The sequence below is a fragment of the Giraffa tippelskirchi genome, chromosome 3 (genome assembly GCF_054371585.1).
Source record: "Giraffa tippelskirchi isolate mGirTip1 chromosome 3, T2T-mGirTip1v1.2.pri, whole genome shotgun sequence".
In the NCBI taxonomy this organism is placed as follows: domain Eukaryota; kingdom Metazoa; phylum Chordata; class Mammalia; order Artiodactyla; family Giraffidae; genus Giraffa; species Giraffa tippelskirchi.
In genome coordinates this window covers 139,487,179-139,559,267 of record NC_137277.1, presented here as the reverse complement: position 1 = coordinate 139,559,267, position 72,089 = coordinate 139,487,179, and the positions used below count along the sequence as shown (strand labels likewise).

The window sequence follows — 72,089 nt, the reverse complement described above, 5'->3', positions numbered from 1 at the left end:
CTGAGCATCTCTGACGGGTATGGGGTTTGATTCTAAATGCAATTTCGCCCCTCCTACAGTCTGGATGGGGCTTCTCCTTTGCCCTTGGACGTGGGGCATCTCCTCAAAGTCATTTCAGTGCCATGCAGCCGCCGCTCCAGTGCCACACACCTGCCACTCCAGCGCCTACCATCTTGCTGGGGCTTCTCTCCCCTTGGACTTGGGGTATCTATGTTGCAAAGTCTATGTTGCCCCTAAGACAGTGCTCCATATGGAGCACTCATGGTAGACCCTCCACAAATACCTTTTAACCAACAAATGGATTAATCGGCACAGACAGTTTTTATAAGAGAGTGGACTTTGGGCAGCCTCTTGAGTAATACTGTCCACAGAGTAAATAACTTTCCTAGCTCTACAGCCATTACTGCCCAATTCTGCCACTCAGTATAATATCTGATTGTACATTCAATGCCCTCCTTGATTCTATCTATATCAGCCTTCCAAACTGATATCTCTCTCCTCACCTCCACACTCCCCCTCACCTTCCTTCACCTGAGCCATTTAGTTCTACTCAGAGTGCTCCTATTAGCTACTCAAATCAAACCATTAGAAATTGTTCAGCAAAAAAGAAACCTGCTAGAATCTGCAGGTAGGAAAAAATAAAAATAAAACCAAATATAACCATCTAGTAAAAAGAATCATATTAAAATTGTAAATGAGATTCAAGCACTGATTCTTTGGGGAAAAAAATATAAATCTAAAAAAAAAAATTAATCCCTGTGTAAGTAAATATACAATGAGAAAGAATATAAAAACAGATAAGGAAATTTTTACTTTAAAGTATTTTATTTTAATGTATCATGTATAACTATTCCAGACTTTTCAACCAGTTCCAAGAGAGAATTAAGCCCTAAGGCATCCATTACATATAACAAATTAACTTCTCTCCCCTGTATTTGGAAAGGTAGTAATTATCTACCATTTTGGAAAAACTGAAAATACAGTCACCCAAATAATTCTTTGGAAGCCTAAATCACTGAGATTTCAATGAAAGGACAACTTTGTGAAAAAATATAAATTACTGAAACTGACTTAAGAAGGAGAAACTAATTAGAAGAAATTGTAAAAGAAATTGAATAACTCTTTTTAAATGACCTCTAATATGCTCCAAAGCAGTTAGATTTATGGATGAGTTCTTTCAAATCTCCATGCAATACATGCTTTAGGAAACAGAAAAAACACTTAAAGCACCAAAAATGTTTTAGGAAACTATATGCTACCCAATGCCAAATTCTGATAGAGGAAAATATTAAAACTACAGCTTGTCTCATTTGTAAATATAGATTCAATAATCCTAATAAATAAACAACTTAGCCAACTAAATTCTACAGTATATTGCAAAAATATTTCCAATAAGCAAAACAACAGCGTGTCCTAGAAACACAAATTGAGTTTACTATTCATAAATTGATTCAGTTAGAAATGTGATAACAAATATTTTTAATCCATGCTTTAGCCTAGGAAAAGAATACTTCTTTAACACGAAAAATAAGGCTGTTTTTAAGCTAACAGTCAAAGCCATACTGAATGTGAACTACTTGAGACGTTATTGTTTACAGTATGAATAAGATGAAGACACATCATGTTACTGTTAACACATCACATAGTCCTGGAAGGTCTGGTCAATACTTTAAAAATTAAAAATTAAAAAAGGTAAGCTTTTAGGATATAGGAGATAAAATCACCAGTATTTACGTATGATATAATTATACACCTAAAAAAATAAAAAGAATCAACTGAAAAACTCACAATTAGTAAAGTTTAGAAAAGCAGAATATATTTAATGCCCATACAAAACAGAGAGCTTTCCAGTACATCACCTCAAATCAGTCAGTAAATACCCAAGGAAAAATATTCCAATTCCCATAGTAACAAGACATATAAAATGCTTAAAACTAATCTTATTTAATAACATCTGAGATTACATCCATAAATCTATAAAACTCCATAAATTTTTTTTTTAAGTTTTATAAATGGGAAAACATACTATGTTCTTCTCTGATAAGAGCTGATATTAAAACAAGGCTTTTCTTTCCAAAATAATTTACAGATTTATTGCAAATTTCAAATTTAAATACCCATGAAATTTTTTAACTTGTCCAAATAATTCTAAGATTCATCTGGAAAAATAAAATGTTGAGACCAGCTTTAAAAAGTATTAACTAAAAGAGTAATGAATGAGGACCTGGTTTACTAGACATAAAAACTTTTATGAAACTATAATAATTTAGATGGTATCGTAACAGCACAGGACTTGACAGATTAATGGGGCAGACAAGATAACCCTAAAATAGGACTAAAAATATATAAAAACTTAATGAAGAATGATAAATGAAAAATCACATGCCATAAAAATGCTGGAAGTAATGTTGACGAATATAAAACTGATTTAAAAGCAATAGAATATATCACCAAGCAAAAGATATATAAATGTGACTGCATAATTTTTTTAATTTGTATACCACTGAAATAAAATTTATCTAGTGTAACGTCAATAATATTTTAAAAGTTAAAAACAAAACTCTTTATCAGAAAACACTGTAAAAAATATTTAAAAGCAAATTGTGACCTGGGAAAAATATTTGTAACATACACAATAATAACTTTACTGTATAGAAGAAAATTTACATATCAGTAAGAAAAATAAGAACACATTATGTATTCATGCCTGCTTCCATAATATATTACCACAAATTTAGTGGCTTAAAACAATCCAAATTTATTTCCTTACATATCTGGAAGTCAGAAGTCCAAAATCAGTTTCACTGGGTCAAAGTCAAGATGCCCTAAGTACTGGTTCTTTCAAGAGGCCCTAGAAGATAATCCCTTTCCCTGCTTCTTCCAGCTTCTAGAGGCACCTACATTCCTTACCTCCTGGCCCCTTCCTTCATCTTCAATGCCTGCAGTGTAATATCTTCAGGTCTCTCTCTTCTCTGACCTCTGCTTCCATCATCACATTTGGTTTCACCCTTCCACCCTTCATCTTCCTCCTGTAATGACCTCACCTGTATAATCCAAAATAATCTCCCCATCTCACAGTCCTTAACTTAAATATTTATGCAAAACCCCTTTACCATGTAGGGCAACATATTCACATGCTTTGGAAATTAGGTTATGAACATCCTTGGGATGCATTATTCAGTGTACCCCACATCAGTTGAAAACAGATAAAGAAGCAGAGACAATATATAGAATAAAAAACAAATAAGTGCCCAATAAACATGTGAAACATATTCAACCTCACTAGTATTCCAGAAACTAGAAAATAAAATAGTGAATACATTTTTTGCCTAACCAATTGACATAGATTTTTCTAAAATGTAATACACGATTCTAGCAAGAGTATAGTTTCTGAACCATTGTAGACAAAAATTAGGTGATAGGTGTCTGGAGTCTTCATTTAGTCCAATAATTTCATTTCTTGAAGTTTTTCCTAAGAAATTACCTAGATAGATACTTGAAATACATAAGGCTATTACTTACAGTACTTTTAAAGAATAATAAATTAGAAACTATATTCAATATTAAGGCATTGGCTAAAGAAATTGTGATAAAGCTATATGATTGAATATTACACTGCCATCAAAATTAGACCTCCAAAGATTTTTAATAGTATTTGAGATATTCTCACAATATACTGCTGATGACAAAAAAATAAACAGAATACAAAACTGCATAATCTATGACATGTATACAAAGAGGAGTCTTATAATGGTTTATGTTCTTTATTACACTTTATTTTCTTCATATTTAATAATAAACATCATTACTGTTATAATCATCTAAAAAGCTAATTTAAAAATTCCAGAGAGAGGAAGTACAGACGTTGGATACTGAGCCTTAGAATTCTAAGTAAGATGGAAAATAAAGTGTTACATGCTCCCAAACAGCAGCTCCCAAACACATCAATCGGAGACCAGCCGTGAACATTATTCCTTTCAGAAGCAAAGCCGGCCAGCACCATGGGTAAATCGGTACCTCACAAATATGCACCCTTGCCAGCAGAGGAGGAACACAGAACAAGTTGAAGCACAGAGCCCCAGACTCAGTACAAACAGACTTTCATCCCACATTTGGGCCTAGAAAGGATTATGGGCATATTGCAGAACTCTCCAGAGTGAGAAGGGAAGAATTAAGCAGTCTGAGTTTTAATTAAATTCTAACATAGGAAGAAGAAACTAATTGGAATGACAGATAAACAAATATGCCAGATAAACAAATCAAACATAGCACAGTTCACAGTGCAACTTTTTTTCACTTGACAAAAACAAAATTAATCTTGATACAAGACACTAGAATGAATGCTCATTTCAAAGTGAGTTAGGGGTACCTGAAGATAACTTTGTCAACAAACTAGTAGAAAGTTAGCTTTATGGCAGCAAGGATGTTTTGTTCATTGCCATATGTCTGGTGCCTAAAATAGTACCTGATTACAGTAGATACTCAATAATTATTAAATTAGGTTAGATCAAGAGAATTACCATAAAGCTTCATATTCTACATGTAGGTTAACTCATCTATCACTTTCATATTATAAGATCTGAACTCAGAACCAACCAGAGCGAAGATTGGAGAATTAGTAAATACATCTTGAACACTGGAAGGGATATTACTTTAAGGGAAAATCAGATCTCAGAATCTGGAAAGGAAAACTTAAATTGTTTCAAATTCATGCCCTTCTCTTTAACATGAGAGAACAAATATCTCAGAACAAATATCTAAAATGAATCATCCAAGAACACACCTTGAATTGATAGAAGAACCAAAATGAAGGGCTCTTTCCTCTCTCTTTCCCACACTAAACGCAAGCATCAGAGGCTGCCACATGGGTGACTTGGCACACAGAAGATGTCCCATTGGGCCAGTTAAAAAGCTTCTCACAGAATATGACCACCCATCAAATTACCCCACACTGGCTACAATTGGGACTTGCCATTTTCATATTAGTAACTCCAAACCTTATCATGGTGACATTACTTCATCAAGAATAATGGCAGAAATCCTTTTTCAAGTCAGTTGCCAAGTGATTTGGAAATCAGTTCAAGGAACGTCGTTTCTGAGTGTGCTGAATATCGCAAACCCAATAGGCTTCCTGCTCCTTGTAATTGTGTTGTTCATCCTTGAAGTCTCTGTATTTGACGTTTCGCCATTGTTGGCTCATTAAATAAATTACTTATTAAAATAAAAGAGCATCCCTGCAGTAAGTTCCTGGCCTGCTGACATCCAGCTGAGGCATGATGCCAGTAGGTTTTCAGCTTTGTCTGACTGTATGAGTCAGTTTGGCTGGAGCTGCCAACCCCTAAATGGGTCCCTACTGAGGCCAGGGTCACACAGGATGAGAGCATGGGGTACAGGGCAAGGCCATCTATCCTTAGAGTGAAGGGAGACACTTTTACAAATTGGGGGCCAAAATCTGAATATGCCATCACAGGCCACTTATGGTTCTTAGTGAAGATCTGGGATTGAGGATTATCTTTCCTACCTTCAAGAGGAGGAGCTAGGCAGACAGAAAGGCAGGATCTCTCACAGAAAGATGCTGATGATAGCCAACCTGAGGCAAGGTACAGGGACAACACCATCATGAACAAACATCAAGTGAAAAGAAAGACTTGAATTCCCTCACCTCTCACCTCAAGATGTTTTTTCCAAAACTAAAATTCAAGCAATAAATATATATGAAGGATGAGATGCCCCCCACCCCCCAGCCTTTCTCCTGTTTCCCTGCATGTGAAGCAGCAAATGTAGGTTTCTGATTCTGTGCAAGGAAAACTGGAGCAGATAAGGTCTCAGCTGGGCTGGGAACATGATAAATATTTCCATGGACTGCTGAGTCTCACTAATTGAATACTTTAATGAAACTTGAGCTCCCTCCTTGTAACTTCTACACCTGTTTAACCCTTACAACTTTGTATTGGTAAACTTAAATGAATGTTTGATCCTGAAGAATTTTTCCTTTTATTTTCAAACAGATACCCAACAGTAAATTGATTATGGTTCATAATAGAGAAAGAACCATTGCTTTTTCCTTCTGCCTTCAGACTCATTAATAAAGAGAATTTCTTCCCTATATCCACTCAAAATGAAATTATCATTAATTGATCATTAGGCACTAAGGAAATGCCCACTAGAACTTTCACACTTCTCCCCCACCATCCTTTCCTACCGATTCCTCTGCTAACATACTAGGTGGAAAGATGTCTCTTCCTATTGTACCTAAACAAATCAGTGTACAGGGAAGTGATTTATCATTCATGAAAAGCAATCAGATTGCTTGGGGCTGACAGCTGTTCCCAAAATGCAGCTGAGACACAGACCTTTGGCAAAGTGTAAAATTTGGAACAAAATCATATTACTGTACTTCAGCTGGCAACAAAAGAGGCTGACAGTGGGCTTAATAAACAAAATACCATGTGGCCCAGAATGTATTAGCTAATCTACATTTATGAATTTTAAAAAATGATCACTTTCCTCATTTTTTGTAAGTTACTTTCAGTCAAACAAAACACTTAGGAAAAGTAAAATATTCTCTCTAGAATGTTAAGATTTAGGCAAAATTTTGGTAAAGTTTTTTTTTCCCCACACAACTCATTATGGGAAATGGACCAGGGGAAAAAAAATTGATGAAACATATATAGAGGTTAAAGAGGGGCAGAGTTTTTACTAGAAAAATAAGAATTCCAGTATATTCTGGCCTCCGAGCCATAATTAATTTCATTTCCCTTGTCGAGAATGCTTTCCCATATCTCTCTGCCTGTCTAAGATCTGTCTTTTCAAACAAAATATAGATCCCATGCAACCTCCAAAATGCTACAATTTTGAGATGATTCTCCTGACCATTCTGACACTGGGGGATCTCACCTTCCTGTGACTCCTGGAACGTTTCTTTCAGCAGCCCGCCACCCTGTTCTCCCTCCTCTGTGTCCCCTATCTCTCTAACCTCTTTCCTTCCCTGCCCACTCCCCATTCAGTTACACTGAAGCCCTTGCCCTATCCAAAGTAAGGTGTGTTTTCTTCGTACCTCCATGTTTCTTCACACACTGAGTCCTTGGCAAAGAAATGTCCTTCACCCCGTCTTCCTGGCTAACCATACTCAGTCTTTCAGACCAGTTCAAATGTTCATTTCTTCCTTCATTCAGGAAATGTTTAATGAGCTTCTACAAGGATTGCTGCCCTGAACCAATGGCTAGGGGTTAGGATATGAAGAAGACACAACCTCCGTTTTAAAGATATCCACATATTCTTCATATTAAAAATGCAAATCCTTCACCTCTTCTAATATCACTGAGTCCTGTGGCCCCTGACCGTCACTAGACTCACCCTCCGTCACTCCTCCCTTACACTCACAGACTCCAGCCACATCGGCTTCCTCTCATATTCTCAAACTTCTACACTCCCTCCCACCACAGGACTTTACACATCCCATTTCCTCCTGTCCCACATTCACCTCTGACTAGATGAATTCCTGCTCTGCTTTACTTCTCAGCCCCCACATCCGTTTCTTAGGAATATCTTCTTCAAGCTTTTTGAAAGGTCCAATTCTCTTCTTAAGTACTCTCACATCACCATGTAAGTCTTCAAAACCATCTGGCAGTTAATAATTCATGGTTGTGCATTTGCGCCTTCAATGACTGCTTCTTCCATAAGGCTATAAGCCTCGTTTAGCACAAACTTTGTGTCAGTTTACCAGTAGATCTTCAGAACCTGTAACATTGTCTGTACATGTTAACATTCAATAGATATTTATAGAGTAAGTAACCCCCAAAATGGATATATGCAATAAAAGCTCCAGTGGGCAAGATAACAACAAAGCCCTTCATCATGGGGTAGAGAGTGTGATGAAGGGGAGGCAAGTATGGTACAGGATCCTTGAGGAAGGCCTGATCTAATAGTATTCACTGATCATTTTTATGGAAATAATTTCTTCTCTTAGACAGCTGGAAGCCAAATTAAAGGGTAAATAGGAAATGAAGCAGTAGACACAGCAAGTGAAGGCTCTTCTTTCAAGAAGTTTAGTTGCGGGGGGGGGGGGGCGGCTAGAGGAAAGATCTGGAGTGGAAAGAATGATTTATTTTACGAGAGAGTTAAAAATAAGTATGTGCTGATGGAATAGAGTTAGAGATGTGAAGAGATTGTATAATTAGGGAATCTAGATTCCTAAAGATCTAGAGGAAATATGAAGTCAAACAGAGGTAAGACGAACTATCCATAGCAGGAAGAGAGACTTCTTTTTTACTAGGTAGGAGAGAAGGATGTTAAAATGTGTAGGAATTTGACATTCATTCAAAAAATATTTATTGAACAAGTACATATAAAGGAAGTACAGTATGTCTGTGGAGGGTGTGGAATGGGATTTAAGGATAAAGAGGGTAAGCCTTCTTGAGAAGGTGACAACTAAACAAAGACACAAAAAAGAAAAGTGGGTTTGCCATGTCAACCTCTGGGAGAAGAGTAATTCAGGTAAAGAAATCGGGTGGTTCAAAGGTCCAGAGGCAGGAGCGTGCCTAGTATTTAGAAAGAAGATCAGAAATTGATGGTGTTGCATACTAATGGTTTCTAAGTTTTCTTTGTGAAGCAAAGAAAGTTATCTAATGACAGATGAGCTGAAGCTGGGTTGAGAAGAATAGTAAAAGTCTGTATTAGCTGTGTTGAGAATAGAAGAGGGAACCCACATGGGATGTATAAAAGGACTTCTGCCAGTACTGAAGACGGGAGAACAAAGTTTGAAGTCCATGTATTTGCACTGGCACCATTCCCACCCCCATTCCATAGTACAGTCCTCAGAACTAAGGAGGAAAAAAGGTGAACTGATCCAAACAGAAGACAAAATCCCAAGAAACTGGTGAGAATGATTTCCGTGATGGACTGTGGAATTGGAAAATAAAAGAAGTGATGACCAAAATATAAAAAACACGCTTAGTAAAATGGAGAAAACTTTGCTTCACAAGATCTCACCAAGAGTTATTGTCTCCCTCTTGTGCTTCCATAGCAAGTTCCACATACATCAACTGTCATGTTAATTACATCGTACTAGATTGTGATCATATGTAAGAAGAGTGTATTCTCTTTTAGATCTCCCCCACAGCTTTGCCCAATGCCTGATCAAGAGTTGTTATTCAGTCACTAAGTCGTATCTGACTCTTTGCAATCCCATTAACTGCAGCATGCCAGGCTTCCCTATCCTTTACTATCTCCCTGAGTTTGCTCAAACTCATGTCCATTGAGTCAGTGATGCCATCCAACCATCTCAAACTCTGTCACTCCCTTTTCCAAGCGCTTAGTATACATTCACTGACTTAAACAGTTAATTAAATAATATTGTCATTTGTGCTTTTCTATCTTTTGTAAGTTTATCTTTCCACGTATATGATCTGTCTTCTCCACTGTATTATGTAGGTTAAGGACAGGAATCATACCTGCACTTCTTTGTTCCCCTAGGAGGGTGCCCTAGAAACAGAAGAAACTCAATAATTTTTTGTTATTGCTGTTGAAGGGGGAAAAAAAATGATTAAGACAGTAAAGCAAAGTCAATTTCTGGAGTTCTCTCTCCCTGAAGCAGTCATAAACTTGTAGTTGAGTAATCATAAAGTTTTGAGACTAGAGCAGAAAAATGATGTAATCAGAACTGCAGTGACAAGTGTTGAAAAAGATAATCCTAGAGATAAATATGCCCCTTGTGTCTCCAACATCACCAAGTACCTCTAGAAAATTATTTCCCAGGATAGAACCATCCCTGGGGTTAAGAAGGGCATTTTACAAAATCATCACAGCTTGATGGAACTACCCTTCAGGACAATGATTCTCCAATTGTGATATGAGTATCCTCAGGGGAATTAAAGAGGATTCTAGAGATATGAGGAGCCCTGGGGTAAACATGGTGTATTTCTGCAATATTACTAGATGTCAAAATAAAACACATTATTAACATCAAAAGAACCATACCTATATTATGAAATGGAACATAAATTTTGAGTGAATTTTAATGGTAAATATGAAATCCTGTAAGCTCATTTGGCCTCTCCTTGTAGATAGACCTGCTGCATGATACTGGGAACAGAGTTGGAGGGCAGGAGGTGGTATTCACTTTTCTTAGCTATTCTAGCACCTTATTAGGTGAGTTTGGGAACTACTGCATCATCATTACCAGATCCTTACTGGTAACATTACCAGATCGTAATAGATCCTTACTGGTAATGGATCTGGTAATCGTTACCATTACCAGATCCATTACTGGTTTCATTCAACATCAAGCAACTTCTTAAGTCAATTGAATTTATAAATGTATCACCACTGGTCTGTGTTACCAACAGAGAGAAACTGTGAAGACAAACCCCTCACTCCCAGGCCAAGCATATCCTTTCAATAAGCACATATATTTTCCTCCAGGTACCATACAATCTTATGTAAGTACAGACATTGCAAATCAAATAAACAGAAAACAATTAACTTGACCCCCCCCAAAACTTTACAATGCTTATTTCATTAATCCAATATAGATCCAGCCATACATCCCCAAATTCACCAAAATGGAAAAAGAATGGCTAGATTCTGTGCTTCATAGTCCATGTCTACAGTCTTATGGTTGTGTGCCTCTACTATAATTTTAAATCATACTCAGCACTACATATATATAAATTATAAATTAAAATATAAATAGAAAAGTTGGATCTTTGAGGTAGAGAACAAAAGGGAACATGAACAGTACCTTTTTCACAACCCATCCATGGTTACCTCCAAAACTCTTCCATCCATAACCCCTGTGAAGAGGCTTCGTACACATAGAAGTGCTCATTCTAAAGTGATTTTACCTGCTCAGAGGGAAAAAAAAGTGTATAAAGAAAGAGGAAGAGAGATATTTACAATATTATCTTATATGCAACAAGCTCCACCAAAAGCCAATGATAAAAAAACAAAGGGTACCTGGGGATAACTTCTTAGAAATCTATAATTAATTTATTGTGTTTACTCTCAAACTCCTACTTTCTCCCTAAAATATTTACATCTTTAAAATTCAATATTCAAACATATATATAGAGATTTTATCTAAAGTAAATTAAATTTAGATGAGTTTACATTTGTTTATTAATCCACTTATGTATTTATTATTTGGTCATCAAAACATTAGCTAAGATTTCCAAGGATTGGACTGCACAAATAGGCTTTTTATGAATCTCAAGAAGTTTTCTTTTTTTTTTTTACTATCTTGATTATTTGAATGTTGCTCATTTTAATCAAATCACTTTAATTGCCAAATAAACCATTTTAAGGAAGCAGCTGAAATGCATTTAAAGGAAACCACAATAAACTTAAAAATTGTTCTCATTGGTCTTAATACGGAAAAAATTTAAAGCTAATTATGTGTTGGTTTAGATATCTTTCAATCATCAGGATAAACTAAATTATTCAACAGCAAATACCTTGAAAGTTTTCTATGTAATTACCCAAGTTAAGCAATCAAGGCACACAGTCCCAGAGATCTCCCATCCAATCTACACTAAGATTTGGTTTCAGAAAATCTGCTTCCTTTCACACTTGTTCTCTCAAAAGCCCATAACATATTTTTCAAGGATTTTCACTGCCAACTATCTTTCTTTATTCTTAAAGTACACTTCTTCATGGAGCACTTACTAGTATTTTTCCTGTTATCTTTCCCTATTTCAGGTTTACCTAGAGGGGTTTACTACCAAGAATTCTTCTTCCTAGACAAGAACAACAGAATCCTAACAGCTGTCACGGTAGTCTCAAAAGAGCCCAAGATGTTTGGAGAGTGCCTGTGTGTGTTCAGTATAATTTGCATTTCAACTTTTGACTGTGATTCTACACTCTCTACACAGCACCAAATAAAAAGAGACAGGTAGAAAGTCTCTCTTTAAGCCAACCTTCTCTATGTAATTTCACTTAAATTATTTCAAACTGGACTTCTATTTTAGCATGCATCTACATACTTATTATTGGGCTCAGAAGTAAACTGTTGTTAACTGCCTCTGAACTCTCTTTATTCATCATCAAGGAAGGAGTAAAATACAATTAGATTTTTACACAGATGAACTTATTTATTAAAGCATAATCTGAAATGGATGCAAAAGATTCCCCAAATTAGGAATCATATCTTGAGTATAAAGCCTAACTCCTGTTTACACATAGGTGCCATGTGCCAGTTTAACTCTCACTCAGCCTGTTCTGCTCCCAGCCTAACATGTGCACACCCTTGTCAGTAGTGTCCAAGACAGGAAATGCAATTGCCCCTCATTTTCTCTACTGTATTCATGATAAAAGATGAGACATGGACACCCTGCGGGAGGCATGGTCCAAGAGATGTGCAGTGTCCAAGGAGACCAATGGATAAACCATATGAGACCATATTATAATAGTACCTATTGTGCCTTGAACTTAATGGAGATGCTCAATAAACGCCAAATTATCAAAATAAGAAGTCAGGTAAAAGCAGAATCACTCATAAGCCCAGGTCAACTTTAAAGATGCCACACTCAACAGGGGTCCCACTCAGGCAGCCCTTGAGCTGCGTCTTTCCCCTTGGATCTAGGTACAGGCCTACCAGGAGCCTGTACCCATCCCCACACTGACCATGCTCTGGGAGTGGAAGACCTTAAAATTGCCTGCCTAAATAACCCTGAGCAAGTACTTGCATACTGAGCAAGTACTTAGGCCTGTTCTCCTAACGGTTAATCAAACTGGTGTCAGTTCAGTTCAGTTTTGTTGCTCAGTCACATCCGATTCTTTGCGACCCCATGGACTGCAGCACGCCAGGCTTCCCTGTCCATCACCAGCTCCCGGAGCCTACTCAAACTCAATCTTGTCGGTGATGCCATCCAAACAGCTCATCCTCTGTTGTCCCCTTCTCCTCCCACCATCAATCTTTCCCAGCACCAAGGTCTTTTCCAATGAGTCAGTTCTTTGCATCAGGTGGCCAAAGTATCGGAGTTTCAGCTTCAGCATCAGTCCTTCCAATGAACAGTCAGGACTGATTTCCTTAGGATTGACTGATTTGATCTTGCAGTCCAAGGGACTCTCAGGAGTCTTCTCCAACATCACAGTTCAAAAGCATCAATTCTTCAGCACTCAGCTTTCTTTATAGTCCAACTCTCACATCCATACATGACTACTGGAAAAACCATAGCTTTGACTAGGCAGATCTTTGTTGGTCAAGTAATGTCTCTGCTTTTTAATATGCTGTCTAGGATGGTCATAGCTTTTCTTCCAAGGAGTAAGTGTCTTTTAATTTCATGGCTGCAGTCACCATCTGCAGTGATTTTGGAGCCAGAAAAAAAAAAAATTCTCTCACTGTTACCATTGTTTCCCCATCTATTTTCCATGAAGTGATGGGCCTGGATGCTATGATCTTAGTTTTCTGAATGTTGAGTTTTAAGCCAACTTTTTCACTTTCCTCTTTCACTTTCATGAAGAGGCTTGTTAGTCCTTCTTCACTTTCTGCCATAAGCGTGGTGCCATCTGCATATCTGAGGTTATTGGTATTTCTCCCAGCAATCTTGATTCCAGCTTGTGCTTCTTTCCGCCCAGCATTTCTCATGATGTACTCTGCATATAAGTTAAATAAGCAAGGTGACAATATACAACCTTGACATACTCCTTTCCCAATTTGGAACCAGTCTGTTGTTCTGTGTCCATTTCTAACTGTTGCTTCTTGATCTGCATACAGATTTCTCAGGAGGCAGGTAAGGTGATCTGGTATTCCCATCTCTTTCAGAATTTTCCACAGTTTTTTGTGATTGACACAGTCAAAAGCTTTGGCATAGTCAATAAAGCAAAAGATGTTTTTCTGGGACTCTCTTGCTTTTTTGATGATCCAGCGGATGTTGGCAATTTGATCTCCGGTTCCTTTGCCATTTCTAAATCCATCTTGAACATCTTGGTTCTTGGTTCACGTACTGTTGAAGCCTGGCTTGGAGATTTTTGAGCATTACTTTGCTAACGTGTGAGATGAGTGCCATTGTGCCATAGAAGGGGACGACAGAGGACAAGATGGTTGGATAGCATCACCCACTCAATGGACATGAGTTTGAGCAAGCCCCAGGAGATGGAGAAGGACAGGTAAGCCTGGTTTGCTGTAGTCCATGGGGTCGCAAAGAGTCAGACACGACTGAGCGACTGTACCACCAGCACCACCTTGCTAATTCAGATATACTGGCTTAGTTGTCAAAATCTTGCCTCTCTGTGCCCTGATAATGAACAGAAATACGGAAACAGAGTTATGGAGGAGAAGGAAAGAGCGGCTTTATTTCTTTGCCAGACAAAGGGGGAACACAGTAGGCTAGCACCTCAAGAACTGGGGAATAGAGAGAGTTTATTTGTTCAGGGGTATGCAATAAGGATCAAGGCAGTAACATTCATCTTTCTTCTGCAAACTTTCAAAAGGATGGTGTTCCTGGGAAGATGAGGGTGTGCAGGGTCTCAGGCAGTGGTCTCCTAATCTTGATAAGTTTCTCTAGCCCCTTTAATCTTGCTGCAGTTGGTTTCATTGCTGCTCTTCCACTGATTAGCAACTGTTTGAATCTGCTCTTTCAAACTCAGGGAAGGTCATGGAGGTTGGAGTCTTGCCTACAAGAAATTAGGGACAAAAAGCCCTGGATGCCTAAGCACCCCACAGGGCCTCGCTCAGCATCAGCTTAAACACTTAAAAAATTCTGATTTTGTACATAGGCATAATTGAGTAAGAAAGTGTGTTTATCTTTCTCTCCTCCCATCTCTTATACCCCATCTCCATTTATACACAGTGGTTCTCAATCCTGCTCCTCAAACCTAGAATCACTTGGAAGCATTTAAAAGAAAACAAACAACAACCAAAAACAAAACAAAACGCCAGTGCCTAGGCCCCCACCTGTTAAAATTCAGATTAAACTGAGAATAAGGCCTGAGAACTGATACTTTTTTAAACTGTTTCAGAATATTCTAACCTGTAATCTACGATGGGAACTACTGAACCTCAGAGAGTATAGCTGTTTGGTTCATTAACCTGTTAACAGTATTCTCCACCTGGAGGCAAAAGAAAAAAAAATCTAGAAAGGAGTGAAGATTCTCTGAGGCGATGACATGAAAAGCACCAATCCAAGGGGATGGCTATTATTACAACATAAGAGTTTTGGTTTCCAGTTATATCTTCTTGCCTTCATCATTGAAATAATTCATTCTGTGTTTGAATGACTCCCAAATTTTTCAAAATCACTGATTTGTATTTTAATTTTCCAGAATAGTTACTATCCCTTCATATTCAGACTCAACTCAGTGTTTTAATGATATTCTCAATTCTCTGAGCCATATTCATAGTAAGTATGTTTAATAGATGTTGAATAATATCATTCTTCTCTGCAGATTAAAAACTTTAGTGAGCACAAGAATCTGGAGGGTGTTTGATAAAATTCACATTCTAAACTCCACCCAGAGTTCCCATTCAGTAAATCTGCAAAGGGACTTAGTGATGTGCATTTTCAACAAGTTCTTCATATGATTACGCTATTGATGATTAGTAGGCAACCCTTTGCGCTTCCCTGGTGGCTCAGACAGTAAAGAAACTGCCTGCAATGCAGGAGACCTGGGTTTGACCTCTGGGTTGGGAAGATCTCCTGGAGGAGGGCATGGCAATCCGCTCCAGTATTCTTGCCTGGAGAATCCCCACGGACAGAGGAGCCTGGCAGGCTACAGTCCATGGGGTCACAAAGAGTCGGACGCAGCTAAGCAACTTTCACTTACTTACTTAGGCAACCCTTTGGAGAAGCACTGCTCTGGGGGGCACCAGGGACAATGGATAATTGCTAGATATGGAAGATTTTTTTTTTTCTTACTTTCTATCACTCTCCAGCATTTTGTAAAACACTAGCAAAGACATTCTAATTCTACCAGTCATAGGAAATGGATTACGAATAGTTTGAATTCCTTTATTCTTGACAATCAGGGAATACCACCTGTTTCAGAGTCTACATTATATGAAAACCATCTCTTATGAAATCCTGGTAAACTTACTCAACTTTATGTGAAATCCTTGAGCTGATTCCTTACCTTATTTATTATCTTTTAATACAGGACACAATATAAGTTAATTAATGTCAATCACGCATATGCCAAAAAGTTTTGAGCAGCTCAGCCTACAATATCTTGACAATCATGCACAATTCCACTGTCAGTTCCTTACCTTTGGGTCTTTTCCTTGATTATAGAGGATAAATACCAAACTTGGTAAGACACCACTTGATCTTCCTAAAGCCACATGGGTTGCTTCCCAAACTCTTGGTTCTTTTAAATTGTTGGAATTAGTTGCTTAATGATTTTTCCTCTCCTTTCCCAGGCAGCAATGCAAACTGATTTATGCTTTCCATCTTACAGAAGCTGTCCTTCATGATTTCACAAAATCAAATCCTGTACAGATGATATGTGACATCTGCAAGTGTTAAATATGTCCTAGGTTCAAACAGCACTTCATGATTTTTTTCATTTACTCTGTACAATTCTTTAAGGTAGTTAACATCTCCATTTTACAGGTATGCTGCTGCTGCTGCTAAGTCACTTCAGTCATGTCTGACTCTGTGCGACCCCATAGACGGAAGCCCACCAGGCTCCCCCGTCCCTGGGATTCTCCAGGCAAGAACACTGGAGTGGGTTGCCATTTCATTCTCCAATGCATGAAAGTGAAAAGTGAAAGTGAAGTCGCTCAGTCGCCTCCGACCCTCAGTGACGCCATGGACTGCAGCCCACCAGGCTCCTCCGTCTATGGGATTCTGCAGGCAAGAGTACTGGAGTGAGATGCCATTGCCTTCTCCATTTTACAGGTATAGAGAGCAAGGTTCAGAGGTCTACTTTTCCCAAGGTCACTTAATAAGTAAGCAGTTAAATTGAGAATAGAATCCAAGTGTTCTGAATCTTCATCCAATTCTCTTCCCACTGCATGATACCGCCAATCACCTGGCCCTGCTAGTTCAATTGTACCCAGACATTCCAGAGACTCGTTAATTACTTCTTTCCCAGTCCTAGTTGGCTGGCCAGTCTCCTCACACAGCTGAGAATCATGGCAGCCAAGTGTTCATATTTATATGAAAGACAAAAACAAGGAATACATTAAAAGCTCCTGCCATTTCATTGTCCTCTATTATTACCTTTTCCTTTCCTAATGGTGGTGTTTTCCTGATCATCCTATTTTATGTATTATAGTCATCATCTCAAAGTATTATAACTGGCCAAAACTATGTTGTTGGCACCATGCTAGGTGGTCACACAACAAAAGGACAGTCTCAGAGTGCCAAACTCACACTGGTAATGGCTGATAAACAGGAGGGAAAGTAGATGTGGGTAGAAGGAGTTGGGCCAAAATAAACTCAAATAAAAGTGTGCTTTGACAAGGACCAGGTGCAGAATGAATGACTAGGGGGGAGAGGGAGGAGATTCTGCTCCCCTAGTCCCCAAAGCCTGGCTGCTACTCTGTACCGTTCCTCCAAGTGGAGACGGAGCCTCAGAAATGTGATTACCACATGTGCAACCAATCAACAGACTAATGGCTGCTGAGATTGGTTCCCACTCTGGGTTTCTTGGGGAAAATCCTCTCTGGTTCACCTTGGATACCTTAGAATCAGTCTTCCCCTCATATCACCAGCTGTCTACCATGACATGTATTAATTTTAACCATTATTGGACCACATTCCATGCCCAACCGTTCAAGTCATGTGTAGCAATTCCTCAACATTTGAAAACGGTTACAATTTTAGTCAACATAAACTATTTATTTCATCAATAAATAGTTATTATCCTCCATGATATATGTGAAAGTCACTGTGCTCAGGGATAAAGGAACAGAGATGACAAGACACAGATGATTCCTTCACTCAGAGAGCTGCTATTCTAACCACCTCAGAATTCTAGTTATCTTATACAGAGAAGCTTTTGCATAATTATTTAACCCATTTCCCATCAGTGTATAGTTTGGAATCCTGTCTGGCAAAGTGGAATTTTTACTTGAATATTCCAGTGCCCACAGAGACAGAATTAACAGGTGTTGAGAGGACACCTGAGCACTGACATTATCTAAAATCTCCCCCATATAACTGAGTGTTGCGGGGGTTGAGAACCAGCTCTGCTCCAGTGTTTCCTACCTCTGCTGGGTCCTAATAATCACATGGGGATATGATTAAACCTGGGCCCCAGACCTTGGGGGCTTCCCTGGTAGGTTAGTTGGTAAAGAATCTGCCTGCAGTGCAGGAGACCCCAGTTTGATTCCTGGGTTGAGAAGATCTCCTGGAGAAGGGGATAGGCTACTCCCTCCAGTGTTCTTGGGCTTTCCTCATGGCTCAGCTGGTAAAGGATCTGCCTGCAATGCAGGAGACCTGGGTTCAATGACTCGGTTGGGAAGATCTGCTGGAGAAGGGAACAGCTACCAATTCCGGTATTCTGGCCTGGAGAATTCCATGGACTGTACAGTCCATGGGGTCGCAAAGAGCTGGACACAATGGAGTGAATTGCACTTTCACCAGACCCATTATATCAGAATAAGAGGGCTGGGAGTTTGTATTTTAACAGGCATTTCTGTAATGTATATAACTGGACTGACTTGGGAAATATTGATTTTTTTGTCAAAAATAAAATAATACTTGTCAATTGAACTGTGAATCAATCCATCATAAATTCTAATTTTTCAGTTAAATTTTAAAAACTTATAACCAGCTTTTCACTATTAATGATCCAGGATTTGCCTTTATAATAAATATACAATTGTTGTAGAAAATGTCAGAATGAAGTGGAATTAAAATAAATATGACCCTATGCTGTTGCTGCAGGTCAAGAAGCAATAGTTAGAACTGGACATGGAACAACAGACTCGTTCCAAATCAGGAAAGGGTAGGTCAAGGCTGTATATTGTCACGCTGCTTATTTAACTTATATGAAGAGTACATCATGAGAAACGCTGGGCTGGAAGAAGCACAATCTAGAATCAAGATTGACGGGAGAAACATCAAAAACCTCAGACACGCAGACGACACTACCCTTATGGCAGAAAGCAAAGAACTAAAGAGCCTCTTGATGAAAGTGAAAGAGAAAAGTGAAAAAGTTGGCTTAAAACTCAACATTCAGAAAACTAAGATCATGGCATCCAGCCCATCACTTCATGGCAAATAAATGGGGGAACAATGGAAACAGTGAGAGATTTTATTTTTTTGGGGGGGGGTGCTCCAAAATCACTGCAGATGGTGACTGCAGCCATGAAATTAAAAGACACTTACTCCTTGGAAGAAAAGCTATGACCAACCTATATAGCATATTAAAAAGCAGAGACATTACTTTACCAACAAAGGTCTGTCTAGTCAAAGCTATGGTTTTTCCAGTAGTCATGTATGCATGTGAGAGTTGGACTGTAAAGAAAGCTGAGTGCTGAAGAATTGATGCTTTTGAACTGTGGTGTTGGAGAAGACTCTTGAGAGTCCCTTGGACTGCAAGGAGATCCAACCAGTCCATCCTAAGGAAATCAGTCCTGAACATTCATTGGAAGGACTGATGCTGAAGCTGAAACTCCAATACTTTGGCCACCTAACGTAAAGAACTGACTCACTGGAAAAGACCCTGATGCTGGGAAAGATTGAAGGAGGGAGGAGAAGGGGACAAGAGGATGAGATGTTTGGATGGCATCACCAACGCAATGGACATGAATTTGAGTAGGCTGCAGGATTTGATGATGGACAGGGAAGCCTGGCATGCTGCAGTCCATGGGGTCACAAAGAGTCAGACATGATTGAGCAACTGAACTGAACTGATGCTGTTGGCCTTTAAAGAGCCAAATAAAAAATGGACTTTGTCCTGGCATTAACACAATTACAAATCAGTTTTTTTAAATATGTTTGGATTTAGAACATCTGATTTCTTGATCACAAACTAACCTAAACGTTTCTTGTTAAATGAAATTTAGTCATGACTTGAAATATTTGAAGAAAAACAGTCATCCAGAAAATTAAGGTCAACCAAAAACAGATGGCATCTATGAAATAGGGTGCTGAATTCTCTGTTATGCCAAGTAAAAAAATAAAACAATCTGTCTTAGAATACAGTCCTTCTGAAATTTATGTCTTATCTGGGGATGCATACATATATATGTATTTTTTTTTAATAGCCCAAACCTTTTAAATAGTAGCAGGCCTTTCATGTTTCCTTCCAAGAGTTCTGTCATTTGAAAATAAAGTTCCAACAAGCACAGTTGTGGAGGAAATATGTTTTCATGTCACAAATCAGCTAGGACTTCTTAGGGCCCATTACATACACTACATTTCCATTATATCCATTAGAAAGAAAACATTTTTGTTTTCTTACTATAGCCTTCTAAAGAACTTTATATTCAACCTAGTGCTACTTTTGGAGAAAAACTTTTCTTAGTTACGATGCATAGGGGGAAAAGTATGTTCTCAAGTCTCAGGTGACTAAGCCATCTAGACCCCCAGAAAAAAGTAGGGAGAATAAATGATTCTGGCAAGGGTACCAAATTGTTTGGTGATGACAAAAATAATAAATACTATTCTAGGGCAGCAAACACAATGAAGCAAATGGTTGCTGCTGTAGAGCTTTTTCATCATTCATTTCCAATACAACTTTCTATCTTTCAGATACAGTGAGCAACCCAGAATTTTTCATTTATGAATGCAGAAAATCTCTTTCTAGAGCACTGGAATGTGAAAGGCATGAATAAAGATGAAGAAATGGGCATTTTCATTTTGACTGGAGCTAAGTAGTTTAAAAAATGATAATAGGATTGAAAATGTATTTAATAAAAAATTATGCTGTGAATAATAAATCAGGTATTGTAACTCTGACAGTAAATCATTTTCTAAAATATCTCACTTTTTCACTAGAATATGCATTCAAAACTAAGAACTAGAAAATACTTTAGACATTTTTCTATCCTGAATGACATTTTTTTCTTCTTCATAGAAAAAAATAAAAGACAAAACCATGCCCTAAATTGATATTTGTGGATAATATTTTGCATGGTTTTAAAATTAAATGCATTGTGAAATATTTTACAAATATTAATTCATTAATCATTACTAAATCCCTTTGTAAATTATAGCAAAAGTGCTATTAAAAGAGGCCATACCCTATCCTGTCTTCCAAATGGCTTTTCCTGTGCTGGGCTCTATAGTGAAAGACTATTTATTTCATGATTATTCAAGTTCCTAGGAAGAATTTGGTATTTTCCTGACTAACGATACCATTTGTTCCAAACATGATTTCCAAGTTACAGAATAAATGATTCACCGTATGGATTTATTCCAACATAACTGGCTCTCAAAACACATTTGCTGACAACTCACTGCAGTCTAATGATGTGGAAAGTTACTCATGTTATATTATTAAATAAAATAGCAATTTATCAAATAACTACATGGTACCAGAACATACAAATATACACCTACAGCTATAGCTGTTGATATGTCTGAAAAGAATTATAGTTGCTTCATAGTTGTTTCCACAATGAATATGGCTTCCTAGTGTAATTTAAATGTATTTACAGCATATATATGTATATGAGATATATATCTGGTGATATAAAAGATAAAGAAGGTAGCAGTCAAGATTATCACACTTAATTGTATTTAAACAAATTCTTAAATAAACAAAATATCAAAACCACAAAACTAGAGTTAGATTTGTCATCAGAATTCCCAAGACCCTGATTAAGTCTTTCCCTCTTCACTCACTCAGCACCAAGGCTTCTTCATCTCACAAACATTCCAGAACACCCAGGGCCCTCTGAATGTGTGCTAGTGTGCTGGATACCTGGGAATGCCCAAGGTTTACCACCTTTCCCACAACAAGGGCAAAGCAAACTGGGATCCCAGCCTCAAGGATTTAAGAAAAGAGAAGCCATGTTCACAAATAACAACTAGAAAAACAAAACAGGATAAGTTCTTTAAAGAGAATAAAATCATGATGGTTTGAAACTGTAACATCTTCTTCCTATGATTCCACTGCCTACCCCATCCCCCTTGAATTATTTTCACTCTCTTCTTTCCACCTTCAGTCTGTCAATTCCTGACCTCAACTGAGACACCCTCTCTAGTTATGTTTCACTTTTTCTCTTCTTTTTCACATCAACAAATATCTGTCTGTGCTTTCTCAAAATAAGCATGCATCGTCTTTTCCTCTGTTTTACACCTAGTGACTAGAATACTAACACAAGAACCAGAATATATGCCTGGGGATTGTTTTCTTTGTAGGGTTTTACACTCACTAACTCCCACCAATATCTAACTACTCCAAGGGAAACTTCAGAAATATAACTCAATCATTGCTAAACCCAGGCTTCCCTCGTGGCTCAGCTGGTAAAGAATCTACCTACAATACAGCAGACCTGGGTTTGGTCCCTGGGTTGGGAAGATCCCCAGGAGAAGGGAAAGGCTACCCACTCCAGTATTCTGGTCTGGAGAATTCCATGAACTTTATAGTCCATGGGGTCACAAAGAGCCAGACAGGACTGAGTGACTTTCATTTTCACATTTAAACTGACCAGAATGTAGTCTTCTGATGTTCATATTCACAGACTCAAAATAATGAAAAACTCTGAGTCCTCTTTGCTGGGCAAGAGGTGAAGAAGAGAAATGGGAGAGGGCCTACAATTTTCAAGTAATGTTTTAAGAGAATCATATAAACTGACTACTGTAAAAATACTGAGCCAAATTGTCCATTATGTAAGATTAATACATAAGGTTCTATTTGTTTTTGTTTTTTACCACAAAAACCTGTAAAGGAATGAGTTTTTAATGGACATGCGTTTGAGCAAGCTCCAGGAACGGTGAAGGACAGGGAAGCCTGGCCTGCTGCAGTCTACCACGTTGCGGAGTCGGACACAACTGAGTGACTGAACAACCAAAAGAAATGATCAGTGATTAGATGAAGGGTCACAGGAAGAAAAGCATTAGAAGTTGAGATATAAAGAAGGAAAAAAAAAAGAATCAACATCAAGTAATTAGAAAAATAAAGCATTGTAGCATTTCCACATTCATTTTTTTTTTTTTTGGACTCTTTGTTTCTTTGTTTTTTTTAATTAGTTTATTTTCTATTTTTCAACTTCACAATATTGTACTTGTTTTGCCATACATTGACATGAGTCCACCATGGGTGTACATGTTTTCCCCTTCCAGAACCCCCCTTCCACCTTCCTCCCCATCCCATCTCTCCGGGTCATCCTGGTGCACCAGTCCCGAGCATCCTGTATCATGCATTGAAACTGGACTGATGATTCGTTTCACATATGATAATTTACATGCTTGCATGCCATTCTCCCATATCATCCCGCCCTCTCCATCTCCCATAGAGTCCATAATACTGTTCTATTTATCTGTGTCCCTTTTGATGTCTCGCATACAGGGTTATCTTTACCGATTGACTAAATACCATATATATGTGTTAGTATACTGTATTGGTGTTTTTCTTTCTGGCTTATTTCACTCTGTATAATAGGCTCCAGTTTCATCCACCTCATTAGAACTGATTCGAATGTATTCTTTTTAATGGCTGAGTAATATTCCATTGTGTATATGTACCACAGCTTCCTTATCCATTTATCTGCCGATGGGCATCTAGGCTGCTTCCATGTCCTGGCTATTATAAACAGTGCTGCGATGAACATTGGGGTACACATGTCTCTTTCAAGTCTGGTTGACCCACCTCCCAGAATATTGGAAATAAAAGCAAAAATAAACAAATGGGACCTAATTAAACTTAAAAGCTTTTGCACAACAAAGGAAACTATAAGCAAGGTGAAAAGACAGCCCTCGGAATGGGAGAAAATAATAGCAAATGAAGCAACGGACAAACAATTAATCTCAAAAATATACAAGCAACTCCTGCAGCTCAATTCCAGAAAAATAAACGACCCAATCGAAAAGTGGGCCAAAGAACTAAACAGATACTTATCCAAAGAAGACATACAGATGGCTAACAAACACATGAAAAGATGCTCAACATCACTCATTATCAGAGAAATGCAAATCAAAACCACAATGAGGTACCATTTCACGCCCATCAGAATGGCTGCTATCCAAAAGACTACAAGCAATAAATGCTGGAGAGGGTGTGGAGAAAAGGCAACCCTCTTACACTGTTGGTGGGAATGCAAACTAGTACAGCCACTGTGGAGAACAGGGTGGAGTTTCCTCAAAAAACTGGAAATAGAACTGCCATATGACCCAGCAATCCCACTGCTAGGCATACACACTGAGGAAACCAGACTTGAAAGAGACACATGTACTCCACATTCATTTTTAATAATACAAAAAAACTTTTTTTTGCTAAAGTTTCAGAAGGCAGCAGAGGATGAGTCTGGATTGAGCAGTTGCCCACTGGATGCCTTCTAGGTAAGGTAAAGAGGGAGGAGGGTTTATTATTTATAATTCATTATTATTTTGCTACAAAAATCACTGAAAAGGTCAGATATACAACGTTTGACCAATTCCCTGAACAACACTGCTGAACTAGACCACTAATGTAGCTTCTGATTCTGTGATGTTTTGGCTGTGACAGAATTCAAGAGAGAGAAGACATACATATTTATGACTGATTCACGTTGTTGTATGGCAGAAACCAACACAACATTGTAAAGCAATTATCCTCCAATTAAAAATAAATTTTAAAATGGAAAAAAAAGAAAGAGATCCGTGTCCAGCAGGGCTTGGGTCTGCCCTCGCAAATAAAGGCATCTCTACAGAGTTGGAGAAGGAAATGGCAACCCACTCCAGTGTTCTTGCCTGGAGAATCCCAGGGACGGGGGAGCCTGGTGGGCTGCCGTCTATGGGGTTGCACAGAGTCGGACATGACTGAAGCGACTTAGCAGCAGCAGCAGCAGCAACAGAGCTATAGTCAACAGTATCCTCCTAGGTCCAGCCCCATATCCCAGAGCCAAGCTAAGCCTCCTCCCTTAGAAGAGTCAGGACCCTGCCTCCTGAATAAACACTAGCTCTTCTCTTTCCTTTACCCCACAGAAATCCCGTATAGCAAAGTATACAAAACAGGAGATATTGAGAGGAAAGTGGGAGGAAGTTACAGAGGTTGGTAAGGTTGATAACAACCAGTATTTCCCATGCAAGGTCTGAGTTCTAAATTCTTATGAGAATATGTCTATTTGACAGAGCTAAATGGACATGAGTTTCGGTAAACTCCAGGAGTTGGGGATGGACAGGGAGGCCTGGCGTGCTGCAGTCCATGGGGTCACAAAGAGTCAGACACGACTGAGCGACTGAACTGAACTGAAATATACTGTGTTCACCATCTTTCTTGTTCTGCCAATTTCAGAAGATGACTTAACTGCTGCTTACTGCCAGGGCCTTCTTTATGCTGATATGGGGTATTTGTTGAAGAGAAAAAAACCAAGAGGGCAGAGAGCTGCAGGCCAAGGAACTGAATCCATCAGGAAGGCTGAAGGAGACAGTAGGGGAAGGGCAAAGGAGCTAGCAAACCTTGGAGAAGGTTGAGTTCTGACTATTTAGGAGAGCAAATAGAGAGTTGGGAGGGGAGCATATTGCTGTAACCTGTGAATACTGGGGATGTTTGCAAGGCCCTACAACGTGGTCACTCCAGTTTGCTGTCTCTTCAAAATACTTCAGTAAATGCATCCAGGAACCTTATGATTTATGTGCATTTCTTTTAGATTTGACAGAAACAGAGCTAGATCTAATTCAGGTTCTGGTACATGTGCCATTTCAGGGTTAGTGAGGGGTGTGAGGAGTGAGAGTAGGCAAAAGAGAAACATATAGAGAAACTAATGGTTTCAGTAAGACCCAACAGAATCCAGTCCTGTAATCTTCAAAGCTTTGAGAATACTCTATTTGGAAAATAGTCCCCTAAATTTGCTAGACATTTATTGCTGCCAATTTTTCCCCACTAAAAAGGAATGTTCTACAATGTCCCATTAATCTATTTAAAGACCAGAGAACCATGAAAATCCTGCACAAGAATCCCAAACCCATGACAAAACAAACAGAAATGTGTGTGCTGCTGTATCTACATCCTTTAAAAGCTGTCAATGTCTATTATAAAATATTAAATGACTCAGCAAATATTAGCACATATTCTATGCGGCTTTTTTTTTTTTCAGTGGAGTTAGGGACTAAAGGGGCAGCAGAAATTGTTTCACTGCTGTGAATGGCTCATTCTGTCCTAATTACACACCTATATAAGTTTAATATACTACTCTGTGTCATCTGTTTAGGGGGAAAAAACTTAATAAGCCAGAAATCTAAATTCTAAAAATTAATGTATATTTTAAAAATTATCATACTAAAAAATAAATCCATTTCAGAATTAAGAAATTATGAAAATTAAAATAAACTCAAGAAAGAGAAACTGAGAGAGAAACAATTTTTTAAATAGATACCATGAATCTTGACTCATTTTACTCACCAGAGAATTTTGTCCTACTGAATTTTACCCTGATCAGAGGCACTAGAGTTTGTCTCAGGTGCAATTTACACTGTATCATCAGTCAGTAATAATACCCAGTGTTAATAGGACACATCGTATATACATGCAGCTGAACTTTGCCTTTCTCTTATTCATTGAAGTCCTTTGTTACCAGATTTTAACTTCTCAAATCCAGAACTTTCAGTATCTCTTGCCAAAAGAATTCACATGGATCCCAATCTGTCCAGCATTTCCTCTGCAGGATACATCTGCATAATACCCTGTGTTCACTGGAAAGCTTTATTCTTCTGGAAGTTGAAGATTTTCTGAATCGTTATGAAGATATTTCTGCTGAACAACCTCTCCCTTAGGGATTTCTAGAAAAACTTCATAATGGCCCATCATTTCCAAAGGGGTGAGCCAAGGGAGTATATACACACACACTGAGCTTCCTGAGGTTTTAACATTATAGTCCTAAACACTGCACCTAAATTCCTTCTATTCAACTGTCTTTGATTCCTCCAACAATCATCTCCAACAGTCTTTCACTATAATTTCTAATCCTCTACTAATCCTAGGAAATGGAGAAATATGGCCAGGCCATATGTTTCTTTACTGGAAAAAATGTTTGATGAACTCAACCTATATTCATTCTACTTAGAACAGTTGGAAAAAAATCATGATTGTATTATTTCTTTTATTTTCACATGTCCTGTTTAGCCTTGAAAAGACAAAAATGAGAGCTTCTTCCAAGTTTTACCTATTCAGCCACTCACTTACCAGGATCTTTCACCAGGAAATTATAATGGATAAAAGATTGGAATCAATGCTAGAAATAAGAAAAGGCAAAATGAGGGCCTAGGTAAATAAACAGTCCTAGACAAGGTAATTAGGGAGCTAGAAGAGGTGATTAAAGATGAAAAGGAGTTCAAAGCTAAAAAGTTTTGGGTACACAGAGACCATACAATGCTCCAAAGCCAGGTGAATGTGATATAACCCGTAAGTTTCCTTCTTGCTTGGTTGTCCAGAAGCTAAGAATTATGTATTTATTGTTAACTCACCATAAATACCTTTGTATACTCTCCCTTCCCAGGTGCACAGGGTGTGTGGTAATAGCCATTTGTGGAAATTGTTGTGGGTCTGGGAGGCCTGAACTTATACTGGGATATGAAAACTTCATGCTCATAATTGAAATTCAGGAAGCAATGAGGCAAAGGCAGCAATGTCTAGGGTTGTGGTCTGAGTACTAGAAACTGAAATGTGAATGTTAATAAATACGGAACCAAAAAGACCTCCTGTATTGAGCAGGGCACAGCAGGCAGAAGAAATGTGAGTCCTCAAGAATTATATATGATCCCAGTAGCCTCTAGTATGAGCATTCGTGAAACAATTAAAGATGCTAATATGATAAAACCTCAGTTCTGAGATACTAATAATTTTCCCCTATCTAACATGGGATTTTTGATCATCTCTGCTATGCTCTGCTAGAAAGCAAAGGGAACTTCCATGCAACACCATTGAAAACTTCCATGCACACAGTTGGCAACTGGCAGCACCTGGCAGCTTCCGATGGCTCTTACACGGTGCTCCTGCAGATCTGTGCTCAGCTATTGTCTCAACAGTTCTTCCCTCCTAGTGGCAAGCTTCCTGAAAGTTCCAATATGTCCATTTTTCCTTTTTTAAACATTATTCAAATTACTTAATTTTTTTTCTTTCAGGTTTCAGATATAATTAATGTACAACACTATATAAGTTTAAGGTATACAGCATAATGTTTTGACTGACATACATCATGAAATGGTTGCCACAATGAGTTTACTGAACATCCATCATCTCATATCTACACAAAATAAAAGAAAAAGAAAAAAAAGTTTCTTGTGAAGAGAACTCAGGATTTACTCTAACTTTCATATATAACATACAGCAGTGTTAATAATCATTTTGTACATTACATCCAATACTTATTTGTCTTATACCTGGAAGTGTGTACATTTTGATCACCTTCATCCAATTCCCCCTGCCCCTACTCTCTTGCCTCTTTCCATAACTTTTTAAAACCTTTGATTATGAATCTTACCTAAAAGTCAATATTTTCACATTAATAGTAGACTTGATTCTCCCTAGATGTCTTAACACTTTTCCTCTCCACCACTTGTTTATGGATATCTATAGAAACATATTTATAATTACTTTTAAGCTAAAGTCAGATGACTACTTCTGGGCTCTAGAATAAATCTTTACAGTTGATGAGGATATGGGATGCTTCTAAATCCAGGACTTGCAGACTATAAAGCCATGATCTGGGCAGCACTATTCTGGACTGAATAAAGCTATAAATTAATAATTCAATAATAATAGCAAATATCTGTATGATGTTTTATATTTTATGAAATACTTTTATAATACTCAGTATGTCAAGTAAGCCACAGAACTTACTAAAGTAGCAGAGCAGAAATTCTTGTTATTTCCTCTTTACAGATGGGGAAATTGAGACTCTGGGAGATTATGTGACTTGCTCAGGTAATTGTTTCAACAAGCTTTAATTGTCAGAGCACTGACTCTGAACCAGGACATACGACTCCAAGTCAAGTATTCATTCTGCCTTTATATATTGGTGGTCTTTTCCTGCCATGAGCCTACATCAGAATTAAAGTCACAAACAAAAGGATGTTAACCATTTTCTAGCATAACTGAGCAGCTGAATGTCACTGTTGGTGCTTTCAGTCTTACAACTTTATAGTTGTTTCATAACTACCTAGTCTTTACATCTCCTAAATGCTTTTCATATACAATAAATGTCAGAGACAGTGGCTGCTCATGGTCATTTCACTTCTTAATGATTTGATGAAGACTGTGTAAGTGGCCTGAGCGTATTTGATTTAGAAGTCAGCTTGACACAGTGAGTCACTACAAAAATAAGCATTTAGCCTTTATATTCATTCATTTTAGGCAAGGATGCTACTTTATCCTTTACCCTTTCTTCTTTGGAGCTGATAAAGTAATGGAAGACTCTTCTAACTACTAATTGTCATGAAAGATGGAGATATTATTGCTTTTTACAGTAATCAGAGCTATGGTTATGTTGGCAGGAATGTGGATAAACTATCTACCCCAGAATCCCCAAACAGGTCACTGGGACTGTCTCCTTTTATGTTTGTTTAAGTTGAGAATGATGGTGGGTCACCCTTTGAGAAGGGCAGAATCCAAATGCTTTGTTTTACATCAAACTTGTGTGCTCAGAGCTCAAATATTAACTCCAGCTTTTTCCAGAGCAAAACAAAATGGAATATATTAAGTATACACTGAATAGTCCTCCACTGGTTCCTCTCACTTTCATGCATGGCCTTCACTCCTCCAGAACATCTCTTTTCCAGACTAGATGAGATATAGTATCATTCTTTTAAAACATAATGACACCTTTTCAACATTAAAAATAAGTCCAGACTCAAATACAATAATTGTAATTTTGTTATCTACTGAACAAGAAAATACAAAAGGCTTCAGTGAATTCAATAATACGTTTAAAAAGAAAACTTTGTTTTATTTGCCATGATATTCTGTATACATGTTTTTAAAAAGTAGTGTATATATATATATATATGCAAGACATATTTATGTTTCATCACCACGCATGCTACCACTCATGCATCCCTTCCACAACTGACCTAGAATTTTTGTTCCTCAGGTTGTTCCATCATCTAAGCCATCTCCATAGTTCAACTAATCCAGGTAGAGAGATCAATCTTTATGCAAGAGCAAGGAGCATCGGTGTGGATCACAACAAATTGTGGAATTCTTAAAGGGATGGGAATATCAGACCACCTTACCTGCCTCCTGAGAAATCTGTATGCAGGTCAAGAAGCAACAATTAGAACCAGACATGGAACAATGGACTGATTCCAAATTGGGGAAGGAGTATGTCAATGCTGTATATTGTCACCCTGCTTATTTAACTTATATGCAGAGTACATCATGTGAAGTGCCAGGCTGGAGGAAGCACAAGCTGGAATCAAGATTGCTGGGAGAAATATCAATAACCTCAGATATGCAGATGACACCACCCTTATGGCAGAAAGCAAGGAAGAACTAAAGAATCTCTTGATGAAAGTGAGAGACTGAAAAAACTGGCTTAAAAGTCAACATTCAAAAAACAAAGATCATGGCATCTGGTCCCATCACTTCATGGCAAATAGATGGAGAAACAATGGAAACAGTGACAGATGTTGTTTTCTTAGGCTCCAAAAATCACTGCAGATAGTGACTGCAGCCATGAAATTAAAAGATGCTTGCTCCTTGGGAGAAAAGCTATGACCAACATAGACAGCACATTAAAAGGCAGAGACATTACTTTGCCAACAAAGGTCCATCTAGTCAAAGCTATGGTTTTTCCAGTAGTCATGTATGGATGTGAGAGTTGGACCATAAAGAAGACTGAGTGCCAAAGAATTGATGCTTTTGAACTGTGATGTTGGAGAGGACTCTTGAGAGTCCCTTGGACTGCAAGGGGATCAAACCAGTCCATCCAAAATGAAATCAGTCCTGACCATTCATTGGAAGGACTGATGCTGAAGCTGAAACTCCAACACTTTGGCCACCTGATGTGAAGAACTGACTCACTGGAAAAGACCCTGATGCTGGGAAAGATTGAAGGCAGGAGGAGAAGGGGACAACAGAGGATGAGGTGGTTGGATGGCATCACCAACTTGATGGACATGAGTTTGAGCAAGCTCCGGGTGTTGGTGATGGACAGGGAAGCCTGGCATGCTGCAGTCCAAGGGGTCGCAAAGAGTCAAACATGACTGGGCAACTGGAATTCATCCATCCCTGCAGCAAATACTTGAGTACCTCCTCTCCAAGTGCCATGCTAAAGCTAGGTTGGTTCAAATTCTGGGGACCTCCCAACCCACTGATATCTGAAATTGAGCTAGTTAGAACAGCATTCCTTTCCTTTCAAGGTTTGATTTCTCAGTATTCAATTTTTCTTGAGAAAGATAATATTTTTAAGTTGTTGGTTGCTTCTCAATCCTAGCTACACAGTAAAACCACCTAAGGAAATTTTTTTTTTTAATTTAAACTGCCAATGTCTGGGTCCAACCCCAATCCAGTTAAATTAAATCATGTTGGGGAGGAGAACCCAGACACTGTTTTTTGTTGCATTTTTTTTTTTATTTTGTTAAGTTTCCAAATGATAGAATATATTGCCAGGTAAGAACTACTGTTTTCTTAATGTTCCTAAAAGACCTAGAGGAGAAGAACAGCTACAGGAATGATGTGATGAAACATCTCTGAATGTGAACCTCCCCTGGAGTCTGGATCAGCAGGCAGGATAGACACGGAACCAGTACTGATGACAAATTTCTTCAACCTCGTAACTCTGCCCTCAACTTGTCTTGACCACTCTCTTATCCTAACCATGTTACTTAGGATGTTTTCACTGAAAAGACTTTTCCTTTGGCTGAGCCCTATATCTTCATTTTTTTAACATATACTAAGATTTATTGAGCACCTGGTGAGTGCCAGACACAAGGCAAAGTTCTACCCTCATAGAATTTACATTCTAACTGGGGAGAAAAACAGAGCAATGAATTTAGCATTCATTTTATACTTCTGGTTCTTATCTCTTCTGTTTTCTGGTATCTCTCACGTACTTGATATTACTCTGATCAGATGTAAATGGCTCTCATATTGAATTCTTTTCTATGTCATTTTGCACAGGTATCATGTGGGTATTTTTAAAGAGTATTTATAATTATATTCCACTGGTCTATGTCTGAGATGGCTAACTTGCAATATTACCCTTAGAAAATTAAAGTACTTTGGTTTTTAAATGTTCCTGTCTCCAGGTAAAATATGGAATTAGGGCAGAATTTAAAGTCTGGAGACCCTAATTCAAATTCTGAGTCTGCTTTACTCACTGTGTGCCCTCAGGCCAGTTACTTAACCTCTTTAAGTCTCAATATTCTCATTCGTGAAGGATAATAATATGAAAATCAAATGGGAGATATACACCATATACAATTAATTGTTTGTTTAGTCGCTAAGTCATGTCCGACTTTTGCAACACCACGGACTATAACCTGCCAAGCTCCTCTGTCCACGGGATTTCTAGGGCAAGAATACTGGAGTGTGTTGCCATTTCCTTCTCCAGGGGATCTTCCTGACCCAAGGATCAAAACTGCATCTCCTGAACTGGCAGGAATTGGTAGGAGGATTCTTTACTGCTGGGCCACCAGGGAATACAGTTAACAGGGATCCACAGAAAGTACTCACATTAGACCAGTGGCCAAGAATGAACTGTCCCTGGGACCAAGATCACCTTGAATCAAAGGTGAAGATAGATCTCCAGAAACTCCCTCTTTCTTCACCACCAAACACATGTTCTCACCACCATTATCTGTCTTCACAATGATCACATTTTTTTCATTTGTCCTGATTTATGTCAGCCACCACAAACTCTCCCAGACTCCCTCTTATCTCCACACTCTAATCCTTTTAAAACTCTTTACAGAAAGAGACTCACAGACTTAGAAAACAAATTCATGGTTGCCAGGGCGAAGGGATAGTTAAGGACTTTGGAAAGATCATGTACACACTGCTATATTTAAAATGGATAGCCAACAAAAACCTATTGTATAGCACATGGAACTCTGCTCAATGTTATGTGCCAGCCTGGATGGGAGAGGAGTTTGGGGAGAATGGATACATGTTTATGTATGGCTGAGTCTCTTCACTGTTCACCTAAAACTATCACAATGTTGTTAATTGGCTGTGAAAGTGAAAGTCGTTCAGTTATGTCCGACTCTTGGAGACCCCATGGTCTACACAGTCCATGGAATTCTCCAGGCCGGAATACTAGAGTGGGTAGCCGTTCCTTTCTCCAGGGGATCTTCCCAACCCAGGGTTTGAACCCAGGTCTGTGGCATTACAGGCAGATTCTTTACCAGCTGAGCCATAAGGGAAGCCCATACAAAACGTTTCTGGTGTTAAAAATATAAAATGTTTCTAGGGTTAAAAAATAAATAAAAATAGAATTAAAAAAATAAAACTCTTTGCATATCCTATTCTTTCATCTTCTCTCTCCCTTCCACCAATCCTGAAACCTATCCACTGTGCTTTCTGAAATTCAGTACCACTATTTGCAAAATACCCTTATGTTAATTATCAATAGATTTGCTGCATAGCAAATAACTTCAAAAACCAGTGACTTAAAATAAAAATAATCACTTACTATATAGCATAGTTTTTGCAGATTAAAAGTCGGGTAATGGCTTGGTTAGACACTTTTAGCTTGGCATCTCTCACAAGGCTGTAGTCATCTGAAAGTTTGACTGAAAGGATCTGCTTTTATCTGCTTTCAATGTAGCTCACTTGCATACTGGCAAGTTCATGGTAGTTGTTGGGGGAAACCTCTCTTCCTCTCCAAAAGGGCCCCTCGACAGGGCTTCCTGAGTGTCCTCATGGTCTGGTGGCTGGATTCGCTAAGAACCAGATATCTGAAAGAGCAAACAAAAGCTACAGTGTCTTTTATTACATGTCATCATTTCTGCAGTATTCTATGGTCACAGAGGTCAGCTGATTAAATAAGGGAAGGAACTAAAAAAAGGCTTAAATACCAGGCAGTAAGGATCACTGGGTATCATCTTGATGGCTGGATGCCACACCTCTATTTTCACAAACATCCTTTGAACACCCCCTTCACCTTCTTACTTTGGTCAAAACCTGGCTTTCCTGAGAATACCCTGTCAACCTTCCAACTGGAGACTGCTTTTCCTTTTGTAGCCTTCAGATCTTCAAGCCTGGAGAGGAGGAGGTGTCATCCTTGCTCCTCATGACTTTCAGACACTTCTCCCTCCCTCTCCCCTAAAAGTGCCAGCTTGAATCTAACATCATCATAATCACTCATTGGTTAATGGCTCTGCTTTCTTTTCATTTCTCTAGATTCTAGTTCCTGATTCATAGTTGTACCCTCCAGAGCTACTCCTGCCTTAATTCTTTCCTATGAACACACAAGTAGATCATCATGCCCACACCCTGGCCTTTCAGTTCCTTGAACTTTTCTCTTCTCTTCTCCATTGATCATGTTAGCCATTCTACCACATCTACCACAGCCTCTAATCATGATCATTGCCTTAAGACCACGTCATTACAAATAAATGCAACTCTTCTTATGTCAAAGTCATGCATTCCACCCTCTGACCACCACCTCCAATCTCCCCAGATCACTCCCCGTACTATCCCATTCCCAACCATCATTCCAATTCACTGGGACCTCCAGTCCACTGATCTACCACTGTTCCACTACTGCTTACCCATTAATGTTATCGTTCCCCTACTTGCCAAGCTTAAATTCCAAGACCAAACTTTATAACTACTCCCTTATGTATACCCTTGACTCTTTTGCCTGTTTTCAGATTTATCATAATTACTTGGACAACTAGATTCTTGGTTAAAACACAACTCTCTGCCAACGCCAAACCTCCACCCTCCACTAACTGTGGCTGGACAAAGAGATAGAGTTATGCTGAATGGTCTCACTTTAAGCTTATAAATAGTTCCTCCAATATGTTCTTAATACTACTTACACATATCACAACAAGTATTGTGCTTAGTTGCTCAGTTGTGTCCAACTCTTTGCAACCCATGGACTTGAGTCTGCCAGGCTCCTCAGTCCATGGGATTTTTCAGGTGAGAATACTATAGAGGGTTGCCATTTCCTCCTCCAGGGGAATCTTCCTGATCCAGGGATCAAACCCGCATCTTCTGTGTCTCCTGCATTGCAGACAGATTATTTACCCTGTGAGCCACAGGGGAAGCCCATAACAACAAGTATATCACAACTTAGTTTCCCAAGATCATTCAGTTTCCTACTCTTTAGACAATCATTTTCACTCTTCTCAAGTACCCAAACCTCCTCCCTATTTTCACTATCATTTGTCACTGAGAAAATTAAAGCAATCAGAAGAGAACTTCCACAGACTTCTATCCGCTGTATTTACCCACTTACCAGTACAGGTATCACATCTCTGTCTCTCTGCCTGCTACTATCCATGCTGCTGCTGCTGCTAAGTCGCTTCAGTCGTGTCCGACTCTGTGCGACCCCATAAATGCCAGCCCACCAGGCTCCACCATCCCTGGGATTCTCCAGGCAACAACACTGGAGTGGGTTGCCATTTCCTTCTCCAATGCATGAAAGTGAAAAGTGAAAGTGGAGTCGCTCAGTCGTGTCCGACTCTTTGCGACCCCATGGACTGCAGCCCACCAGGCTCCTCCGTCCATAGGATTTTCCAGGCAAGAGTACTGGAGTGGGTTGCCATTGCCTTCTTCGGCTACTATCCATAACCCTACCTAAAGTCAACACCTCTTTTTAGTCACTAAATCCCATCCTCTACAGCCCACTCAAAGATACCCCTCTAGGACACACTGCTGGATCATTTACATTCAAATGCAAATAAGATATTGATGTCATTCCTGTCTTTAAAAAACATTTAAAAAAAATAATGAAACAATCACTTCTCTAGATTCCACTTAACTCACTGGCTATTGGCTCATTTCTTCCCTTTCTTTAAAAGAAACACACCTCCAGGAAGCGACTTATTCCTGCTGTCTGTTTTTATTTCTTGCCATTCTCCATTCATGGGTTGCAAGAGTTGGACATGACTGAGCGACTGAACTGAACTCCATTAAAACCAATTTAGTCAGATTTTTGCCTCCAATGAAACTTCTCTTAACTGTTCACTCTAAATGTGAACATCCACCATGTTGCTAAATCCAGCAGCTGAGTCTTTCACTTGCCTATCAGCAGCATTTGGCACAGTTGATTACTCCCTCCTTTTTCATAACACTTTTTCACTTAGCTTGCTGGACACCACATTCTCTGTTTTTTCTCCTATCTCACTGGCTGCTCCTTCTTAATCTCCTTAGTTGGTTCTTCCTCTTTTTCTCAGATCCTTGAATGTTGCAATGCCCCAGGGTTCAGTCTTTTCTCTCACTACATAATACTGATTCCCTTCATGAAAAAAGCTGCATTATGGCTTTAAGTATCAGTGATATCCTGCTGATCTTCAAATGGATATCTTCAACTCAGACCACATTCATAGGCTCCAGATTTGTAAGTCCTTGGACGTAATATAAACATCTGAAACACAACATGCCCAAAATCTGAACTGATCTTACTTCCAAAAACCTGTTCTACCATCAGCCTTCTCTCAGTTAATAGCAACCCCACCTTCCTTTTCAGTAGATGAGAAACCCTGGAGTCCTCTTTGATTTCTCTTTCTCTCACAGCTCATATCCATTCCAACCACAAATCTTATTTGCTGTACTTTCAAAATATATTCAGAATCTGAATGCTTTTCTCCACTTCTCTGCTACCACCTGCTCTAAGTCATCATCTCTCACCTAGCTGCTGCTATAGCCTCTTAACAGTTCACCCACTCCCATCCTTGTCCCTTTACAAGACTCCTTGGCATGGCAGCGAGTCATTCTTTTAAAATACTCTTTTATCAATCTACTGCTCAGAATCCTTAGATGTGCCCCAAACTGGCACCGATGGCTTATGAGATCTGACAGGATTGAAACCACTGTTATGCTTGGTTACAGCCATTACTGTTTTTTCATGCATTGCTCAAATGCCACCATATCATGGAGGTTTACCTTCACCATCTTATTACTGCAATGACACAACTGGACACACACACACATACACTCACACACACACTGCCACTTGCCACTAATCCTGTCCCATTTCTAAAATATTTTCTATGTCATTTGTCATTAAAGTGAAAGCCGCTCAGTCGTGTCCAACTCTTTGTGACCCCACGGACTATAGCCTGTCAGGCGCCTCTGTCCATGGGATTTCCCAGGCCAGAATACCCACGGGATCTTCCCAACCCAGGAATGGAACCCTGATCTCCTGCATTGCAGGCAGATTCTTTACCATCTGAGCCACAAGGAAAGTCATTTGTCATATTCTAAGGTATTTGGTTATTTATTTTCTTCCCACTGTGTTTCCCTTCTCTCTTCCTTTCCCTTCTACAATGCAAAATGAAAGCTCTTTGAGGGCAGAGATCTTTATAATAGTCATTGCTGCTGCTGCTGCTAAGTCGCTTCAGTCGTGTCCGACTCTGTGCGACCCCAGAGACTGCAGCCCACCAGGCTCTGCCGTCCCTGGGATTCTCCAGGCAACAACACTGGAGTGGGTTGCCATTTCCTTCTCCAATGCATGAAAGTGAAAAGTGAAAGTGGAGTCGCTCAGTCGTGTCCGACTCTTAGCGACCCCATGGACTTCAGCCTACCAGGCTCCTCTGTCCCTAATCTGTCCCAAACCTAGAACTTCATGTGACCTAGTCAATAAATCAATAAACAAGGTCTTCCTAGAATTTATGACCAAGAGATTTTAAATATAGGTTCTACAGCTAATTAATAGAAGAGCTACAACTTGAACTCAGGCATTAAGAATACAAGTTCACTGACCTTTCCACTCTCTTGCTCTACCTTCCAGATGAGAACAACCCTCTCTCAAACACTTGAAATACTAATATTATTTCATAAATTTTGACAACTTAATGAGAATAAAATATATTATTTTAATGAAGTAGTTGATTATTAGGACAAACATTTTTCATGCTTTTTGCTGAATTAACCAAACTGATGGTGTATTTGGCACATCCAAAACTTCTGCTTTGTGCCCAAGAATGACTACTTTTTTAGACTTTTTTACTTTCTCTTTACCACTTTCACAAACACTAGCAGATGATTTTCTTTTATAGCCAATTTTACACAAAGAAGCTAAGTTTTTATCACTTTAGGAGAGTTAGCATGCGTGCTAATGAGAAAGAATACAGCCAAGATGGAATTCAGAGGCTGTGGTGGATGCCTCCCTATTTCTGTGAATCATTCCAGCACATCAGTATTGCAAAGCTTACAACCAAAATTCATTCCTCAGCAAAACTGCGAATCCCTACATGTTATATGGCTTGAAAATAGTCAAAAGCACAAATTTTTAAAATTCAAATGCCAATGATGTACTGTACAACAGACACCATGAAGTAAAGGATTGCACATGGATAAGAAAGAAAAAGGGACAGGAATCTAAACAGCTCCGAGTATTTAGAGTTGGAAACTTTTCTGCTTTGGGCAACCTTCTGCTCCTCCAGGTGGTGGCAGTAGGAAGGTAGCAAAATCAACAATGAACTGTCAAAGTAAAAATGTCTTCATGTTAACAACTCTGACTCATAAATATTAAGTATGTCAAAATTTACATAACCCGTTAATGGGGAAACCAGCAGGATGATAAAGCTGGTTCAAAGAGCATTTGGAGAACCGAGTAGTTACAGAAACAGAAGGAAGAATGTTGGAATAGATTGCTAGGTTAGATGCAAAACTGGTTGATATTCTACAAAGCAGTAAAGTCATCATCTTAGGGTTATATTTTCTACTAGATGGAAATTATTTGTATCTCTACCAGATAAAACTTTATGCATTAAAAGGTAATATCACAGAAAATGAATCCTAATCAATAAAACAAAATAATATGTCAAGCAAAAGGATATTCCCCCAAAAGAATTAAGTAATTCTTGGATGGGCCTGTGAGACAATGTTACAATATAATGCTGAAAAGACACATAGCCATTCCTTTAGTTTCCAATTTTTTAATGATTTTAAAATAAATTTTCTATTTTTTAAACAATTTCTAATTTTTAAATAATTTTCAAAAACAGAACTGAAGTAGAAGACCCTTCTCTTGGAGAAACACTCTGTTCTACTACACTAGAAATATGTCTGATCAGCTATACCCCAATACAAAATAAAAAGTTTCAAGTTTGGGGAAGGAAAAAAAATGTGTCTGGTCTGTTTTCAAAGAGAAATCCTTTCTGCTTCCAAACTCTAAAAAGATCCCTTCAGACCACAGCTTGTCTTAGTAATAGAGCGTTTTGTTTGAATATAATGTATTTCTCTTCTAAACAAAAATATAAGTTATTAGCTAATGATTAGATGAATCCCATATTTCAGTTTGACTTGTAAGTGCTCTGTATTCAAAGAATTTCAATTGTATTTCAGAAATGGGTAGCACCTTAATGAAGAGTCTTAGAGTAAAATGATGTCCAGAAAGGTTAAGCAATTTGTGCAAGGTCACCCTGTAAATCAGGCACTTAGCTCATAGAGAAACTTAAAGCAGAAAAACACATGGGGTTGTAACAGCTGTAAAAATTCCAGCTACTGTGGTTGGTCTCTTTATAACCATGATCTTTAACCCTCAAGTCTTGCTGCTAGGCCAGAAAACAGGCTTTATAGAAAGGAGCTCATGTTTAAGAACTGTGAGGACTTTTTGACTATTAGTAATTTTCTCCAGTAAGATACAGAGAAAGAAACAGATTAATTCAATTGCAAAAAAAAAAAAAGAGAAAAGATTAAAGCTTAGACATAACATCATTTAAATTGGCTGGTCACATCATTTCATCTTTTATAACTTGATTTTCTCTTTTTCTCTTTTTTTTTTTTCCAGAGAGAAAACTGCCTCCTTGACAAACACTTTTCTTTTAGTAAATAAAGCCATATTGCTGAAATAATCAGGTTTTAGAAAGGATAGCATATATGATGAAACCAAAAAAGCAAGGGAATTTGACTAATGAATAACCTTGATGGCAGGTTGGAATGCATACTATTTCTCATCTTCTTTTTAATTCTCCTTATCTACAAATTGAATTTTGAATACAGGATGTGCTGGGAGTGTTGAGAGTGAGTTTTATTACTTACTTTCAAGTATTTATGTCAGTCATGATAATTAAGCTTGAGCAATAAGTCTTTCATCATGAATTTGTGGAATACTGATTCTTCTCCTACCAAAATTATTCACTTAAAATCAAGGATTAGGTATTCCAAGATGAAGCTCAATGAGTGCTCAAAATTAGTTGCTAATTGTTGCCTTGATTCTATAATCCCTAATTCCTTTGAACAATAGACTTCATACAGTTTAAAGTTACTTCTAATCTACATTAGTTTAAAATACATGTGCATACCACATGGCACTTTAACATATATGGAGACAAGAGAAAACTAATTGGATAATCAAATAGGATAGAATAACCAAAATGGAATGTCAAAATTCTGTAAAGTTTAAGAATAGTTGTAATATCAAAAATACACCTTTTTAGTTATATTTCAAGTATTAACTCCATATTATCTCATAATTATCTTAAATCCTAAGAGGAGACTTAGTACTTTCTACCCAACCTAGACTATTCAAAATATATATCTTATTAAAATCCTCCAAATAAACTATTCAAAATGACTGAATAAAAATCTTTTAAAGTGCAATCTGATGATTCTTATTCAGCTCTATCAAGTTTGTAGGTAAACACTGGCCTTTTAAAATAAATTAATATATCCTAATACAGAACAGATGTTTCAAGAAAATGTGGACAGCTTAAGCTGTCCAAAGTAGTATTTCCTAATAATGTTCTTGGTACATTCAAATGGTTTCATTGTCTCCTACTCAGACTAAAATGTATACTAAAAAGAGGTTTCCCGGGTGGTGCAGTGGTAAAGAATCTGCCTGCCAATGCAGATGAAGGAGATACAGATTCCATCCCTGGGTCAGGAAGATCCCCTGGAGGAGGGGATAGCAACCCACTCCAGTACTCTTGGCTGAGAAATTCCATGGACAGAGGAGCCTGGTGGGCTACAGTCCAGTGAACCAGTGAAGTTGCTCAGTCGTGTTCGACTCTTTGTGATCCCATGGACTGTAGCCTACCAGGCTCCTCCATCCATGGAATTTTCCAGGCAAGAGTACTGGAGTGGGTTGCCATTTCCTTCTCCAGGGGATCTTCCTGACCCAGGGATCAAACCCAGGTCTCCCGCATTGCAGGCAGACACTTTACTGTCTGAGCTACCAGGGAAGCCAAGGGTCTCAAAGAGTCAAACAAGACTGACTCAGCACACGCACACATTTACTAAAAAGAAGTGGCATTAGTTTGTCACAAGTGAGTGACCAGAATGGGGAGTTTCGATGGCACCAACCCCGTAGTCTGATGCGACAAACAGGAGCTCTCAAAGGGCAGAGATCCTTTATAATTGAGAAATCGGCTCCTGAAAGCTGAGGAAACTTTAGCATCTCCATTCTGCTAGAAAACACCAAGTGTCTAATTGTTCTTTAAAATATGACATAAAGATAATAATTCTGGGGTTTTGTTTTGGGGTTTTTTTGTTTTCTTTGTTTTAGCATTTGAATTAATGTATGTATAGGGGTATGCCTTGGAGAAGCAAGTGGGCCTTAGAAAGCATCACTATGAACAAAGCTAGAGGAGGGGATGTATTTCCAGTTGAGCAATTTCAAATCCTAAAAGATGATGCTGTCAAAGTGCTGCACCCAATATGCCAGCAAATTTAGAAAGCTCAGCAGTGGTCACGGGAGTGGAGAAGGTCAGTTTTCATTCCAATCCCAAAGAAAGGCGTGTCAAAGAATGTTCAAACTATCACACAATTGCACGCATCTCACACACTAGCAAAGTAATGCTCAAAATTCTCCAAGCCAGGCTTCAAGAGTTCGTGAACTGTGAACTTCCAGATGTTCAAGCTAGATTTTGAAAAGGCAGAGGAACCAGAGGTCAAATTGCCAACATTCGCTGGATCACCAAAAAAGCATAAGAGTTTCAAAAAAAAATCTACTTCTGCTTTATTGACTATGCCAAAGCCTTTGACTGTGTGGATCACAAAAAACTGTGGAAAATTCTTAAAGAGATGGGAATATCAGACCACCTTACCTGCTTCCTGAGAAATCTGTATGCAGGTCAGGAAGCAACAGTTAGAACTGGACATGGAACAACAGACTGGTTCCAAATCAGGAAAGGAGTATGTCAAGGCTGTATATTGTCACCCTGCTTATTTAACTTATATGCAGAGTACATCATGAGAAATGCTGGACTGGATGAAGTACAAGCTGGAATCAAGATTGCCGGGAGAAATATCAATAACCTCAGATATGCAGATGACACCACCCTTATGGCAGAAAGTGAAGAAGAACTAAAGATCCTCTTGATGAAAGTGAAAGAGGAAAGTGAAAAAGTTGGCTTAAAACTCAACATTCAGAAAACTAAGATCATGGCATCCGGCCCCATCACTTCATGGCAAATAGATGGAGAAACAATGGTAACAGTGAGAGACTTTATTTTAGGGGGGCTCCAAAATCACTGAATACGGTGACTGCAGCCCTGAAATTAAAAGACGCTTACTCCTTGGAAGAAAAGCCATGACCAACGTAGAAAGCATATTAAAAGGCAGAGATATTACTTTGCCAACAAAGGTCCGTCTAGTCAAAGCTATGGTTTATTCAGTAGTCATGTCTGCATTTGAGAGTTGGACCATAAAGAAAGCTGAGTGCCAAAGAGTTGTTGCTTTTGAACTGTGATGCTGGAGAAGACTCTTGAGAGTCCCTTGGACAGCAAGGAGATCAAACCAGTCAATCTAAAAGGAAATCAGTCCTGAATATTCATTGGAAGGACTGATGCTGAAGCTGAAACTCCAGTACTTTGCCCACCTGATGTGAAGAACTGACTCATTTGAAAAGACCCTGATGCTGGGAAAGATTGAAGGCAGGAAGAGAAGGGGACAACAGAAGATGAGATGGTTGGATGCCATCACTGACTCGACAAACATGAGTTTGAGAAAGCTCCAGGAGTTGATGATGGACAGGGAAGCCTGGGGAGCTGCAGTCCATGGAGTCGCAACTAATCAGACATGACTAAGTGACTGAACTGAACTGATGCCTTGGAGAAGGAAATGGCAATCTATTCCAGTATTCTTGCCTGGAAAATCTCACGGACAGAGGAACTTGATGGGCTACAGTCCATGAGGTCGCAAGGGTCAGATACAACTTAGCAACTAAACCCATTGGGGTATACCCAGGGGAAAGAGGGAGCTGAAATTCCCAGGTCCTAAAATCTATAAACTTAAGTAAAAGTCAGGTTCAAAAATGTCCTTCAATCACTGAATCATGTTTGTATTCCAGCTGACCTTCCCCCTCTCCCTTTAGACCTCCTTAAAGTCACTAGAAATGTATATCTTGAGGGATACATACAACTTTAAAAAACAAAATTCCTTACTTGAACTCAGATACAAAGTCACTAAGGTCACAATTTTACTTATTCTAGGGAATTAATAAATGGGGATGATTTCAACATACTGCTTCTCTCTCATACTCCTTGAGTTTCCTATAGCAGGTGAGTATTCACACAGGTTGAAATGTGAAGGGAATGGGAATTAACAATGATTTCTCTGCCTATGGCATGAAAGATGTTAGCAAAATGCTATCTTAAAAGGTTTTGTCCCATATGTAAAATATATAGCCAATGGGAACTTGCTGTATGGCTCAGGAAACTCAAACGGGCTCTGTATCAATCTAGAGGGGTGGGATGGGGAGGAAGATGGAAAGGAGGTTCAAAAGAGAGGAGATATATGTATACCTATGGCTGATTCATGTTGAGGTTTGACAGAAAACAACAAAATTCTGTAAAGCAGTTATCCTTCAATAAAAAAATAAATTTAAAAAAAATTAAGAAAAGGTTTTGTCTGTCCACCAGCTTCACAGGTGATCCATAAAACGGTTAAAAAAACAAAGAAGTTTTTGTTAGATAAAGAGAAAAAGCCCCAAACTAGCATTGTCAACAATAATCTAAGCCAAAGGAGACATTCTAAAGTCTGTGGTAACATCATTGGTTTTCACTGTCAACAGACACTGCATGTTTTTAAATGGAATTATTATGAAAGTATGTTTATGGAATTCTAAAAGAATGAAATATTGCTTTCTCAGGCAATAACATTTTCCCATAGTGTATGCGCCCTTAGGGATTTTAGATTAGAACAGAACAGAATATGTGCCTTATATATCTAAGCAAGGTAAAAAACAAAAACTGTGATTGAGCAAATGCACATGACATGCCCTAAAGTTATCATGTATAATGAAAACAGAACTAATGAGAATAAAGACTTTGAAGAAATAAGAGAAATAAATTCACAATCATATAGATGGTCAATGATGAAACTAGAAATTGAATTCACTAACATATTCTGTGCCCTCTTAGTAATAAGTTTCAGAAGTCCCTAGTTTTCCATCTTTTTGTTGTTGCTTTTAATTATTGTTTTAATGAATGGAAACACTGTATATGTAAAAACAAATGAGTAAAAACTACTAGAACAATATTGATAGCACATATACAAGATATAAAATAAATCCTTTAAAACATAATTAAATTAGTCAAATCCTAGTTCTGAAAAAATGGGCCCAAGCACATAATCAAGCCAGATATATGGTAATCAGTAGTAACTAGCCTTAGCCATCCATATGGATCTCCTTCTTCCCTTCCTAATCATCCAGGCTCAGTAGGCCAATTGCTGTAGTATTCCCTGGGAAGGATTGATGTTTTCCTTTTTATAGTTCACAGGTAACAAGGTCAAGCTTGAATCCACTTGACTTTTTCCCTTTGTAAGCAGCAAGTCTCCTGTAACCAAGGCAACTGATATTGGCTCTGGTTACCTTTTCCATACTGTTGTGCTGTTCAGGGTTATTTTTGTAGCCATAATGAATCTCTTTGATAACTTCAGAGCTCCAGGTAATATAGACAATCTTGGAAGGGCTGTTTCTAAATGAGAGGAGATACTTGCATTCTCCTAGATACAGAGTCTACCCCTCACCCCATCATTAATATCTTATACTACCATAATACATTTGCCAGAGCTAAACAAAAACAAACAAAAACCTCAGTACATTAACCCCCTAGGTTTATTTGGATTTCCTCAGTTTTTCTAATAATATCCTTTTTCTACTCCAGGATCTAAGGATACCACACTTCATTTACATGTCATACCTCCGTAGTCTCCTCTAGTCTATCACAGTTTCCCAGTATTTCCTGGAACAACTTTCCAGTATTTTCTAGGCTTTTCTAATATAAAGCTACTATTTCTCTCTTCCTATAGCCTTTTCTTTTAAATTAAGTCACTAAGTCTAGCCCACCCTCAAGGTAGAGAGGGATTCACCTCCTGAAGAGAATTTCAAAATATGTGCATGCTGTGCATGCTAAGTTGCTTTAGTGGTGTCCAGCTCTTTGCGATCCTATAGTCTATAGCCTGTCAGGCTCCTCCGTCCATGGGATTCTCCAGGCAAGAATACTGGAGTGGGTTGCCATGCCCTCCTCCAGGGGATCTTCCCCACCCAGGGATCAAACCTGCGTCACTTACATCTCCTGCATTGGCAGGTGGGTTCTTTACTACCAGCACCATCTGGGAAGCCCCCTTCAACATATGCAAAACAGAATTCTTTTGTAAGGAAGATTTCTATCTTCTCCAAACTCTATATGTGTCCTATCTCAGTATACACACACACACAGTCCCGGTGTTACTCTCTAAGTTTTTCTCCCAACAGTCTCCCTTCTACACACTCTGCTGGCTGCACTGGCTTCTATGCTGTTTATCAACCCATCAGCCATGTCTCGGCCCTAGGGAGTTTGCACTTATTCTGCCTGAAATGCACTTATCATTCTGCCTGAAATGCTTTTTTCCCACTTATCACATAGCTCATTCCTTTACTCCCTTCAAGTCTTTATTCAAAAGTTATACTCGTAGTAAGAACTTTCTTGGCAACACTATTCGCAATTACAATCTCTCCTCTAAATCACTGCCCGTACCTTCCCACTCAACACTTATTCCATCTCCCTGATTTAATCTTTTGGATATCACGTGGTCAAATAGGCTTTGTATTTTGTTTATTTAACTTTTTGTTGTCTAGGCTCCCCCTTGAAAATGTCAGCTCCTAAAAGCAAAGTTGTTATCTTCTGTGGTGACCACTGTTTCCTCAGTCCCTGGAACTATCTCTGTCCCTTTGTAGAAACTCAAAAATGCATGCTGAATGAAGGCCTTTTTTTTCAGGATCTTAGTCATTTCAAGCTTCCAGGCCACCTCGCTTTTTCCTGGGGGCTGTATCTTTGTACTTGGGTACATGTGGAGTCATAGCAGAAGGGGGAATGCACCTGGCCCATTACTGTTAAAGACGATAGTAATAAGGCAAGCAGAAGTAAATGACATGAAATCTGCATATTCACCAAGATTTCCAATTGCCTGGTCCATGAACTCAGCATCCTCCTCACTCCCACTGTGATGTCCCTTCAGGTCCTCTCACCCTCCAGCCTAAACTAAAACCTTCTCAGAGATCAGGAATGTTCTGCTGTCTGACACCTATGAAGCTGCCTGCAGCCCCTCTGTCTACGCCCACCTCACTACTAATTCACCATGCCAGCACCAAGCAAGCCAGTGGGTTCATGGAGAAGCTAGCAGTCTCTTTGGGCTACATCCTTATTAAAATGAGTCACAGATATTTTCCATAGCATCCGCCAAACTTTATGTGGGGTTGCAGTCACCCTCTCTATCTTGGTGGATGGGAGTGTTGAGGAAATAATTACCCCTTGAAAATTCCTGTCTTCATCTTCAGTGCAGAAAAGGTTTTTATATTTTTTCTCTATATGTTGGAGGAGTAAGTAGAGGTGGTGGCACGATTCTCTCACACTTAACAGTTAATGGATAAACTTTACATACAAATCAATATTTGTTAAAAACCTTCAGCTCTGGCTTGCAGTAGTGGTCTGCAAAGAGAGGGAGTACAGTCCAAGAGTTCTATAAAAATTATTAGGACTATTATTTCTATTTTATCTAAATAAAAATAATAAAGTAGTTAAGCTTTTCTGTTATATATCAGTTGACCCCGGCACCTTGCCTAGTGCTATATGTTAAGTGGTCATGTGCATGTTAAATTCCTAAACTGTCTTGAGGCAAGAGTGGGAGTTTCATGAAGTCGACAGTGACACCCACTCTTGTGCATCTGCCTTTAAAATATTATGTAATTATACAGTAGTTAACTTAGGCCTGGTAGAGCAGCCATACTTATCTGAAATTAAATTTGGTGATGTGGCTTTTCAAAAAGGAAATTAGCCCCTGGAGTAATTCAGTATCACAAATAAGTTGTTAGAGAAAGCAAGTCTCAACAAACAGATAGACCCTAATATTCTACTGGACTAGCACTGTGACCACTTCCAGCTCTATTATATTGTTCTTGTTTTAGCTAAATGAACCTTCACATTTTGGGACAGTAACTTAAAGAAGTTGCTATAATATTTGTTGTTTAGTCGCTAAGTCCTGTCTGACTCTTTTGTGACCCTATGGACTGTAGCCCACCAAGCTCATCTGTCCACAGGATTCTCCAGGCAAGAATACTGGAATGGGTTGCCATTTCCTTCTCCAGGGGATCTTCCCCACCCAGGGATTGAACCTGTTTCTCTTGCATCTCCTGCACTGCAGACGGAGTCTTTACCACTGAGCCACCTGGTAAGCCCAAGGGGTTATTAAGAGGCCTAAATGACATCACGCATGTCAAAGTTAGCACTCAGCTAAAGGACTGTATCTAACCACATGCTGCATACAGACAAAAACAAAGAGAGTTTAATACAGAGCCTCCCAAACATTCTCCGTTTATAATGTCTTAATGTCTCAGTAGTTTTTTCTTGGTACGTGCATGGGTGTCTGCTAAGTTGCTTCAGTAGTGTCTGACTCTTTGCTACCCCATGGACTGGACCCTGCCAGGCTCCTCTGTCCATGGGATTCTCCAGGCAAGAATACTGGAGTGGGTTGCCATGCCCTCCTCCAGGGGAATTTTTTGGCCCAGGGATTAAACATGTGTCTCTTATGTCTCCTGCATTGCCAGGCTACTTTTTTACCATTAGCACCACCTAGGAGCCCTAGATTTTTTTTAAGTTTAAAAATTCAATAATTTCATTTATTAAGTAGTTGTGTGTGTGCATGCTCAGTCATGTCTGACTCTTTCTGACCCCATGGACTGTAGCCCACCAGGCTCCTCTGTCCATGAGATTTTCCAGGCAAGAATACTGATGGGTTGCCTTTTCCTACTCTGAAGCATCTTTCTGGCCCAAGGATTGAACAAATGTCTCCTGAGTCTCCTGTATTGGCAGGAAAATTCTTTACCATTGGAAATTATTAAGTAGTTAGGACCAAAGAATAGCAAAGAGAGATAAGAAAGCCTTCCTCAGCGATCAGTGCAAAGTAAGAGAAGAAAAGAATAGAATGGGAAAGACTAGAGATCTCTTCAAGAAAATTAGAGATACAAAGGGAACATTTCATGCAAAGATGGGCTCAATAAAGGACAGAAATGGTAGGGACCTAACAGAAGCAGAGGATATTAGGAAGAGGTGGCAAGAATACACAGAAGAACTGTACAAAAAAGATCTTCATGACCCAGATAATCACGATGGTGTGATCACTCACCTAGAGCCAGACATCCTGGAATGTGAAGTCAAGTGGGCCTTAGGAAGCATCACTACAAACAAAGCTAGTGGAATGGAATTCCAGTTGAGCTATTTCAAATCCTAAAAGATGATGCTGTGAAAGTGGTGCACTCAATATGCCAGCAAATTTGGAAAACTCAGCAGTGGCCACAGGACTGGAAAAGATCAGTTTTCATTCCAATCCCAAAGAAAAGCAATGTCAAAGAATGCTCAAACCACTGCACAATTGCACTCATCTCACATGCTACTAAAGTAATGCTTAAAATGCTCCAAGCCAGGCTTCAACAGTACATGAACTGTGAACTTCCAGATGTTCAAGCTGGTTTTAGAAAAGGCAGAGGAACCAGAGATCAAATTGCCAACATCCGCTGGATCATCGAAAAAGCAAGAGAGTTCCAGAAAAACAACTATTTCTGCTTTATTGACTATGCCAAAGCCTTTGACTGTGTGGATCACAATAAACTGTGGAAAATTGTAAAAGAGATGGGAATAACAGACCACCTGACCTGCCTCTTGATAAACCTGTATGCAGGTCAGGAAGCAACAGTTAGAAATGGACATGGAACAACAGACTGGTTCCAAATAGGAAAAGGAGTACGTCAAGGCTGTATATTGTCACCCTGCTTATTTAACTTATATTCAGAGTACATCATGAGAAACGCTGGGGTGGAAGAAGTAAGAGCTGGAATCAAGATTGCTGGGAGAAATATCAATAACCTCAGATATGCAGATGACACCACCCTTATGGCAGAAAGTGAAGAAGAACTAAAGAGCCTCTTGATGTGAGAGTGAAAGAGGAGAGTGAAAAAGTTGGCTTAAAGCTCAACATTCAGAAAACTAAGATCATGGCATCTGGTCCCATCATTTCATGGAAAATAGATGGGAAAACAGTGGAAACAGTGGCTGCCTTTATTTTTCTGGGCTCCAAAATCACTGCAGATGGTGACTGCAGCCATGAAATTAAAAGATGCTTACTCCTTGGAAGGAAAGTTATGACCAATCTAGACAGCATATTAAAAAGCAGAGATATTACTTTGTCAACAAAGGTCTGTCTAGTTAAGGCTATGGTTTTTCCAGTGGTCATGTATGGATGTGAAAGTTGGACTATAAAGAAAGCTGAGCGCAGAAGAATCACGATGCTTTTGAACCGTGGTGTTGGAGAAGACTCTTGAGAGTCCCTTGGACTGCAAGGAGATCCAACCAGTCCATCCTAAAGGAGATCAGTCCTGGTCGTTCATTGGAAGGACTGATGTTGAAGCTGAAACTTCAATACTTTGGCCACCTTATGTGAAGAGCTGACTCATTGGAAAAGACCCTGATGCTGGGAAAGATTGCAGGCAGGAGGAGAAGGGGACGACAGAGGATGAGATGGTTGGATGGCATTACCAACTCAATGGACATGGGTTTGGGTGGACTCTGGGAGTTGGTGATAAAAGGGAGGCCTGGCGTGCTGTGGTTCATGGAGTCGCAGAAAGTCGGACATGACTGAGCGACTGAACTGAACTGAGGACCAAAGAATTTATTTATTTCCTAACAATTTAGTAGTCATTTGAAACAAAGTATTACACATAAATTGAAAAAAGAATTTATTTCATTCTTTAACAGTGAAGATTACTAACAGGATTGATCCACCTGTTGGGGTCTGCACAGTCTCTCAAACCTTGGAATCAGATTGGACACACCACTCTCATTTCCTGTTCCACACTGATTTTCAGAGCTCCTTATTTTATATCCAGCAACCACCAAAACCTAGAACTGCAAATATAATATGCCATCATTGAAAATATTGCAGCACTATATAATATTGAAAATGGAATCTGCCTTGTACTAGTAGTTCACATCCTATCCAACAGATGTTGATTTTTGCTAAGCTTAAAGTTTAAAATATTCTGGTACATCTCTGTGCAAAACCTTTGGGGAAAAAAAGCCTCAGTTCAAGACTGAGGCAGAAGTACACAAGATAAGTCCAGAATATTTTCTCATATTCAGAAGGGAAAGGAAAAAAAAACTCTTAAAAACTACTAGAGTTATTTCAGAAAGACTCTGGAGCCAGCTTAAAGAGGAACTCATCGGTCAAAGACAGGATAATTTAACCATGTTAAGAATATCTTTAATAGATTGAAACATATTAGTTCGTTTAAATCTGTTTTAATAATAATGATAAAAAATCCTTGTAGATATATACTAAGTCATTATTTTGAAAACTGGTAAATAAATAGAAGTACTCTAGCATTTTTCCTTCTTTTTTTTTTTTTTTGCTTTATCTGATTACTATATTTTTAGTTTTTATTTTTTTATGGTAATTTATATACAGTATTGGGCTTCCCAGGTGGCTAGTACTAAAGAAACTGCCTGCCAGTGCAGAAGATGTAAGAGAGGCAGACTTGATCCCTGGGTTGGGATGATCCCCTGGAGGAAGCATGGCACCCATTCCAGTATTCTTGCCTGGAGAATCCCAGGGACAAAGGAGCCTGGCGGGCTATATAGTCCATGGGGTTGCAAAGAGTCGGACATGACAGAACCAACTCCCACAGCACAGCAGCAGCATAACTAATGTTATATTAGTTTCAATTGTACAACATTGTGGTTCAACATTTATATACATCACTAATTGATCAGCATAAGTCTAGTTACTATCTCCAAAGTTATTACAGTATTATTGACAATATTCCTTATGCTGTACATTATATCCTTATGACATTTACTTTATGATTGGAAGTTTGTACCTCTCAGTCTTCTGTACCTATTTCACCCAACTCCCCCAGCCCTTTTTCTTCTGGCAACCACCAGTTTGCTCTCAGGATCTATGAATATGTTTTGGTTTTGCTTTATTTGATTGGCAGTTTGTTTTTTAGATTCCATATTTAACTGAAATCATATTGTATTTGTCTTTTTCTATATGACTTATTTCACTTAGCATAATACCCCCAGGTTCATCCATTTTGTCACAAACAGCAAGATTTCATAATTTTTATGGCCGAGTAATATTCCATTGTATAAATAAAATATACCACATCTTCTATATTCATTCACTTGTCAATGGACACTAAGGTATCTTCCATATCTTGACCACTGTGACTATGCTGCCATGAACATTGAGGTACGTATGTCTTTTTGAGTTAGTGTTTTCCTTTTTCAGTAGTGGAACTACTGGATTGTATGGTAGTTCTATTTTCAATTTTTTGAGAAATCTTCATACTTTTTATTATACTGGCTCTACCAATTTACATTCTTACCAATGGATAGGAAGGCTCGCTTTTCTCCACATCCTCACCAACACTTTTTATTTGTTGTCCTTTTGATAATAGGCATTCTGAAAGGTCCAAAGTGATGTCTCATTATGTTTTTGATTTGCATTTCCCTGTTGATCAGTGATTTGAGCAATTTATCATGGTTTTTCTTTTTCCCTCATCTGTATGTCTTCCTTGGAAAAAGTTTATTCAGGTCTCTGCCCATCTTTTTAATCAAATTATTTTTTCTTTTGATATTGAGTTGTGTGAGTTCTTTATACATTTTGGATATTAACCCTTTATTGGACATATGATTTGCAAATATCTTCTCCCATTCAGTAGATCACCTTTCTGTTGTGTTGATAATTTCCTTCACTGTGCAAAAACTTTTTACCTTGTTTTTTTGTTTTTTTTTGCATTTGTTTACTTTTGCTTTTGTTACCCTTACCTAGGGAAACAGATTGAAAAAATATATATATTTTTATATAACCAAAAAATGTGGTTTCAAGTTCTACATTTAAGTCTTTATTTTTACTTTATTTTTGCAAATGGTATAAGAAAGTGATCCAGTTTCGTTCTTTTGCATGCAGCTGCCCAGTTTTCCCAACACCATTTATAAAAGAGACTGTTTTTTCCCCACTATATGTTCTGGCTTTCTTTCCAGTAGATTCATCAACCAATTAAGCATTAGTTTATTTCTGGCCTCTCTATTCTATTCCATTGATCTGTGTGTCTGCTTCTGTGCCAGTACCATACTTTTTGATTACTATAGGTTTGTAATATAACTTAAAATCAGGAAGTGTGATATCTCCGACTTTGTTTTTCTTTCTCAAGTTTGTTCTGGCTATTTGGGATCTTTTTGGGCACCATACACATTTTAAGATTATTTGCTCTAGTTCTATAAAAAATACCATTGGTATTTTGATAGGGATTGCACTGAATCTATAGACTGCTTTTGATAATATGGATATTGTAACAATATTAATTTCCAACCTATGAACATGATATATCTTTCCATTTGTTTGTGTCATCTTCAATTTCTTTTATCAGTGCCTTATAGGTTTCAGAGTACAGGCCTTTTACTTCCTTGGTTAAATTTTTTCCTGGGTATTTTATCCTTTTTGACACAATTATAAATTGTATTGTTTTCCTAATTTCTCTTTCTGATTTTCTTTTTCATTTCTGATTTTATTTAGTTTAACTTTCTTTTTTTCTTCATGAGTCTAGCTAAAGGCTTACAAAGCTCACCTTTTCAAAGAACCAACTATTAGTTTCAACTGTTGCTCTTTTCTATTGTTTTCCTGGTTTGCGCTTTTTTTTTTTGTCTCTGTATCATTTATTTTCACTCTGAAATTTATTATTTCCTTCTACTAACTTGGACTTTTTTCTTCTTCTTTTCCTAGTTCTTTCAGATGTAAGGTTAGATTGTTTGAGATTTTTCTTGATTTCTCTCTTTCTTATATAAACCAAATCATTGGGTAACCCAATAGTAGATGAAAGATGTTTCTCTTTATACAAGTATTGCAGCTAGTTAGTAAATAAAAAAGGGAGAAAACAGTAATAGAATATTGCCATTTTGCAACATCTAATAAATTAGAAAACCTAGAAATCAATTATAAATGGTTAGTGCCATCAGAGAGGAGTCGAGAGAAAGAGAGAGAAGCACCCAAACACTTGATAAATTTGACAACACACAAATTTTAAACTTTAAAACACCACAAAAGATGTCAAAACATAAACAACGAGCTGGAGAAATTTTGTAATATATGTATTAGAAAATAAGATAGTTTCTGTAACACTCAAAGAACTCAAAAATCAGTTTGAACAAATAAAAATGTCAACAAAAAAACAGATGAAAACATGAAGCATCAGTTCCCAGAAAAATAAATACAAGGACATTTATTTCAGCTTTGATAATAACAGATAAGTCTTGGAAATACATGTTCATCAGTGATAAAAAATAAAAAGATGGAGAGGAACGTATAAATTAAAATAAAATTAAAAGACATATGAACTAATCACAATGTGTGGACATTATTCAAATGGTGACTCAAGTGAAAATCTTTTTTTAAAAGGGATGACATTTATGAAGTAATTGGAAATTTGAACATTGACTGAATATTTGATAACAAGGAATTCGTATTAATTTTTTTTCCTGATAATGTTTATGTTTTTAAAAGTCCTTATCTTTTAGAGACTAAAATATTTATGGATGAAATGATATGACATCTGAAATTTCCTTCAAAATAATTAGGGGACAGAGAGGTGTAGATGAGCCATGAATGGCCATAAGTTTATAGATGGTGGAGTTGGGTACTGACTACATGTAGGTTCAGGAAAGTATTCTACTTTATTGTATATTCAAATTCTCATAATAAAATGAAGTTTTTAATTTTGTAAAAAAAAAAAGAGAGAGAGAGAGCCAAAGAAGACACAGTATAGTTCGATTTTTAAGAGCACAGTTTTCAGAGTCCATTGCATAAATTCAAATTTTAGCTCCATGGAGCAGTTATCTCAGCAGGTACTCTCTCAGTTTTCTGATCTATAAACTGGAAGTAATAATAATACCCACTTCACTGGATTGTCCTAAACATGATCTTGAGATAACACCTTAAAACTGGTAAACAGAATATGTCTGACTTTGAGTTCATAAAATCATGACATAGATATAATTCTTCCTAGCTCTAAATTGTTCCCATAGCATCCTTATCAGTGTAAGTAATCAGAATCCCACAGTGAGAAAAATTCCACACAGAGACTCTATTATTCTTGCTACAGGGGGTCATGATTGTGCAGGCCATCACTCAAGTAGTTTCTTGGACAAGAAGCCAAGAAACTAGACAAGAAGCCAACAGCCAATATCAACTTGCCAATCAGGTGAGTGAGCCAACCTGATTGGAGCATCTTGATTACTCCAAGATTGGAGCCAGCTGCATCTTCCAGGCTCAGTTAGGTCTTCACATGGTTGCTACCCAGTTAACAACTGACTCAACTTCATTAGAATCCCTGAGCCAGAACCATCCAGCCAAAACACTTCTGAATTCCTGACTGGCAAAAATAACAAATGCTATGAGCGATTTTTTTTTTTAAAGCCACTAAGGTTTGGAGTAATTTGTTATACAGTAATGGATAAATCATAGACATATAAAGATATGTGAACATTAAGATTCACTGGTAAATACAAATTCAGTTATAAATTTCTAGTTTGCATAATTCTCAAGGGAAAAAAATGTTCTGAAGTACACAACAGAGAAGTTCCTTTACAAAATCAGTAGTAGTCAAGATTAATATATGGACCAATTAACAGCAGGTTAAGTGTTGGCTCAAAAAAAATTGTCATCTTGGGACATATTATCTACTTGTTTGAAACAAAATGTGCTTTTACAAGGTAAATATTTTATTAAAACCTATCTAATATAAAGCACAAGATGTAATATAGATTGTCAGCAACAAACTGCTCCTCATGGCATGTGTATTTTGGGTTTGTGGTCAATTTCTTTTTTTCTCAAGTGATCTTAGTATTCTTGTTGGGACCATCTGGCAATACTATTTCCAAACATGCATTAGAAGTTCCAGTATGGAACTTTGCATGGAGCTATGCAAATAAGGTCAGGGATAGTTGGAGCTATAAACTATAATTGACAAAGACTTTGGTTGAACAGAAGGTCTTCTATTTGCCAAGCACTGTGTTAGATGCTTGCAACAGAAAATTCAGTCAAGTGTAAATTTTTAAAAACTCAGAGTCTGAGAGCTCTTAAGTAATAAAGTTATTGATACAAGGGACTAATCAATTCAAACGGGAGAACCAAAATAAAAATCAGGGGCCACAAAGAACTAAGAAGACAGGGGCCTGTCAAGAGTTATGTGACTTCCTGGCTGAAGAGAGATTGGAGGTTCAGTTAACACCATCATGACGCCTGTTAGTTTTAGATTTTTCTCTAATATAATTACAACATTAGTTGTTGAGTAATCTCCACTTTTAATTAACTCTCATTTCATTGGGTGGGTTCTATTATTCTCAGTATTTCCAATAACTAGAAATTGTAATTGTAAAACATTTATACAAAAATATGTATGTCACACTATTTTAGTTGCTTAGTCATGTCCAACTCTGCAGCCCCATGGACTGTAGCCTGACAGGCTCCTCAGTCCACGAAATTCTCCAGGCAAGAATACTGGGGTGGGTAGGCATTCCCTTCTCCAGGGGATCTTACCGACCCAGGGATTGAATATAGGTCTCCTACATTAGAGGCAGATTCTTTACCATCTGAGCCACCAGGGAAGCCCACTATAGTTAATTTGTAAACCTTTAGAACTGAAAAGAAATTTTTTTTAAGAACAAATTTAGTAAATGTACATGACCTAATCCTACTAATTTCTCTCCTAAGGAGATATCTTAAAGAAAAACTTTGCACATATGCACAAGAAGAAAATATACTTGGCTGTGTTGTTTATAATAGGCAATACTCGAAAGTTTAATGGGGTATTGAACTATAACTTCTTTCATTGCTTTTCATTTTAGGGTTTGCCTAGTTGTTCTCCCTTGTTTATGTTTCAAATTATCTTTAGATTCAATTTGTTTAGCTCTAGGGGAAAAGTTCATTGGCATCTTTATTGGTTTTGCCTTAAACTTACATACTAACTTGAGAGAGTTGACATTTCTATGAGGTTAAGCTATTCCATACAAGAGCAAAGAATATCTTTCCACTTGTTTAAGTTATCTGGGTTTTTTCTTTCATATAGTTTGCAGAGCCATCCCTCTCTTACTCTTAGATCATTGGCATGTGTGGCATTGAGCCTAATCAGACTGAGGAGAAAGAGTGGGCACATGGCCCAGGTTCTATCCCCCAGAGCAAATGTCGGGTTCAGGACCAGATATATGACCCAACCTGGACCAATGAGTTCATCAACTGGAGAACTGTTTCTGTATCTGTAAGGAAAAAGAGACACTCTGCTAGGTTTGCTGAGGTGATAGAACGTAAAGCTCCACTTGTTTGGGAAGAGCCTACGAACAAAGTCAAAACCAAGGAAAAGACAAGACAAGGGATGGAATGAATCAGGTGTCTGACAACTGTCCTTGTACACCAGGATCCAGCCTTGCCTGATCATGTACCTTGGAGTCAATACATTTATATTTCTTTAAGACAATTCAACTTTCATTTTTATTCCATGTAACTGGAAGAGACATCATGACTAATATAGTACATTTAAAAAAATTATTTTGGAAGTCCACGCAGAGCATGATTCCATTGTTATCAAATCATTTCTATTTTCTACCTTGTTCATCCTCATTTAACTTTATCTGGATCAAAGTCTTGAGGTAGGGGAAAGACATAGTGGGAGATGACCAAGCCCCTTTCTCCTTAGAGAGAGCTCAGATGAGCAGTCCACACACATCATTTTCTCTCAAACTCTTTTGTCTCTACAGCTGGACAAGAAGGTCTTTGCTTAGATTGTGTGTGTGCTCAGGCGCTCAGTCATGTCTGACTCTTTGTGACCCCATAGACTGTAGCCCACCAGGGTCCTCTGCCCATAGAATTTTCTAGGCAAGAATACTGGAGTGGGTTGCCATACCCTCCTCCAGGGGATCTTCCTGACCCAGAGATTGAACCCACGTCTCTTGCATTGCAGGCGGATTCTTTAACACTGAGCCACTGGGGAAGCCCCTCTTTGCTTAGAGATATGTAGTTAAACTTACAGTAAAGATTTCAGCTCTGGAAGAAATAGCCTGGTCCTTTACAGCTCTGGGACACTGTCACACACATTAGACACCTGATAACAATGTCTGCCACATCTTTTGTTTCTGAACATAAAAATCAGTCTTCCGGTTATCATTTTACAAAGCAAAGATATGCTTTGTATTAAACACATACAAAGGACAGAAGGTATGAACCTGGAGCTACTGTTTCTAAGTAGTTTAAATGCACGCCACCCAAAGCTACAAGCGATCTTTAAAATACCTGCCCTTGTTTCACACAGTCTGCTGCTTCTGACTTGCACCACAAAACACAAAGAGCCCAGCAACGTAAGAAATCCAGCAAATGTGCAGACAGCATTTCCCAGCAGGGGCCTCAGCCTCTCACAGCGTGGGGCTCTGCCTCTCAGTGATGTGGAAAGCCTGTCACAGACTAACTTTCCAGCTGATGCTGCAGCCTTCTTACATTCTGGATAAGCACTTTCTATACTCTTATTTTCTCACATGAATTTCACAAGTGGTTCATATGAATCTGGCACAACCTAGTCATCTGAAATTTTCAAAGAAATGACATTTCTATCTCTGGAAACATGAAGTAAATGTGTAGATGTATTTAAGGATTTTGCCTTAAATATTATGCTACATATTCCAGTTACATTGTATCTTGGCAATCATAACCTTGTTTCTCTTTATAAGTTCTAGATTATATAACATGTACTCTAAAAAATGTATCAGAATCACTAAAATTTACTTCCATCCATTCCTCTTATTTTGAATTATTAAGGATTTATGATGTACTCAATTTCTTGAATCTGCACTAGAACTAACTATTCCATTCTTTTTTTTTTTTCTCCCCTTTCATTTTCCTCCCATTTTTATCCCCTCCCTCTAGTAGTCCTTCCTTCTCATTATGCAAGTTCCTTCACTAGGCCCTGGATTACTGTTCCATATATGTGAGAGTGTGTGTGTGTGTGTGTCTGTGTGTGTGTGTCTGTGTGTGTGTGTCTGTGTGTGTGTGTGTAGGTGATAGAGTTTAATAAATCTATCAAAGGTACATAATCTGTTATATCAACCTACCCTAAGGTAGGTTTGCTTACTGAGAGATTTAGGGTGTCTTCATACATCTGGAGGGATTGTGGAATAGGCAAATCAGGAGTCTATTTGCAGCAGAAAAAAAAAAAAGAATTTCTTTAGGAAAAAACTCATTCTAAGGGGAGAGTAAGGGTGGTGAGTCCTAGAAAAAAAAAGGCTACAAGTAAAGAGTGAGAAAGCAGCTGATGTCACCATCACAGTCGAGTAGGAGACCCCAGCTTCCACCCCTCAACAAAGATCAACAATTAAACAACTATCTATGAGCAAAAATAGCCCTGGGGGAGCTTGGAAGTCCACTGAAGAAACTTCAGCAACACAGTGGGACAAAATATCTTCTGAGAATAACCACACACACAAGAGGAAGAAAGAATAGCTTCATTTGCCCTGTGTCATCCCTTTCTCTGGGCCTACACTGCAGAGCACCAAGAGGGAATTCCCTGGCTCAAAAGAGTGCCTCCCACCAGGAAAGCGGGAACAAGGTGAGTGACCGGCTTCTGCAGAGTTCCGTCTCTTGTAAGAGGGTCATACAAGACCCTCTTAGGTCTCACTTCAGCTAGAGTCTAACAAAGCTAAGATATCTAGAAAGTGAAAGTGAAAGTCACTCAGTCGTGTCTGACTCTTTGCAACCTCGTGGACTATATATATAGTCCATGGAATTCTCCAGGCCAGAATACTGGAGTGGGTAGCCGTTCCCTTCTCCAAGGGATATTCCCAAACCAGGGATCATGCCCAGGTCTCCCACACTGCAGGCAGATTCTTTACCATCTGAGCTACCAGGGAAGCCCAAGAATACTGAAGTGGGTAGCCTATCCCTTCTCCAGCAGATCTTCCCAACCCGGGAATTGAACCGGTGTCTCCTGCATTGCCGACGGATTCTTTACCAACTGAGCTACTAGGGAAACCTGAGACAGCTAGAGACAGCTAGAAATAAGGAAGAAGAGCAGAGGCTAACAGAATCAGACATGCAGTGGGACCCATGAAGCGGGGGGCAACCAAGCAGAGCAGGTTCCCAGCAGCTTTCACTGCTGAAGAAACTGGGGCCTTAAGGCTGCACAGGCCCCCCACACATCTCACCACTGAGGTTCCCCAACAGGTTTTTCAATTTGCAGACACCAGCTCTCTCCCTGCTCCCTCTCTAGCCCTTCCCTTTTCCTTCCCCAACAGAGCTGGGATCTGTACTGGTAGCCACACTGGTCTCTGCTGCTGTGTGAGTGTGAGACACCAGCCTAGACATCAGCCATTGCCCACTACAACAGGATTACTTTGGGACTACCCTCCCCCCGCCCCGCACCCCGCCACAAGCTGTGCACCTGCAAGACCCTGGCCCAACTCCTGTTACCAGTTTCCAGTGCCACACACATGCCCATGGGAGACTCTGAAGCCACAGGAGTACACGCTGACAGTCAGGGTCCCCAACTCTGATTGTGGGCCCAGACCTGGCCACAGTCTCCTGTCGCTGTCCTGTACTGCTGGCTCACCTGTAGCTAACCCCTCCAGCTGTGCACCTGCATGCCCCAGCCCAACTCCCATCACAGGCCTTCACTACTGTATGCATGCCCATGGGGACACCTACAGCCATATGAGAGCACCTGGCCACCAGGGCCCCCACAGCTACTAGCATACCCACAGTTGGCACCAGCACTTACTACTGGCCCTGGCCCTGACTACTATGCATATGTCTGCATCCAGCCCCTACCACTATACAGGCACCTAAACTGAGCCCCTGTGGTCAAGTATATGCATACCACCAGTGCTGACCACCACTGATGCCCTGCTCTGATAAGTGGAGGCCCTGCTAAAGACCCCAATGGGCCTTACAGCCACTGCAGAACTCCTGCAGTGCTTGCCAAGGACCACAAAGTTGTCAATGCCATAGACCCCAGCATACTAAGCCAACAAGACATTATAGCTTCCACTGACCCAGAATCACCACAAGCATCCACGTGTGGTGATCTGTACCACTAGACCCCAGTTTACAGCATGCTCCAGCATGCACCCACCCTGCAGTGAAGTTCTTTCCATACCCAAGTTCGTCTATAAAGTCCTAAAGAGGTGACTGCTTCTTCAAATTGCAAATACATATGCAAGGCTATAGGGATCATGAAGAACTAGATAAACATGACACTACCACAGGAACCCAGTAAACTTCTAGTAACTGACCCCTCCCCCAATGGAGATACATTAATTTCCTGACAAAAGATTAAAAAAAAAAAAAGGCTGTAAAGATACTCAGAGAGCTATAAATGAACAGAGGTAAACAATTTAACAATTGTCCATTTGAAATTATCATTTCCAATTTGCCAGTCAGATGAGGAAAGAGGAAAATGAATGAAAAGAAATGAAAAAAGTCTATGGGACCTACGGAACACAATAAAAAGAAATAATCCATGCATTACTGGCATGTCAGTGGAAGAAGAGAGAGAAAGGACAGAAAGCTATTTTAAAAAATAATGACTGAGAACTTCCCAAAACTGGGGCAAGATCTGGACATACAAGTTCATAAAGCTCGTAAATTCTCCCAAAATGTAAACCCCAAATGATTTCCTCCAAGAAACATTATAATAAAACTGTCTAAAATAAAAGACAAAGAGAGAACTTTGAAACCAGCAAGAGAAAAGAAACCTGTCACTTATAAGAGAACCCCCATAAGTCTATGAACAAATTTCTCAGCAGAAGCTTACAGGTCTGGAAAGAGTGAAATGATATATTTAAAGTCCTACAAGAAAATAATTCCAACTAAGAACACTTTACCCAGCAAGCACTGTCCTTCAGAATGAGAGATAAAGGCTTCCAAACAAAAGCTGAGGGAGTTCATCACACTAGACTTGCCTTATAAGAAATGTTGAAAGGAGTTCTTAAGTTGTAATGAGAGGATGCTAATTAGTACCGTGAAAACATATGAACATATAAAACACACTGGTAATGGTAAGTATATAGAATACTTCAGTACTGTAGTATGGTGGTATGCTAATCACTTAACTCTAGTATAAAGGACAGAAGTATTAAAAATAGCTTTAATGACAATAATTTCTCAATAGGTACACAACATAAGAACACGTAAACTGTGACATCAGAAACATTAAACAGACTAGTATACTTGTAAGATGTAAAGCTCAGCATAACCACAAAACAAAAACCTATAGTTGATACAAACAAGATAAAGAGAAGGGAACCGTAATATACCACTCTGGAAAATATTCAATTCACATTGAAAGACAGAAGGCTAGGGAGAAAGGAATTAAAAACGGTCAGAAAAAAATTAACAAGATGTCGTAAGCAACTCCTTACTTATCAAAAATTTAAAAGTAAACTAAAGTATCTAATCAAAAGCCATAGTGTGGCTGTATGAATTAAAAACAAACTGCTGCCTACAAGAGGCTCACTTCAGCACTTCAGCTTTAAGGACACATACAGGCACAAAGTAAAGGGATGGAAAAAGATTTTCCATGCAAATAGAAACCAAAAGAGAGTGAATATAGCAAAAGCTATACTTAGATAAAACAGACTTTAAGTCAAAGACTGTAACAACAGAAAAGAAAGTTATTATATAATGATAAGGGGTTATTTCATCAAAATGTATTATAATAAACTATAGAAATATATATGCAACCAATGTCAGATTAGCTAAATATATTGAGCAAATATCTAAAATATCTAAAGGGAGTATTGGAAAACAATACAATAAGAGTAGGGGACTCCAATACCTCATTTTCAACTATGGATACATCATCCAGACAGAAAATTATTAAGAAAATATTGCACATGAACTACACTTTAAACCAAAGGAACCTAACAGACATGTACAGAACTTTCCCTCCAGTAGTACCAGAATACACACTCTTCTCAAGCACACACTGAACATTCTCCAAGACAGATCATATATTAGGACACTAAACAAACCTTAGCAAACTTACAAAGATTAACCTCATGCTGAGTATATTTTTTGACCACAATGGTATGAAACTAAAAATCTATAATAAAAGAAACACCGAAAAATTTCACAAATATATGGAAATTAAACAGCATACTCCTAAACAACCAAGGTGTCAAAGAGGAAATTAAAAATACCTTGAAACAAAAGAAAACGGAAACATAACATATCAAAACTTATGGGACACAGCAAAAGCAGTTTTAGGTAGAACTCCTCATCAGAAGCTGAGAAGGGCCAAATAGTGCCTGTAATACAAGTCATTATTATCCCAACATCCTACACAATGCCTGACACATAGTAGGTGTACACTGAACATTTATGGAATGAATGAGTGAATAAATGGATGAGAAATGAATGAATGAGCAAACTAGAAAATATCAGTCACTGAATACACATTTTCAACTATGGAATAAACTTCAAAGACTGTCTTTAAAAATGTATGAAGGGAATGTTTGTGAACACTTAAAATGCCAATCAAGGTGACAGAACAGTCTCAAGGAGGCAGAATTGGCAGTTGATTGTAAGTAGAATCCTAATCAAGTTTATCAGACTCATGCTTGAAAGAAAACCACATGAATAGAAGTTGATCAACCACATGAGCAGGGGAAAGAAAACAGGATCCCAGAGGAAGAAACATAGAGGAAAAGGAATTCTGACTGAACACTACAATTCTGAATTTCTGGCAACATCATCCCCAGTGTACCTCAATCTGTTCCAGCTGCGGTACATTTCTTGAATCAAATCACTCCTAATATTTGCAGTCCTTGCTCACCAATCTTCTGCCAATCCAGGCATTTTTATTTCTTGACAGTTACAATGCTTCCTAAAATTTGACAAATTCATGCATAGGAGACCAGACTCTCAGAGCCAGGTTAATGGCACTGTCTCGGGGTGCTGGCAAAATGAGATTTCTGAGCCCCAGGGTTGAGGAGTAGCAACACTCTGATGGTAGTGAAACCCACAGAGTGAATGCCACAAGCTGTGGAAAGTGGTTGGTGGCAGGCTAATCTTCTAGAAGTGTCTTCTCTTCCCTGCCAGTGCATTTGCCAATATCATCTGTCCCCCCAGAGAGCCAGAAGAGCACAAGAGGAAAATGGTGAACATTTAGCAACCAGTGGTTTGTAATAAACACACAAAAAACACCGTGGGATCCCTTAGAAATGGAAAAAGAATTGTTAAATCTCTGGATTTTTCTACAAAGAAAATAGAAGCAGAACCAAAGAAAATCCATGTTGTGTCTATTCCTATGATATGACTCTATACTTTGTTGGGCCCGTGTCTCTGGGAAACTTTGTTTACACCATACTTAGCCCAAATCTAATAAAATTCAAAGTCACTTACTATTTGTTTCAGTGCATCTCACCAAGTCACCGATTACCTCCAAATCACCAAGGTCACCTTGCCCATTGATTATCTTGCTATCTCTGAAACATTTGACATTGTAATCACCAGCTCTTAATGGAAATTTTTTTCTCATTAAGCACAATGATAGGACAACATGCTGTCTCTCTCTCTAGCTCTTCAGTGGCTCCTTCACTAATTCCAGTTTTTCCTCCTTATGCTCAGTGGAATTTGAGTCTTTAGACCTTCACTCTATCTTTACTCCTGGTGAGTCCTGACCCATTCTGACTTACTCCACCACACTCAACCAATATTAAGTTATTGAGTAGTCCCTATGTGGTATGCTATCTTCTTCTCACTGTGACTCAAGCCTCACCCTGACTCATGTCTGGAACATTAGATGCATGCCCTTAACAGAATTTCTGGACATTTATGTGTTGATGGTCTACCTTCACCTCCAACAAGGCACAGTAGTGAATATGCAAATCAAAATAACTTAAATATAAATGAAAATCATTTGTTCAAGCCCAGGTGTAGAGTGAATTTCAGGATTCTGGCTTCTCTTCTTTCTCTGCCTCAATTCTGGCTTCTTCCATAGGTTACATTAATACTCAAACAGGCTATTGGCCTTAGCACCCTCTTCTCAGACTCCTCCACACCATGAGAGCCAAGTGGAAGAAGCAAATATGCAGGCTGAAGCCCAAAAGGGGAAAAAAAAAAAATAAGTCAGAGGTCCAAGTAAATCACTATCTTGTACACCCACTGGGACTACAAGAGTAGAAATATTGAAGACAGGAGGCTGGGCAAACTGGCACAAATTGTGAGACCCCATGCTATGGCCTGAATCTTATTTCAGTGGATCTAGAACTTCCATAGCCATTTTGTTGTCAGCCATACTGAGAGCCCCACCTTGCTCATACCAAAACAGGCTTTCTTGGTCCTGTGACGTTCTGCACTAGCCCTGTTCTCAGTTGTGGCTGAGTATAACACATGTACAATAAATCATCTCTCCTGCTGGAAAATCCTCAGGTGGACTTTCTCATGGTAAGAAATGGTTGCAGTAGTCCCAGGACTCAAGTGTACGTCTCACATTACAGGAGAAGGTAACCTCTCTTCCACAGCTGCTAAACAGAAGCAAGTGGCTTTATCCTGACTGATGAACAGGGTCAGCATCTACCTCTGAATGGTCACTGTGCCCAGAGAAACGCTTTGATCTATTGGTTAGGCCATAGCTCCAGGCTCTTTCCAGATTCAGTTACTGGGGCAAAGGGATGTGATTATCATGATTCTGTTCAGTTCAGTTCAGTCACTCAGTCGTGTCCAACTCTTTACGACCCCATGGACTGCAGCATGCCAGGCTTCCCTGTCCATCACCAACTCCCGAAGCCCGCTCAAACTCATGTCCATCAAGCCAGTGATGCCATCCAACCACCTCATCCTCTGTCGTCCCCTTCTCCTCCTGCCTTCAATCTTTCCCAGCATCAGGGTCTTTTCCAATGATTATCATGATTAGCTTAGGTGAAGCAGAACCTTTCTCTGGAGCAAGCAGTAAGTCAGTCCCTCCAAGAGAATGGCTGCCAACTAACGGGAGAAGGATAGAATGGATGCCAGAGAGTCAGTCAAGAGTTTTAGCTACATCTTGTCTATTTGGAACCCATAGAAAAAAAAGAATTCTATATAGTCAAGTTTCCAGACAGCTACAGGTCTACTGTACTCCTTATACATATTAACTGACTTGAATGACATAGTTCAAAAGTATATTTTTTATAATCTGCTACTATTAACAGAAGTATACTGAACATAAGTTAACCATTTAATGATGATTTGAGGTCATGATGTTGAAAATTTATTTTTGTACCAATTACAATATAGAGACTGAGCCCAGGAATTACTGAACTGTGCATTACAGTCCATGAAATGATCCAGAGCACTACACACTTAAACAAATTGTATCTACTTTTTACGACTTTTCTTTCTCTTCCTTTTCTTTCAATTGCTGCTTCTAATCTATAGTGGAATTGGGAACCACATAATGAAGGTTTTAAAATTGCATATAATTTAAAGTAAAAAGAAATCACCTAGGTGGAACTATGCCAGAATGCAAACCATGGTTGGCTGTGGGTGGGGGCATTAACTTGTTTTGTGCATCTTTGTTTCTTCATTTTTTCTATAATGATTAAGCAAATTTTTATGATCTCTCTCTCTCACACACACACACACACAAACACACTTACATGCCACATACACACCCCATACATACACACACATGCAAAACTAAAAGTAAATAGGATATGGATGTTGCCTTAAAATTCCCCAAGTGGAAAAATGTCCTAGCTACTAATTCTTCCAGCCTGTGACAGATCATCTAGCAGATTTCAGGCCTTGTTGTTGATTCTCTGTTGCCTGGTGTGTTATGGGTCAGGGAATATATACGCTTGAAGAGAAGAGATTATAGAAATGTCAAAACATACCAAGGGGAAGGTCAGCTACCTACCTACTGTGAGGCTCTGACCCAGCAGCTCACCACCAGGCTGAGACTGGCCCTCAGCCTCACAGATGGGGAAAACCAGTTTTGCCTGTGCCTCGGGGTTACACAGTTCATGAGGGCGATGACTCAACACTGTGGAGACTCATAATTGACATGTGTGCTTCTTGCCCAGAATATCAATTTAATGACAGACAATGAAAAAAGATCTGCTACTCAAAAGGAATTTTTCTCCTGGCATAGAAACCATATGGGGAGCCAAAGTATATTTAGAAAATTGATTTGGTGAGCATAAAATTAGAACAAATTATGAAGTGCCATAAGGTTAAAATAGGCTGGTACATCCATCCATCAACAGGCTGGGATCACAGCTGCCAATCACACCAGACTGTCTAAGACCTCAGACCATCCCAAACAATGCTTTTTGGACACTGCCAAACTTTATCTTCATGGCTCACCATTTTATTTATTTCATTACCAAATAATCCCCTTCCTAATGAGCCATTCTTTCTTTAGATGAGTTAATAGAGTCACAAGCTATGGATAAAGATTATTGCTCTTAAAGTTGCTTTTCATACTTCCCTCTAAATAAAGCTCTGAGAGAGTAGTTTTCAACTTCCAGGGCTACCTCATGGTTATCCCCCACTTTACATACTACATTCAGCTTTTCAGAGAACTGAAATCCGAATAAAAAAAAATTCAAATAAACATAAAACCAAACTGTCTTACCCACAGTTCCTCCACCAAACCAAATCAGTTCTCAAAACTAACTTTTCTTTTTAAAAAATAAAAGCTCTTTGACTCTTCTTTCCCTGTTGCCTCTTATTCTTGAGGTGGCAAGTCTTGTTTACTTCTCCTTCTCAATGTCTCCCTTGTCCATTGCTCACTTTCCACTCCCATTGCCCTACTTCTTTTTGAAAAAAAAAACAAACTCAACCTGAATTACTGCCAACAGTCCAGTAATTCCTTTCCTTGCTTCCTGTTTCCTCTCTTTTTCTCTCATCTGCATATTATCACCCTATTAATCTTCTCAAAATAGAAACTTTCTCAAAATATTTAAGGGCTCTTCATGACACAAAGAATGAAGTGCATATGCTCTGGACTAGTGGTCAAAGTTCTCCCAAGTTTGGTCTTTATGTTCTGTTTGGCTTCGCTTTCTGAAACCCCTCAAGAAGGGTCTGCATTTCAGCCTTTGTACACTCACTGTGGACAAATGAAAAACTCAAATACAGACAGTGCTTATGTTTTGCAAGGCAAACTTATAGCGAATAAGTCGTAGAAATAAACACCACTAGATACAGTTTGCAGATTTTCATTTTAACAACTTATTCAACTTTTTAAAAATATTTCCTCTGTTTACGTTCAGAGACACATACACACTTTCATAGAACCATGGCAAGTTACCAGGTGATCAACAAGTATCCATAGCTGCAGTCATGCTTTTGAAGGAAACCTAAACTTGTCCAATGTAGGTCTTAATCCAATGACAACTTCAGACAAGAATTGTGTAACTCGTATTGACTTGTGACCTCCCATCATTCAGAAATATCCTGGAACGTAACTATCTCAGACATTTTACATGATAGAAATTCTGCTTATTTCTAATGCAGGAGGTGACCTTGAGGGAAATAATACAATCTGTCAGGTTTGATCACCTTTCAATAAGAACCCAATACAAAGTGATTTGAGCAATAAATGGGATATTTTGACTCGTGTAACTCAAAACTTGGCAGAGTTATACTCAAGTATTCAAACATGAACACAGCTCAACTCTGCATTTCTTCATGCCCTATTCCCCAATAGATCCTTTTCAGATAGAAGGAAAGATAGTCACCAGCAGCTCCAGTCTTAGCAATCCCAGCAAAAAGATCATGTCACTTTCCCAATAGTGTCAATAAACATGCTAGGGTGGATTCTTATCGGGCAAGCATGTGCCCATTACTGAACCAGTCACTGTGGCAGGGGGATACATTGTCCTGATTACCCAGGACTGTCTCCCATACTCCTGCTTCCTGCTGAAGACACAGGCTAGGGTCAGCCCACTGTACTACATGGATTGAAAACGGAAGAAATGTGGTTCTCCCAAGGAAAATCAAGATGCTGTTGTCAGAAGAAGTGAGAAGAGATATGAAACAAACAGGTGAATACAAGGAGAAGATTCTTGCATTCATGGGCATGCCTATTATCTACTACTATCATATATTCATTAATGAGTCCTGCAACCTTAAAATCAAATTTTAAGATTAACTTTAGCAATTTGCATCAATATTTTTAATATACATACCCTTAACCTGGCAATTCTATTTCTAGGAATAATAGCTATGCTAGGAAGTGTTTTCCTACATGCTCTCCACTGGCCTGTGTATATTGCAAATGTTATTTCATTTATTAATACAGAACTCTAGAGGAAGCACAAGCTGGAATCTAGATTGCCGGGAGAAATATCAATAACCTCAGATATGCAGATGACACCACCCTTATGGCAGAAAGTGAAGAACTAAAGAGCCTCTTGATGAAAGTGAAAGAGGAGAGTGAAAAAGTTGGCTTAAAGCTCAACATTCAGAAAACTAAGATCATGGCATCTGGTCCCATCACTTCATGGGAAATGGATGGGGAAACAGTGGAAACAGTGGCTGACTTTATTTTTCTGGGCTCCAAAATCACTGCAGATGGTGATTGCAGCCATGAAATTAAAAGATGCTTACTCCTTGGAAGGAAAAGTTATGACCAACCTAGACAGCATATTAAAAAGCAGAGATATTACTTTGCCAACAAAGGTCCGTCTAGTTAAGGCTATGGTTTTTCCGGTGGTCATGTATGGATGTGAGAGTTGGACTATAAAGAAAGCTGAGCACAGAAGAATTGATGCTTTTGAACTGTGGTGTTGGAAAAGACTCTTGAGAGTCCCTTGGACTGCAAGGAGATCCAACTAGTCCATCCTAAAGGAAATCAGTCCTGGGTGTTCATTGGAAGGACTGATGTTGAAGCTGAAACTCCAATACTTTGGCCACCTGATGCGAAGAGCTGACTCATTGGAAAAGACCCTGATGCTGGGAAAGATTGAGGGCAGGAGGAGAAGGGGACGACAGAGGATGAGATGGTTGGATGGCATTACCGACTCAATGGACATGGGTTTGGGTGGACTCTGGAAGTTGGGTGGACAGGGAGGCCTGGCGTGCTATGGTTCATGGGGTCGCAAAGAGTCAGACACGACTGAGCAACTGAACTGAACTGAACTGAATACAGACTTCTAAGATGGAGTGGTATTTTCTCTATCTCTGAGCTAAAGAAATTGGGCTGTTTAGGGGCTTATACAAAGTTGCACAGCTAATAAGAGATAAAGCTAGAAGTCTGCCTTCAAATTCTTTACCACTATTAGTTATTTCTCAGCAGTCTCCGTGGCATATAGTCTCATGAATTTATTCTAAGCAAAAATATGACAGGTGAGAAAAGATGAATATCCCAGGAGGTTATTTATAAATATTTGTCCACAGAACTCAAATGTGAAATAAAGTTTCAATAAATTATGTCAACCTACATGTGTCCCCTCATTATCTGTAAATATATACTAAGTTTCTACTTTATAAAATGATAAAAGATTAATGACTTTTGGGGGGATGGCTGTGAAATGACAATTTTGTTCAAACCAGCTATCTAAGCCATGGAAGCACCCATAGTCAAGGTTAATCAAACACAATAAGGCCTTGTGCATTGTTCATATCTATCACCGTGTCAGTTTACCATTTAGGAAGAAGTTGGATACTTAATCTCTACAACAACTCAAAATATGTCTTTATATATATAGCTGTCTACTGTCAGGCCACAGAGAGTTTTAGGCTACATTATTTAACCTTGATGACACTCAACACTGAAACATTCCATCAGATGGGAAAGTGAGTGGCTTGGAAACCCACAGAGCTACTGGTTTTATCTCTTGCACTGAAGAATGAGAAGCTTCTGTTAGCAGTCAGAAACGTTCACTCTGCCCTAGTCCTCAAATCAGAGCGAAAGATAGGTCAGGACAGCAATGGCCCTGGAGCTCAGAAAGAGCCTAGACCGCTCTAAGGATGGCTGGAAATGTAGCCACACTGGTCTAGGTTTCTGACAGCTGCCTGGACTAGCTGGCATGAGGGGGGAAACTCAATACTTGGAACTCCGTAACACACAGAAATTTTCGATAATCAATTAGTTTATAATCCCCCCTCTTCTTTTTACCATGCCTCTATTTCTCATTATCCTTAGGAATATATCCTCAGTAAATACAGCCCTAAAACACTTCTGAAAAACACATGAAGGAGAAGCTCATTTGCACAAGGGTAATGATTTAGTCCTGCGAACTTTTAATTTGCATAATCCCCTTTCCTCCTCCCCTCCACCCTTTGTAAAGTTCTTTGATATTTTTTCCTCCAAATGATGTGGGTTGGGGAAAAGAATTAAGCATCAAAGTTCTCGCTCCTGTATTCTCAGCTATTACATTAATCTTTAAGATTTTTCCTCTCATTTATTAAAAATCAGTGACTCATCCAACTTTACACATAAATCCACATCAAAGTTAATTAGAATCTTGGTAAGGCTAATGTTTGTCTCTTCCTTTATTAATTCCTAGAAGCTTGAATCAAGGCTCTGTGTGTGACTGTGGAAGAAAGGAAAAGAGAAGCCAGTGGAAGTAGACTGACCTGCCAGTGCTTCAGAGGCAGTGTTCGCGTGGCTGGATTCAGAGTTGGGCCCAAGGTCACTTGCTATGGAGGAGGACCAGGCCTCCATGTAGCCCAGCTGATGGTCAGGCCAGCCTCCTCTGGAACTGGGGTAAACTGACACCAATCTGAAAGAGGGAAGATGGCAGTAAGAATTAAATGACGGAGGATAGAGCGTTGCCTGCTGATGAATTTTTCTCTCCCAGGAAAAGCAGCCAATTATTCTTGTACATTGACCTTCCCTTCTTCCTTCCTATAAGTTAAAATAATATATATATATATATACATATATATATATATATATCATGCAACTTTACAGAACTTCTACAGGAAGCAGGGGGAATAACTGCAAGAGGTAGGAGCGGTACAAGATGGAAATGATTATACAGTAAGACATTTCTGCATTTGGAAATGCATACCAAAAGCATTTCCATACCTGAAAACAGAATATAGAGAGAGTACATGAGTAGGACAGGGGACTCAACCTAATATACTTATTAGTGAGAAACTGACAGCACCTGCTCTAGGACTTTTTTGCATATTGATTTTGCTTTTAGGAAGTTTGTATGAAAATCACATAAAACAAACTGAGAACACAAACTTTCTTCCCAAACCATTCTTGAAAATCTTCCAAAGTATTTTCTTATTTTAAAAACTTAGTTGCTTTATATATTAACATTTCAAAGTCTAAAGAATATACAACAGGAAAGTTAAAATCTCATACTAGTGCCCCATAATAAGAGGCTTGAATCATCCACAGATAAGACAAGTTTTTGTTGTTGTTCAATCACTAAGTCGTGTCCAACTCTGTGTGACCCTATGGACTGCAGCACATCAGGCTCCCC

The 72,089-nt window shown here is 38.7% G+C and overlaps 1 long non-coding RNA gene across 1 annotated transcript; it reads left to right on the top strand.

The window, feature by feature from the left end:
* The first annotated feature begins 54,755 nt into the window (after positions 1 to 54,755).
* LOC145542492 (uncharacterized) lies at positions 54,756 to 71,423 on the top strand. Its single transcript, XR_014079901.1, has 2 exons — positions 54,756 to 54,883; positions 71,157 to 71,423. It is a non-coding gene; the product is annotated as an uncharacterized LOC145542492 (long non-coding RNA).
* Positions 71,424 to 72,089: the final 666 nt, after the last annotated feature.